Genomic DNA, 72,089 nt, shown 5'->3' with positions numbered 1-72,089 from the left:
TTCACTTGAAAGGAACACAATACAGGTTTTTTAAATTAATCAGAATTTTTTCCCAAATGCCCGTACATGGACTTAGGTCTAAGACTGGTCTTGGGACTGCCTCGTACTAATAGTTGAGGATGGCTTTATGAGATGCTTTGAGTGTAATCAGAAAGAAGTCCTCTCCAAAGGTAAGCACACAGGAAAAGGACTTGCAGGGGAAACTGTATTAACATTTCCTGTTGAAAATTAATTGGCTTTAAACTTACAAGTATTAGAGCATCTATGTGTGCCAGGCACCACTTTTTTAGATGCTGCAGATACAGTCAAACACAACACAGAGAAAGCTCTTGCTTCATGAGCTTGCTTTCTAGGTGTGGGGGCAGGGCAGTAGGTGTGAAGAGTGAGAAGAACAGAAAGTTATTGATAACATATCTTATAGTTTCAGAGCAAATATGTGCTCTAAAGAAAAGCAGATCAAAGTAATGAGAAAAAGCAATGGCAAGAGGTGGATGGGGCTGCTATTTAGATATGCAAGTCAGGAGAAAAGGCCTTTCTGAAGAGATGATTTTTCACAAAGCCTTTAAAGAAATGAGGATCTGGGAGAGAAGGGTCCCTGAGAGGGGGAAAAGTTAAGTATGAAGACCCAAAACAAGCCAGTGTGTGTGGAACACCAGAAGGTCTGAAGAAAGTAAGAAAGATCAAGAACGACTAGTGTTGTCATGGAAATTTGTTTTGGGTTTGATTCTAATTATGATGGGAAGCCTTATATGATTCTGAGCAGTGAAAGAAAGGGAATGGGTTAAACTAAGAGGATCATTCCAGTGGCGGTATGACTACAGCTATGAGTAGAAGCAGAAAGTCAGTTTGGCCAGCTACAGCGGTGGTCCAGTTGAGAGATGATGGTGTCTCAGACAGTTGTTGCAGAAATGGTGAAAAGTGGTTGCATTCAGCATAGATTCTGGAAGTATTTCTAGCACAACTTTCTAGTAGACCAGATCTGAGGCATTAGGGCAAAGAAGGAATCAAAGATTACTCTTGGTTCTTAGGCCTGAACCTATAACTTATGGCACTTCCATTAATTGGATGGGGAAAATTGAGAGAGGGGAAGTTCAGAAGAGGTCAAAAGGACAGAGTACTATTTTAGACATGCTAAGTTTAATGACTATTAAAAATTTAAAGATAGATATAGATGTCAAACTAAGGGAAAAATTTGAGTCTACAAATATAAATTGCAGTGTCATTGGTGTTTAATTGGCATTTAAAACCTAAGGATTAGTGAGACAACCCAATACAGAATACAGAGAAGAGAGGAGGTCTGAGGACTGGGGACTGCGTCCTGGGACTCTCTAATATTTAGAAGTCTGGGAAACAGGAAGATTGAGCAAGGAAACTGATAAAGAGTATCCAGGGAAGGAGAATTACCATCATAATTCTGGGTAACCCAGGAGCCAAGTGAAGAAAGTGCTCCCAGAATAATGGAGTAATTACTGATATAATGTCAACTGGAATTTAAGTAGAGAACTCAGAACTGACCAATGGATATTAATAGATAGGAGGTCTCTGGTAAGATTGCCAAGAACAGTTTCAGTGCAAGAGTGAAGAAGAAAGCCTGACTGAAATGAATTAAAGAGAGAATGGCAGATTAAGAAGTGATGATAGTGAGTACTGACGATTCTAGCAAGAAAGTGGAATTTTCTTAAGATGGGAGATATTTTAACATGTTTGTACACCGATATAAGTGATCTGGTAAAGAGGGAAATTTTTTTGTTGGGGAAAGTTATAACTTCAGAAGCAATGTCCTTCAGTAGATGAGAGAAGGTGGATCCAGTGTACCAGGTGGGGTGACAAGGATGGCAACAGTCAATCACTGCGGCAGGAAGAAGATAGCCTACAAGAGCAAAAATGTGGATGGGTTGGAAAATGAGGTGAGGAAATACATTGCAGCTCTCTGCCAATAGCTTTTATTTCTACAATTGAAATAAGATGCAAGATCATCATCTAAGAGTGAGAATGAGTCGGGGGTGTGGAACCTCAATAAGAGAGGATACGTATTGCTGTGGTAGTAACTGGCTAAGGAAGGATGAAAGCAAGAGCCTTGAAGAAGGATACTTACCCTTGGGTAGAGGGTAAGTCGTGAGAATATGTTGTCTATGTGAACATTATGTAATGTTATCAAAAATGGCAACATAATTAGTGGAAAAATAAAGAACATACACCAGGCACATAAATCATGAGTGATTTATGAATTGTGTCTGGGAGGGGAACAGTTAATTTAAACATGGTAGGATAGTAGCAGATGGTGTAGTCTAAAGCAGGTATGTCAGAGACCCTGTGTAAAATGTAGGTCAAGGTGAAGGTTTCAATAAAATAAAATGGCACATAGTATACACACATACACATAAACATGCAAGTGTGCTGAGAAAACATACAAGTATACAAACATACATATATACACAGCAAATGCACACACAGATCTCCAACCTTCCTACTATCAATATAAAAACAGGTTTAAGAGCTCTGCCTCCTCTGATAACCTTAAAAGTATTTAATTGTCAATAATCTGACCTCATATATACATGAAAAAGGTGAAGATATAATATAGAATAAAAATTTTCCTCATCCTTTTCTTGTTCACATATTTTTTACCTTTCCTCTTTTTCTCCTTGCCTTTCTTTTGATCATGTTTAAAATAAACAACACCCTACACATCCTCAATCCCTAAGAATTAGAAGACATTCTTAATTCTTAATTGAGTGGTGTTGCTTCTTCTCATTACAATTTCAAATGGGTGGGAAGTTTCAGAGCAGCAGGAGCAAGCTTGCTGCTAATCCCAACACCACCAGCCTGCTCTCAATCCATTGTCCCCTGTGCAGCGCAGGGGCTTGATCACAGGGCAGAACATACAGAAGCATGATGGTAGTCAACTGCAAGTCATGACTCATTTGTAGACTGAAATCTATTAAATGGGTCTTGACCAGCACTTTTTTAAAAAAATAGTTTAAAATTTACAATGGGAAATTATCAGAGTGCATTAAATATAGTCAAGGTAAAATCTGGGAGAAAACATTTATTGAAGATTATAAGTAAGTGGGTAAACATCATGTATAAATATTCATACTTAGACACACACACGTAATGACTTATAATGTAAAATATACTGTGGGTCACAGTCAGCAATGTTTAAAAGCAACTGCCCTAGGGAATCCTATCCACTCTGACAGCTACAGAATGCTAAATATTGTTTTAAGTGATAGCATTTTGTATTGTTGTTCAGTTGCAGTTGTCCGCATTTGCTCCCCTTTGATCTCCCCTGCCCCATCCAACCCCCAACTCCCAAAGATAATCCCTTCCCCATTGTCCTTGTGATGCTAAATTCCATTTATAAGGGATCCCAGAGACTGTGCCTCCCTATCCCTTTATCCCTGTCTTAGCCTGTATGTCTACCTGCCTACTGAATATCCCACTTACTCTTAAATTCAAGTTACTCAAAACAACTACCACCTTTACTTCAACCCAGAGCATCTCCCAGATTTGACTATGTCTCTAAAGTAACTCATTCATTCACTCAGACGCAAACCTTCAGAGTAAGCTCATCAGCTGTCAAAATGTTTGGATTCTCTTCAACTGCTCTTGTTCTACTTTGGTCTCTCCATCTAAATGCCACCACCCTAAATTTCCCCAGTACTGCTGCAATATTCTCATATCAGATGTCCTAAACTATGATTCCCTAGGTTGATGGTCCATATACCATTGCCAGTTAAATTATCTAAATCACAGTGTTGATGCCCCTGATCAAAAATATTCATTAGTTCCCCCAAATTTATCAAATAAAACCCAAACATGCCTCTGCAGGCTGTTGAATTGTTGGCACCTAGAGCTCAGAGACCTTCTCTTATATGTCCTAGGACCCCTCTTCTTCAACTAACAAGATGATTATATAGCAGGCAAACAGCACATTTTGAAGAATAAATAATAAATAAAAAACATTGTTGTTAAACCATCAGTATATAAAATGAAAATAAAAGTTCTCCTTATGAATTAATAATTATATTAATCAGAATTCCTTTATGTGATTCCACACCTCAAATTTTTAAGAAGACTAAAAAAACATAACATCAGCTGACATTATATTCAGAGTTACTTAAATAAGTATCACCCGGTCAATGCAACTTACATAGGAGTCTGGCATTAAAAATGAATGAGTGGATTTATTTGTATAAACAACTAAAATGACTTTTGGTTCATTACATTAGCACTATATAGGTTTTCATTAAATTATTTTATGTAAACCATGGTCAGTTCTAACAAACACTGCAAAATTGGGGTTTCTTTATATATGTAAGTAAGTTAGACTGCTTGAAACAGATGGCTCAAAACTTCCTTTTTATATTTCTCATACACGTGTCCAAACTATGAGGAAATGATTGACAGAATGGTCCCAAACTACTCCTACTTCCATAAAAAAAATCACTTATTAAAGAATAATGGGAAAATAATCTCAATGCACCAACTCTACATGAAAACTAAGCTGAAATCAGAACTGACAGCTCAGTCCTAAAATGCACATTCAATCTAATGGGAGAGAATGTCAGCAGAAAATAATTACCTATTACTCTCACCCTATTTTCAGTGAAATTAACATGAAAATGTTTCAAGTTGTTGTTGGAGAAAAAAATCAACACACAGGTTAATCTTATCTTTAATTATATAGAAGCAGTGCACACATTATTTGACATGCAAATTCAATTGTATATTGTTTAGTGTAGGAAAGTTTGGCCATCATAAAGAAAATATCTTTTTCCTTTAGAACAAATGTACCAGGTGCTAACAAATGCATCCCTATTTTTGGCTGTAATTTAATTCTACTAACAAAGAAATATGCAAGATAGAAACCTAGATACGAGAAAATTACACCTAAGTTTTGTTTAGTTTTAGTATTAACTGACTATACAGATACTTATGAATATTTATATAAAAATAATTCTAATTCTAAAAATATGTTATAATAGAGTGCTTAGTATTTACATAAGAGTTTACAGTTTATAAAGCATTTCAGATATTGCCACATTCCGTTTTATGAACTTGAAAAAGTTTTAGGGCCTATTACATTGATATGATGCATTATGATGTCATCAAAAATGATGTAAAAAATATTTATGGCATATTGAAAATTATGTCAACTAAATGGAGGTTTTAATATTTACTATAATAGAAATGACACTTTAGAGGGGCAGAGAACTCTCTAGTTTATTCTTTCTCACATTTCCCTGCTGTCTACTCTGACGTTCCTCCAAGAGTACGACTAACTCAGTAACATAAGACAGTTGTGAAAGGATTGCTGTTGCTATTGTTTCACAAATAACTCCCATAAAATAAGCTCTGTGCTCTCTCCCAAACCCCCAATTTAGTTAACTGTTCCGTAAGGAGACAACATGGTACAAGCATCGAATCTTCTGGCTGGAGCCATGCTGCCTGGGTTGAAATTTAGCTCTGCCACTTACTGTGTGTCTTTGGACAAATCACTTAACCTCCTCTATAGATGTATGATACCAGGATGGGAAGATTTCCTATCTCAAAGGACTGCTTTGAGGATTAAGTAAGATGATGCACATAGAACATCTAATGACTGGCAGCTAGTAAAGAGTCATTTGTGGTTATTTTTTCCTTCAAAGGACAATGCCAAATCCATGGGTGGCATCAACAGTCATGGATTATAAAGGAAGACAATGCTCTTGTGTTAAAGCTATAGAAACCTCCCCATGCCTTTCTTGTTCTAAGAGTGTTAGTTCTGTGCAGACAGTAGAGAATATATTAAAGTGTAATGAGTATTAAAGTTCATGAAGTCCTAGTGAAAGCTTTTCTCTTTCATAAGTAGAGCAAGGTTTCAACCAAATCATGGCCAGGCAAAGCCTGCCTCTCATGATAGGATGGATGTCACTTGTCCAGTACAATCTAAGATTCTGATGACCAGTCCCTATCTCCCTTTAAGTAGCCAAAGGATCTCAAAGAACCACAATGACTAGAAAGAGAGAGATGTCCCTGGTGGCTCTGCCCATGGAATGATGTCCTAACATACTGACGAGTAAAAAATTAGGTTGCCAAAAGTTATACAGTTTAACCTCATTTTGATCAAATATTAATAGCAATTTTGAGTGATTTATATAAAAGGTATTCTTTGAGTGGAGGAATAATTTTAGACTTACAGAAAAGTTGGAAAGATGGTAAGGAGAGCTTCCATGTACCTGTCACCCACTTCCCCTAAAATTAACCCCCTACATAAATATGGTACATAAAACTGAAGGATTGATATCGCTACCTTTTAATAATTCCAGTCTTTCTTTAGAGTTCACTAGGTTTGTCCAATGATGTTGTTTTTCTATTCTAGGATCCCGATTATATTCCAGGATCCCACTTTGCCTTTAGACATCATGCCTCTTTAGCTTCTCAGATCTATGACAGTTTCTTACTCTTTCTTTCTCTGTCATAGCCTTGACAGTTTTAAGAAGTACTGGCCAGGTATTTTGGAAACTGTGTCTCCATTTGGATTTTTCTGATGTTTTCTTGTTCATGTTTTGATTAATGTAATAGATTTTTAAGAATACTAGAGAGGTAAAGTGCCTTTCTGATTATATAAGAACAGGAGGTATGGAACCACAACATGGCTCATTACTGGTAATGTTAACCTTGACCACTTGGTTACAGTGGGGTCTTCCAGTTATCTCCACTGTCAAGTTACTATTGTTCTCTTTTTTTTATCAAAATCTAGAAGCAGGGATGCTGTTGTTATTGGTTTGCCACTGCTTCTAGGCTCCCTCACAAGACAGAGAGGAAAAAATATGAGTAACTTTTATATTCTTCTTTCTTCTTGTCCATACTTTCTAAATTTCCTTCTAATAATTTTTTTTTGTTTTCTATTGCCACTGTAACAAATTACTGCAAACTGAGTGCCTTGAAACAACAAAAATTTATTATCTTATATTTCTGTAGTCTACAAGTACAAAATGGGTCTCACTGGCTAAAAATCAAGATGTCAAGAGAGTGGGGATTCTGGAGGCTCAAGGGGAGTTGAGAGAATCTACTTCGTTGCCCTTTCCATCTCCTGGAAAATGCCCATGTTGCTTGGCTCACAGAGTCCTTCCTTCATCTGCAAACCCAGCCACAGTGGGTTGAGTTCCTCTCATGTCCTGTCACTTTGACTCTTGCAATTACATTAGGTACAGTCAAATAACCCAGGATACTCTATTTTAAGTTACTAGCAACCTTAATTCCCCTTTGCCATGCAAGGTAACACATGGCAAAGGGGACATGAACATCTCTGAGGGGTTGAGAGAGTCTTATTTTGCCTACTAAAAGTGTGAATTATTTTGTAACAAGAAAAAGATAGTAATGATAAACTAGTCATTCATAAAACTAATAATTTTTTTAAATCCAACTAATAATTTTGTTTTGCTTTGCAAATTAGGAAAAGTACTCTTTTCTCAAGAAAGTTTACTTCCATCTGATGAAGTGTTGTCACAATACATTGATTTAGTTAAAATGAGAAAATAGTACATAAAACCTACAACGTCTATCACATTGTAAGAAATATATAAATTCATAGTGACTATTATACAAATGGCATCCCTTATGTGGTGTCCTTATGCTTATATGACCTGCTCCAGAATCCATGGTATCCACAGGAGAATTAAGAGGACTGGTGCAAAATCATGGTTTTCATTAGCTGTTTTTCATACATTAACCTATTTAATGTTCTTACTAACTTGCTAGGTGATGATTAATATCCCACTTAATTGAAATGAGACTTCTAGTAATATTCCCAATGCCATATAGCTACTAAGTGTCAAAATTAGAATTAAAACTCAGTAGACCCAACACCCAAGTCTTTATTCTGCAGTGGCTCTCTCTACAGCCATCACCTAGATCCTTCAAAGACAAAAGAACTCAAACCCCAGGCCTCAGTAGATGCTGGAAGAAAATGTAAGTTCAGGAGATTCCCAGTCTTCCTGCTAAAGTTGGGGACACAGCACCTCTCTTTCCATATCACACCCTCTGCCATCACCACAGTCTCGACCTAATGGAAAATAAAGGCTAGATTTTTTTTCTATCAAACCAACAACGTAACTATTTTTAACACTGTCCCAGTGCCAAATGAAAGGATTAATAGAAACCAAAACTATAGGTGGTTGGTAAATAAGCCTTAAGGGAAATCCTGATAAACAACCATGAGGAGAAATGTTTACACTTTGTAGTTCAAATAAATACAAATTAAAGCAACATTTACAGAGCATTTTAGAATAAAAAATAATGTTGGGAAATAGATCTCAACATTTGGTATAATTCCTGTGGAGTTAGGATACTCATTTACTGCTGGTGGCAATGGAAATTGTTACAACATTCTGAAAATGCAATGGAAAATGGCAAGACCCATACAAATGTTCATTAATCTTTTGATCCAGACAATCAAGGAACGGAGAAAAATAAATTTTTTTCAACAGCATAAAACACCTACATGCATATAATATTTATTTTCAAAAACCTAGAAACACCCAAATGCAAAACAGTAGCAAAATGATTTAGTAAATTACAGTATATCAACTTGATGGAACACTGTGTAGTTATTAAAATGCTAAATATAAAGTAAATGTAAAAATGTAGAAAATGTTTATGGTTTGAGCAGGAGAAAAGAATAAAGGGGACTCTGTTCTATGATTGTAGCTGTAAAAGGATATATTTGTGTAAACAAATACCAAATTTTCTCATTCTAAAAGGCATATTTTTAGTATATCAACAGCTGTGAAATCAAGATGCATTTTACAATCAATACTGTCTTGTGTTTTAATTGGAAGTATTTTTTCTTTCTAAGTGGCACATGAAATAATGATACATCTTAGAATGAATGAAATATGGTACTATTAGAAACTATACAAATCTATGAACATTGAGGTACATAGGTTCTTTTGAATTGGTGTTTCAGGATACTTAGGGTATAATCCTAGCAGTGGAATCACTGGGTTAAAAAGCAGTTCCATTTTTAGTTTTTTGAGAAAATTCCAAACTGTTTTCCACAGTGGCTGCACAAGTCTGCATTCCCACTGACATTTTACCCTTTTCTCCACAACCTCAGCAGCTCTTGTAGAGAGGAGGGGGGAGGGGTAATGGTGGAAAGAAGGGGAAGAATCAAGTCCAGGGACATGTATAAAGGACCCATGGACAAGTACAACGGTGGAGGGGGGGGGATTGAATGTAGGATAGGGGAGATGATCAGGATAATTCAACATACAACATAATGAAGGTTGATCAATAATTAATAATGCATTCTTAATTAGTAACGAAGAATTTCTTGTGGGCTCATAAAAACATGCTATCATAAACTGTATGCTTTTCACCTCATATCCAAAGCCTGCATAAAGGAAATATCTATGGAGGACTTTTCAATAGTCTTTTTGTTCTTCCCAACATTTCAGTTTTTGCCCTCCATTCAAGCTAATCCCTCAGGAAAGCTGCCCCCTTGCTCTGACTTACTCTGGCTCTTGAGATGGGTCTTGGATAGAACTGTTGCTTCTGTCACTTACTGGGGAAGAATATTAAAGTCACACAGTTTCATGTGGTGTTGTAGGGAACATCATCCACTGCCCTCAAGGGGACACTCCACGTGAGCAATTTAGTTCAGTTTTGTTTTCCACTAAAATTTATATTATCTTTCTTAAACATTAAAACTAGGTCTCTAACTTTTCTCCTCAATTGCCAGTGGGAGCTCCAACAACTATGAAGATCCATATAGGGTGAACATTTGTAGTTTTTCTTTCATCTCCCATCCTGTCTTAACTTCCCTCTCACTTAAACTTATATTTATCCCACTCTTAACATTCTTCTTTCCTCTTTATACCTGTTTTTATATATGTGTTGGTCATAAGCAAATTGAAATGAGTTACAAAAACAAAAAAATAGATAAGTAAATTAAATTTAAAAAATAAGGATCCATTCCATATTACATATCATTTAGGCAGAGTGGATGTTTTTGAAGTATTGTAAGGACCTGTGCGCAAAGGCTATTTCACCATATATATTACCTGCCTATCAAGATAGCCCAGTCCTGATGCTGTGTAGTCTTCCTAGGCCACAATGAATCAGATCCTGAAAAGGAAATATTCCATGGAATATCCTTGATGTTGAAAATGTTGCCTGGAAAGAACATCTTTTTTATTCCAAGAAAATTGGCAGAATCCCATAATTTGAGAGCTCTTGGAGGTCGTTGACCTCTGGCTTCACCATGTCATTGAAGCAATCTCCACATATGGCAGCAAGAAAATAAGTATATTTGTGTACCTGTGCCTATACCAGGAAAGTTGCCATATAGAACATAGGTCCTTATTTATAAAGTTATTTGCTTAGCTTTTAGTTTGTTAATACAATTGAAAATTTGACAATTGAATTCAGGTCAGTTAAAAGCTAACTAGAGCTAACTTTTCTATATATTGTATACTCAGCCAACTAATAATTAAACATTAACCAAGCACCTACTATTTGTAAAGCACAATGCTAACTGCTGGAAGAGAGATAAATATAAGTCATAAATATAAGTCCAATGCTTGAGAAGCTTGCAACACAGTGAGGAACGCTAAATTAATACTCAGTGTCCATAAATATTTTGCAGATAACCCATTCTTCAAATGGTATGTAACAAGTACAGAATGAAGAAGGATTTTATGAAGGCCATGAATTTTAAGATAATCCTCATAATTTCTAGAGCATACTGGAAGGAAAAATGAATAAGAGAAGTAAAACAGGTAAGGGGAAAGATGAGAAAAAGGTGAGGAATAATCAGGAAAGATCCCAACACTAAGTCACTTGCACTGCCTCACTATACTTAAAAAGTCAATAAATGAATGAATAAAGCCCTTGACTTGGCAAGCTGTAGAATTGAGGGAATAACAGTAGGGAAAAACAGTTCGTTCTTAATTGAGTGGAAAGTGAGGTATCCTTAAACCTTTCCAAGAAAGGAAATGATGGCATCAGAGATTCCTTGAGAGGTTTAACCTGGACCCAAATGAGGGACAGGTTAGAGCTGGGAAGAAAGAGGTAATTGAAAAACAAGAAACTTACCCAGTTTTCTGTTTGTTTACCTGCTCCACAGTGAACAGCAAGAGTTAATTCTACACTGATTATGTACACTGCATATAGCATCACACACAGAATTACAACTAAAAACCCTTGGAATAATTTACTAATGAAACTTAGCTTTAATGATGTGCAACAATAGCAGATTTTTGAGATACAGAAATCTATGATTGCTTTATAATTTAACTCTCTCAATCATTTCAGTTTTTAAAAAATCAGAGTATTTCCAGCAGTGTTTTTGGACTTTTTTACTCTGGCAATCAACATGGCAAGGGGTATAGTTTTCTGAACTTTGTTGAATGGAAATGTTTACTTCCGCAAATCTTGCCTATACTTTCAAAATTATAAGTGTATTGGTTCCCCTCGAGCTCACTAAGTGCTTTTGCTCCACGGCCACTCATCTGAACAGGAGAAAAGCCTTCAACAAGGCAATTTCCATCACAATCAGAACCAATCTGAAATTCAGGCTTAGTGTAAAAAAATAATTTATTTCCTGTTTTCAACTCTCTTTTCCTAGACACCAAAAGAATAATTCTATTAAGAATGCCATTAGCTGTAATCATCATGCATATCCAATTCAGCAACTGTTTACTTAAAGCCTTCTTTGGCACATTGTTTTTTAAAAGTCTCACAGTTCCAAATCTGCAATATGTTTGCAAAGAGGTAATTTCTGAACTCTGTTACCCATTTATAGCTCCCTATTACATACCATTGCATGTTCTCATCCCAGGCTGTGCTGAAGCTAACCCTCCGAAACGCTTTTCAGCTCAGCCTAACCCTGTCACACTTGCAAAGTTTCTCTTCCACCAGGTAAGGAACAGGGATCTTCTTCGTTAATAATATTTTTGAGAACATTTTTTAAAATCTCAAAAGATAAAATAAATCATTTATTTCTGCTCCCTACACAAATCAATCATATATTGACAGTTTTTGTTTTCTTAAAGAAATAATATATTATAAATCAAGTTATAGTTCACTTAGTCTCCTACCCTCTGACCCAGTTTCCTCCCTCCTCAGAAGCAACCCCTACTAGCAATTTGCTGTTCAGCCTCCAATCCTTTGTGAGAGTTGAACATATATAAATGTATCCATCAATAATACACAGTTATTTTTATGCTGCTTTTCACATTTAAATAAATTACATAATAACATCATATTGTTTTACAATATTTCCACTTAATATGTTTTTGAGATCCATTCGTGTTTATGTAGACTGCTTCTGTTCATTCTTTTTTACTATTGGACCGTGTTCCATTGTATCAACAAACCCTATTATATTTATTCTATTAGGATATTTCATGATATTTTCTTCATTTAAGTTGCTTGAAATATTTTACTTTCACAAATAATGCTGAATGACAGCCAGCTTTGCGCAGCTGTGCTTGTGCAGTTAGAAGAGTTACCTCTTTGGAGTACAGATTTAGAAGTCAAATGTGTGTGCACTTTGAGTTTTTTTGGAATCTGACAAATTGCTCTACAAAATGGCTGTATCATTTCTACCCCCTTGGCTATTTCAGTCTTATTCATTTTTTGCTAATCTGATGGGTGAGAATTGTGACTAATTGTTGTTTCCATTTTCATCCTTGAGATTACCAGCAAAGAAGGCTAAGTTGAAATTCTCCCTTCTGTGACGTGCTGGGGAGCTGGCCCCTGCTACGCGGAGGTGGTGACAGCACTGTCAGCAGCCCTGTGCTGGCAGGAACTTGTGTTATGGTAGGGTTGCATCCCACCACCTATAAGGCTCAAAGAGGTGCCAGAGAAAGATCATCAGCCCCCCAAAAAGGCCATCACAACCTAGCAAGCCTCCCGGTGTTGTATATTAATGCAAAGCAAAAACTCCTTGCTTCTTATGTGAATGGTGAAGAGTTGGCTATGTATGACTAAGAATGTCTATCCAAAAGTCACTTAAAAAACAATGGGAATTTTCTGTTCGAAGCAGTAAGGCACCATCATACTCCCCTGAGGAGAAGTTCTGGAATAGGCTTGGTTTATAATTATGAGTCTTTTCATTGTCCTTTGAGCCCCTTTTACTTTCTCTTGTTTCCTACCCTCCTTAAAGCACCCTGAAACCTCCCTCCTCGGTGAAGCAATTCACGGTGAAGTAACAAAGCACAAACTGAAGTTCAGAGGAAAGTAAACTAACACGGTCATGCAACACCTTGGGCAAACTATTTTTGTGGTGAGTCTTGTCTTCCTTACAGGATGATAAAGTGATGCTAAAGGCCATGACCTAGGATTTGAAACCTCTCATGCTCTAGCTTTTCCTTTCTCACTCCCTAGCTAAGTTTAGGATTTGGTCCCATCTGACCTCTACTCTATCTGCTTCTCTTCTCTCTCTCTCTCTCTCTCTCTCTCTCTCTCTCTCTCACACACACACACACACACACACACATATGCATACACATGCACACACTACCGTTCTAGATATTGAGAGATGACCTGTTCCAAGTGGCTTGTTTCATTCCATCTGCATATCCCATAGAAGGAAGAGGACCCGCCGCAGGCAGCACAGCCAGAACTCCATCCATCTCAGCCAGTGCCTTTTTCTGCTTTTATAGCCAGGCTCCTCCTGTTCCTTTCTTGGTGTCAGTTTATCCACCTAATTTCTGATTTTCTTCTAACGGAAGCAGAGTGAACTAGAGAAAATCCCCAAGAACCCTTATCCCCCATCACCCACAGCAATGTGTGCTCCATCTGTCATTTATTCCACAAGGAACTAGGCTAGGGGGTTCCACTTGCTATTGGGCTTCCATATTCCTTTTAGCTGACAACCAAGCCATGCCCACACTTTCTACAGACAGTCTGTGTGGCAGTGCATAGAAGCTAGGGGGTGGGTAGTGTGACAGGCAGACTGACAACATGATCCCTGCCTCTCGGTGTTCCTGCTGTTGTATAATTCCTTCTCTCTTAATGTGGCCTGGATCTGTGACTTTATTTTAGCCAATAGAATATGATAGAGGTGATAGGGTGTCACCCCTGTGATTACATTAAGTTATATAAAACTCTATCTTGCTAGCCAACTTGCTCTAGGGTTTTGCCTTCCTTGCTGGCATTGAAGAAGCAAACTGCCATAAGTCACAAGAAAATGGATTCTGCCAACACCTGACTAAGCTTGGAAGCAGGGCTTGGCCAAGACAAGCCTCCTAACAAGAATGCAGTCTTGGCCAACACCTTGATTGAAGACTTCCAGAAGACCCAACCAGGCCATGTACCTAGAGAGAATCTGTGAGATAATAAATGCATGTCATTTAAGCTGCTGAGTGCATGGTTACTTGGTGTGCAGCACATAAAATGAATGTAGGCAGATGTACTTTCTATGTAGTATCTTAAACATCCAGTCAGTGGGGAAAACCACTTGGAACCCTATGCAGAGAAACAGAAGAGTCTACCCTGAATATATTCTTTCAGCACCAGTGACAACAGAGCACTGCGTGACCTCCCCTGTCCTCTGTGAGGAGGCCAGAACCCTGGACACCTGGGCCTGTAGCACATGAAACCAGGCTAGACAGGACAGGCAAGACCTCAGCGCCTTCCTGACATTCTCAGCATTTGAACTCCACAACAGAAATCTGGAGAAAGTCACAGTAGGATGTTTAAAGGGGCAAGGGACTAAAGCATGGTTCTACCCTTCAACCTAGAGAGACTCCAGCCTCTAGTCCCTGTCTACTCCTGACTCTGATACAAACCAATCAAGCTAAGCTACTACAGGTGAGTCCTTTAGTCCTTTCTGTAACTAGAATAGAGACAGAAGTTTTCATTATGGGCTACACAAGTCCTGGTTAATCAGGCCCCTGATCATCTTGTCTCATTTTTATACACTCCTGTCACACCTTCTTTTAGTGCTAGTACTCAGCTGGCGTCCTCTTGCCGGCGGCATTTGAACATGCTGGCCCCTAACATGCTATTTCCTCTGATTTTCACATAGTTAATTCTTTGTCAGTTCCCAGCTGAGGTGACAGTGCTCCAGAAAATCCTGTCCTTACCTCTGTAACTAGATAATGCCTGATGACAAGCCCCCAGGGTACAATAGCTCTCACTTATTCAATTCTTGTCACAGCCTAACTGTCCACTGGCTGATGTGATTGGTGTGATTATTTGCTTAATGTGATCATCTCCCACAAGTCTCTTTCTGAGCCACAAGGGCAGGAACCCAGACAAGCTTTGACTTCTCATTGACTTGTCATTAACTTGCCCAGTACTGAGCCTGAAGTTTGACACATAGTATGGGTTCAATAAACATGCACTCAGTAAAGACCTGAATAAAACATATTCATGTAAAATAATTGAGGAAAAGATGAACCCCAGACTGAGTGTCAGGAGATCTGGTTATAAGCCAGCCTTCCACTCAATGGCAGTTCAAATGTGGAGAGAGACATTCCTCAGTTTCCCCAGTATGTGTGAGTCTTTACTCTGACTCACTGGCAGTATCGTTGGAAGTATTAGTTTCCTATTACTAACATAGTCACCACTATTCTTTTCTTTGCTTTGCCTCTTTAAGGGATCTATGATAGGAAGACCTTTGAAATCCTGCACATTTCCTCAGAGCTCCACAAATTCTCAAGAAAAACTTCTCCAAAGGACTATAGGCTGCATATAAACCACAGAGTCCATTGGGGCCTAAAGTTAAAAGGTCATATTATGTACAATGGTCCTCATAGTCATCTGGGAACAATAACTAAAACATATAAATTACAAAATCGGGATGGCCGACTGCTGTATCCATGGAAACAGATGTTGGCTTGGCCAAAGTGCTCTACAATGATTATGATTAATCATCCTTGAAATCACTGTTATTTATTGGTGTATAACTGATGGAACCATGTTGGAAGGGCTATATTGTACAGTTTTACAAATTTCCAGTTGCTAGAGCTAGCCCCTGGCCATAAAATAGCAAAATGTTCTTCAAAAATATACTCATTAAATATCAGTCAAAGAGAAAAAGGGAAATATAAAAGCCATAGCTTGTAATAATAGTCAATAAAAACAGTATGCCAGCACAAGTCACTAATGTTCAAAATAAATTTTCTTCCCTGCTTCATATAAACCTCGTGCTAAAAAATACTTAAGGAAGTGGGGACCCTTCTTTGTGAGTTCTTTTAAAGCTTATTCACAACTCTGCTTTATCTGTGGTTAAGTCAGACCCATACCTCTGGGAAAAGGTTATGGCTTCATTTATTGTTGCCTCTTTCTTTAGCCAAACTTCCTGGTCACAGGTATTTTCCCATCTTTGTTATGAATATTCTGAAGCCAGATCCTTTTGTACCTCACCACTTAAGGGTGGTTTATTTTAATTTGACCATATGTATAGTGGAAGAATGTCCAGGTTTGGGAAGGGTCTTTCTTTGAACTTGTTTTGGGTGGAACTCAAGGACGTTTTATGTGACAAGGAGCATCTGGCTCTTTTAGGGTCAGTCACCTTGACTTCCACATCTCCCTAGGGCTCCCTAACCCTTGACCAATAAGCCCAGTGGGCACCTAACAAAGCAGGTACAACCTCACTTGCCTTCGCACATGCAGTGATGCATACCTGAGACAGAAGAATAGCAAGGCATATGCCAAAAGACCCAGAGGCCATTGTAAGCTTGTAAGCATTCCTAATGAATGCTTTCCCAGAACATATCCAATCCTCAAATATATACAGCATTGTTTTCAGAGACCACAGAGGGCTGCGAGATAGGGCCAAAGCCTCAGATGTTGTTGATAGAAGTCTTTCCTAAGCACATCCATAAAGCTGCCGCCACATCATTCTTGATCTAATGCCACAAATAAACAGCGATCTTTGGGCCCTGGGCTATGCTCTTTAAACAGCTCTGGGATTGTTCTGCACAATGCTCTGATTGTCTTTGGGGTTGGGCAGCTGGAGAGAGTTAGAGTGGGAGCTTGGAATTTGCTGTGGCAGCCATGCTAGAATATGGTCCAAGCACCAGGTGTATTAGCTACTGTTGACGTGCAGAGATGCCTTGGGATGTATGTACAGACACAATCACCACAAACCTCCTGTCTAACTATACTCAGAAGACCTAGAAAATAACCCAGAATTCTTTGTGCAGCTGGAAGGACAAGGCGTATATGATCGATTGGAAACTGATAAACAAATAAAGCAGAAGTGTCTTAAATGAATAAGCTTTGTAACTATTCCCCAGTAATTTTGACTTGAGATTCCTTATTCAATACATCATAAAAGGGCAAGCATGAAAATTACATGTTAAGTATTTAGATATATAGGCAAGCAGGGGGATGACCCAAGGAGGCATCTGGGACTTCTGTTATCTTCCAGAGAATTGAGGGTTACCTCCAACAATTATTTGATCCAACCCTCTGAACCATTCAGAGCTGAGAATTCTCATTCTTTGTTTTTAAACTGCCTCAGAAAGAAGGCTCTATGGTTTTATTTCAAAACGTATTCCAGAGGTTGGTTATAAAGTATAATTATGAAAAGTAACAATTTGATGTACCTTATCCCAGTGGCCCTCAACTGGGGATGATTTTGCAATCTGGAACAATTTTGGCCATGTCTGGAGATGTCTCCTATTGTCACAACGGGTGGGGAAGGCAGGTGTTACTAATGTCCAGTGAGTAGCAGTCAAGGATGTTGCTAAATATCCTACAATGCACAGGACAGCCAATCACAACAAAGAATTATCCTTGCTAAAATGTCAATAGTGCCAAGGTTGAAAATCCCTTATTTAGACAAGTAATCAGTATGACTAAGTTAGTCCTCTCTGAAATAGTTGAGCAAAGGAAAAAGAATGATTGGGCTAATCATGAAATGCATGTATGTGGACAATGGCTTGGTCCAAACCACTGCATTAATTTCATTGAAGAATAATATTAATAATTATTCAAGTAATATTAACAGACAATTTTAATTGCTTACCGTGCAGGCAGACTCTGCCTTCACAAGGGTTGCCATTTGAGAGGTGGGGGGTAACATATGTGCACAACACTAGATAGGTATTTTAGAGAAGGAAGCAATCCATTCTACTTGGCCATGGGGAAAATTTAATAAGGGGAGATGAATTTAAACTCTCAAGCTAACTATACTTTATTTTCTAATAATACAAATTGATCATACACTGGAACTCTTAATTTAAATAACACCAAGCATGCTTCTAAATACTTTGCATTCATTATTTCATCATATATTCCAAATAATCCTATTTAGTGGGAACGATTATTCTCTTCTCAGAGATGAGACAGAATTCGAGCGGGGACCTGTCTGGCTTCAGAATGAATGTATGTAACTGCTGTACCACACAGACTCCCTGGGAAAGAGGATGAGTGGTCTGGGCCAGAGGTATCATCTCCCAACCATTGATCCCCTCATCTTCATAGACAGGAGCTAATGATCTTAAGGTCCTTTTACCACCAGCATTCATTATTCTAACGCCAACAGGAAGACAATTATTTCACACAACAGTCATCTTGGAGTAGGCTCCACACCATGGAGGGAAACAGGTTTTTAAAATATTATAGAAATGATAACATTTAAACAGCAACCTGGGATATTAACTCTAAAAATAATTTTACCTTTATCTATATTCACCACATGTGGCCTCCCCAAGGTCAAATCAATTTTATCCTGATTGTATAAATATAGTTTAAACCTCATATCATTTCATTCATTCATTCACTCACTCATACATTAATTCAACAAATATGTACTGACTATCTACTGCGTTCTGAGCAATGGGCTGAATACTTCAAACACAGCAGTAATTGATTAGGCACAAAGTTCTCAACCTCATGGAACTAATCAATGAAAAAGGAGCCTTGAGATTTCAAGATTTCCAGGTAAATAGAGTAGGTATAATGCTTCTCATCTTTGAGTTATTGGAATTATTGCCATCATTATTCATCTGAATTTCCAATTTACAGTAATCTTACTATAAAATTTTTCCCATGTGTGTTTTTCAAATGGATGTAGTCATGACTCCCAGAAGGCATGAATAAAATTGAAAGAATGCCATCACCTAAGGTTTTCCTAACTATTTAAATAGCAAATTAAGATGTATTCAGCTAAATGATATTAATATGATTTTCTTAGCTCAATGTCCTTTATTCTCTTCAGAAAACTTTTAGGTTCCATTCCAATGTATCATAACTAAAATATTTTAATAAACTTATTCCTGAAAAAATATATCAGGCTGAGTGATTTTAAAAGCAATTTCAATTTTATATCATGCATCTTTTTCCATGTTGCATTTTAGATATCTCAGCTGAGTAGGTTTCTACATCACTTTATACATTAATAAGGAAGATTTTTATCAACTCCTTTGAAGAAACTATTCACTCTACCTTTATGTGTTTGTTGTGTTGCTCCCTGCATCTGGAAGCCCCTATTTTTTCTTCACAAACCAATCTGCAACCCTCCCTTTACAACCCTACTTGAGATTATTTCATTTATGTATATGTGCTTATTTTCATATTTTGCTCTTTTTCTGAAAAGATATGAAGCAGCCTCTTAACAAGACACATAGAAGTGACACAATAGCATCAGTTAAAAGTGAGGCAAGAGGAGAAAGTAAAACAAGAGTAGAGGCAAAGCAGAGTCATGAACGAGTCTCAAAGGCATAGCGTAATAACCCACACATGTGCAGTAGGTGAGTTGTAAACCTGGCTCTAAATTTTCTGGCAGTCAACATGAAAAGAAAAACCTTAGTTACACAATTCACAGCGTCCAGGAGATACTAACAATCTAAGTTTCCTGGGGAAGGCTAATTGTTCTTGGTACTCAGTCCAGACAGAAACTTTCCCTGGGATACTCACAAATAGATGATGTAATGAACAACCACCACCACTTCTTTACAGTTCATCTAACAAGATCCATGAGGCTACTCACTAAAATGACTCTTGATGTAGACCAGTGGTTTTCAACCGGTCTGCCATGGCAGACACCCTAGCGTACGCAAGAGGCAAACAGCTACACAGCAAGAATTTTTAAAACATGCAATACCTGACTATCTAGTCAGGGACATTGACCTCTTTTCCCTTAGATTGTCAAACAAAAAATGACAACAGCCAACACCACAATAGCCATCCAGCATAAATGAATCCTTTTTTGGTCAGATCAGCAAAAAATATAATGTGGGGTTTTTTGGTGTACTGCAGAATTTTAGTAATTAGTTTATGTGTGCCATGAGATGGAAAAAGGTTGAAAATTGCTGATGTAGACTAATATAGCACATGCAGAGACACAAGACAGAGGAAAGGTATTCTGGGGAGGGAAGAAAAGAAGACCGGCATAGCCAATGCATCAAAAACAGGGTTTCTGGCTCTGCTGATCAGCATTGACACAGGGATTTTATTTAGAGTATAAGGAGGTGAAGTAAATTAGCAATTCTCTCTAACTAGTGTTTCTCCTAGCTTCTGAGAACTATTGTGTGGTAACAGCAAATGCACTGACAGTGACTATGCTCTGCACTACTGAGTTCACCTTCCAGTGCCCAGGCCAAACCCAGAAGTGGGGCTGGGTTTCCCCTCCTTTTGGAGAAGCTGGGGACACCTCAAGTACATGTCCAATGGACAGCCAGGCCACCCTTCTACAAATGAACAAAGGGAGCACTGGCAAGAAAGGCCAGGGTTAATCTTAGAAAATTATTGTAAACCCACTGCAGAGCCAAGTGAACAGTTGAAGCCACATAGATCTACTCCATTAGTGCTAGCCCAAATATGTTACAGATCACCAGACATCCACCTCAAACAAAACAAAACACAAACATAACACTGAAAACATCTTTAAGTTTAAGCAGAATACCTTCTATTGTGTGTTTCAAGATAAACCATTGTGAAACGCATATTGAGGAAATAGCAATGAGTTGTATGAGATTGTTGAGTATTTATAAACCATCTAAGAGAGGAAAATATCTAGCAAACACAGTAATGTATTTGGGAAAAGAAAAAAATAAGAAAAGGCTAAAAGGTTTATCAGTAGCCTTTCTTTCAGACAATAATTGGCCAACAGGGTCAGGTGCTTGTTCAGGCCACTCCTTGTTTGAAATAAGGGAACCATAATATTCATGTAAGAAACAATGTGTGTGCTACTTATCTCTAGATAGCCAGGAGAGGCAGGGGTTGAAGTCAGCTTAACTAGATCATTAAAAGCCAAGTGTCAAAGAAGGGAAACCTAAACACAATCCTTTGTAACCCCACAAGTTATGGTCCTATTGGCTCTGATCCAAGCAGAACCATAACAGGGCCGATTTTGTGAAAGCATTTATCCTGGGGTTCTGTCTAGATTGAGCTCTGGCTCTTCAAGCAGCCAACTGTTGTATACAAAGGATAAAGGACCAAGGAACTGTCAATAAATGCAGCAGCAATTTGATATCTTCAATGTGTTTTGCTAGTAGAGAATGAAGGAAATAACAGTGGTCTGTAAAGCAATAACCTTTTCTTGATGTTTTCTGTCCTACATATAAGACATTGACCTGTGAAAATTAAACTTGTAATTTGACAATTAAATACCTAGCATATAGTTTAGAACTATTGTCCAATAAAAGAAGACCATAGTTTGAGATAGGAAGCATTGTTCCTTTAGGATATGAAATAAATTATACCATTCATCCAATCAAATGGGCCTGTACTTATAGTGTAAACAATGATGGGGAGGTTAGTGAGATGGGTCCTTGAATTGGGGGGTGGGAGAACATTCCTTAGAATATAACTGTACGGTCAGCACAAATAATGCCCCTTTTGTATTATAAAATCATTTATTACAAAATCATAAGCATGTAATCCTGTAACTTAACAATATCACACTCAAGAACACCATATGAAATTTTAGGTAAAATGTTCAAGTTAAAATTAGAAATTATTACACCCGTATTGCTACTCTACCAACCACATTCAAGCAGGAATTACTTCTGCTGGACTCTGTATATTGTCTAATAAATAGCATAACTCAGATTCTGACAAGAATTATGTTTTTAAGTACATTTTCTGAGGTAGTGGTCAATTTGAAATAAGTTTTTAATTATATGAGATTCTAAGTGGTCAAGTGAGATTTTTGTTTCAGGTAATACCTCACGAATCTCACTGTGGAGGTTATTAGTTGTCCCACTCTCTGATAGGTGGATATTAGATCCCCTTTTAAGCATTTAAATAGTCTTCAGCTAATGGGAGGCATCACATGCATCTGCAGACCACTTTTAACCTGTATTAGTTTCCAAAGGCTGCCATAGAAACTAACTTCATTACCTATTCATAAATAAGGTCATACTATGAGGTGCTGGGTTATGAGTTCAACATGTCTTTTGAAAGAGACATAACTAAATCCATAACACAACCCTAACTGAACGTATCCTGAAGAGTTAAGAGTAGCTCTCCAGAACTGGCTGCTTTACTAGCTGTAAGTGATCCTAAGACTAAAGAACAGTGATTTTGTTTCCCCACCCTGATAAAGGGACTGCCCTATCACTCCTTGAAGAGCCAAGACGTAGCCCATGGCACATGGCCCCCTGTTCTTCTGTTCTGCAGATGAGAGGCTGTCTGAGGCAGTGGTTGATGACACAGAACCAGGAGCCAGACTGCCTGGGTTCAAATTCTAGCAACACCACCTATTAGCTGTGGGAACTTAGACAAGTCTTTTACCTTCTCTTATCTGAAGTTGACTAGTCTGTAAAACAGAGATAATACTAGAACTTCCTCACAGGGGTGTTTTGAGATTTAAGAGCAGTATGTTAATGTTAGAAGAATGTTTTCAAAGTTAGATCATTTTATTATAGATATTAGCTTTAAATATGAGGAGTAAAATGCCCACCATGTCAACAGAAAACCAAGAAAGCTAGATTTTTCCGCAGGAACTCCCTTAAGGACCCTCATTTCATATCCCTCCTCCCTAGATGTGATTCCTTTTATTTTTTTAATACACTTCCTTTATTAATAATCATAACCAATAAGCCTCTCCGTCTTTTTCGACTCACTCTGATTATCACCTCATATTGTTCAATTTCACCAAAATAACATTAAAAGGGAATTGCTTCTTGGATTAGTGTCTTCACCCCTAAACAACTTACCTCATCCAGATTACTATATGCAAGTTCCTTAAAACATGAGCTATGTTTTCCATTTCTTCTACATCCTAGAAAACTTAGAACAACCTAATGCACATAAGTCAAGCAAGTGCTGGATAAATCTCAAGTTATTGGAAGGTAAATACAAAGTTAATCTAGGCACTAAGAAGGGGTACTGCAGACAAGTTTTCATGCGAGGATCATTTTTGTAAACCATTATTGTTCGCAAATGTTCAGAAAACTCCAGCAAGGGCATAGAATACAAAACCCAAGGAAAGATTGTGGCTGGGAAGACTTGGCTTCAGGCCTAACATTGCTTTATCATGGTTCTGGCAGGTAATCAATAGGAAACTCTGTTGCATAGACATAAATCATAATTGAGTTTTCATCAGTCCTGAGCCAAAACTGTTCTCGCACGAAACCTAGGTTCCCAGTGCCAAGGTGCCTTATCAGTCCATATGTAAATATTCCTTCTGATAAAATCAAAGAACAGCAGAATTCAGACAAGACTGAAGCCTGGTGCTGCCAAAACCAGGTAGCATTTAACTCTTTATGTTAAACAATGAATAAAGAAGTGCAAAAAGAGGCATTTCTCATGCCACACGTCTCCTTAGATGCTCAAGGAGATTCAGAAATATGGGGGAGGGGCAGCATCAGCTCACAAAGGGCATCTCCCTGAGAACCTGTTCAAAAGAATCTCTCCCCATAGTTCCTGAAAAATTTTGTCTGAAAAGTATTGAAAGACCATTAGCTAATACTGAATAGAAGCCTTATATACACAGTTTTTTCAAGACAGAGGAAATATGATATAAAATTATCTCCTCTGAATGTTTAAAAAGAGGACAACTTTTCCAAACTTTCAGATTTGTTCAAAGAGAGCACTTCTGAAACTGAAGATGGTTTTAACTGAATAAATTTAATTCTATGCTCCCTTATTTTGAAGACTGATAATCAGAATAAGATGTTTACAATCAAAAAGACAGATAATGGTAAGTGTTAACAAGGGCATCAGAAACTGGAACACTTATATGTGCCTGGTAAAATGTAGAATGGTGCAGCTGATTTGAAAAACAGTCTGGCAGTTTCTCAAGGAGTCGAACATGGAGTTACTGTATGACACAAACTTTCTTACCCTGTGTATTCACCCAAGAGAAATGAAAACACATATCCACCGAAAGCTCGTACACAAATTTTCATAACAACATTATTCATAATATCACAACATTGGAAACAGCCCAAATGTCCCCTAATTGATTAATAAAATGTGGTATATCTTTACAATGGAATATTAATCATTAAAAAGTAATTAAGTATTGATATATGCTACAACATGGATGAACGTTGGAAACTTTATACTAAATGAAAAAGAGCCAGTGAGAAAAGACCCCATATTGTATGATTTCATTTATATTAAATTTTCAGAATATGCATTCTTTATAGAAATATAGAAATAGAATAGATTAGTGGGTGGGATAGGGAAAATGAGAAGTGACTAGTAATAGGGATCTCCCTTAAGGATAATAAAAATGTTTTAAAATTGATTGTGGTGATATTCACACAACTGTGAATATACTAAAAATCATTAAACTCTCCATTTTGGTGAATTTTATGGTATATGAATTATATCACAATAAAGCTATTTTTAAAAAGTGATTCTAAAATAAGATTAAAATTTATTTAATTTTAATTCTCAATCACAGTTTACATTCAATATTAGTTTGTACTAGTTTCAGGTATACAGTGTAGTGGTTAGACAATCATGTACTTTCCAAAGTGTTCCCCCAATATTGCCAGTGCCCACCTAGCACCATACATAGCTACCACAATATTATGGACTATACTTCCTATGCTGTACTTTACATTCCCATGACTATTTTGTAATTACCAATCTGTATTTCTCAATCCCTTCACATTTTTCATCCAGTCCCCCTAATCCCCTCTACATCAGCCATTTATCTGTATCTATGAGTCTCTTTCTCTTTTGTTTGTTCATACTCTTCTTTAGATTCCACTTACAAGTGAAATCTAAGTTTCACTTTGCATAACATCTTCTAGATCCATCCATGCTGTCACAAATGTAAGATTGCATTCTTTTTTTATGGCCAAGTAATATTCCACTGTATATATGTACCACTACTTTTTTATCTACTTGTCTATGGATGGATACTTGGGTTGCCTCCATATCTTGACTATTGTAAATAATATTGCAATGAACATAGGAGTACATATATTCTTTCAAATTAGTATTTTGAGTTTCTTTGGATAAATACCCAGAAATGAAATTGCTGGGACATAAGGCGGTTTCATTTTTAATTTTTTGAGGAAACTCCATACTGTTTTCCACAGTGGCTGCACCAATCTTTATCCCCACCAATAGTGCATAAGTGTTCCCTTTCCTCCATATTCTCTCTAGCACTTGTTATTGGTGAATTTATTGATGATAGCCATTCTAAGGCATGAAGTGATGACTCATTATGGTTTTAATTTTCATTTCTTTGATGATTAATGATATTGAGCATCTTTATTACAAATTTTTTAAGAAGGACTTGGGGATGTAAATATTTTTTATACAACTTAAAAATACTTGCTCACATAAATTGATGAAAATTTGCAGTGATTTTGCAGAAGACCAGAGAAAAGAATATATGTTTAGCTAAATCTTCTGCAAACTGACTACAAATTTCATTTTTATTTCTTATATATTTAAACATATTTGATGCAGTGCATGAAAGAAGTTATGTGATTCAAAGAAAATTGATTCCACAATGCTTAAGAACAATACTTGTTTTATGTCTGTCTTCTTATAGCTTCCTTACATCTCCATCTTGAGAAATGAATCAGTTGGCACCAGGTAATACAATGAAAAGCAGGGCCTTTTAGAGTACAATATCAGAAACAACATTTGGCCCAGGATTAAATAACCTTAGAGAACCGCAAAATTAGAATTTTGATATTACTTACAAGTGAGTTGATCACAAAGTTGCAGAGGTTCATAAGTACTCTGTTAGGATTTCCCAATGTTCATTGTGTATCCTGTGATGGTTAACTTTATGTGCCAGCTTGACTGAGCCATTAGGTGCCCAGGAATTTGGTCAAACATTATTCTAAGTGTGACTGTAAATGTGTTTCTGAATGAGCTAAATGTTTGAGTGTGTAGATTGAATAAAGCAGACTACCCCTCTACCCCAGGTGAGGCTCATCTAATCAACTGAAGATCTGAAAAGAACAGAAAGGCTGAGTAAGAAGGAACTGCTCCTGCCTCACTGTTTATCCTGGACATTGGTCTCTTCCAGTCTTCAGTCTCAGGCTAAAGCATCAACTCTTCTTGAGACACAAACCTACTGGCTTTTGAACTAGGAGATATACCATCATCAGCTTTCCTGGTTCTAAGGCTTTGGACTCAGACTGGCTGTTGGCTTTCTTGAGTCTCCACCTTGCCAAAAGGAGGTTTTGGAACTTCTCAGCCTCCCTCATCATGTGAGCAATACCATATAATAAATCATAGATGATAGGCTAGATAGATAACAGATAGATATCCCTGACTATTAAATATCATTAATTTTGTGTTATTTTAGCAGACCACAATACCTACACTATGAATAAATATTGCTGTCAATACTTTATTATATTGCTAATGATATAATTATATCACATTACATGGTGTTTTGTGTGCATTAAAAATCACTTATTTTAAAATAACATTTATTATAATACTAAACATTTTGTAACCTTATTTTGGCTTTCCTAGAAGTTCTAATCTATAAGGGTCTTAAATAACAATGTTTGTCAATTTTTTCTCAAGCTATGAGAAACTCTGGTGAGAAAAACTGTATAGGACAGAACACTTATCTCCTGATTAACTTGTATGATTTTGGTTGAACCTTGTGCTTGTGCCACAGAGTCACCAAATGGGCAATGATGGTGATAATGCCTACCTTTCTTTATTAATGAATTTCCTATGAAGATCATAGGAGATAGGAGACATGATAAGTGCTTTCAAAGACAAAGCTGTATTCAGTAGTCATATAATTTTACTGTGTTTAAGTAGTTTAATGTCATTAATATTTTAGTATCAACTGAAATCTCTCTAATGCCAATAGAGAAAAAAATGGTCAGCCAAACTAGAATAAAATCAATGTTATAATTAAATCTGAGCATGTTAAAATTTATAATGCACAAAGATCACTAGATCATTTTATGCTTCTTTTTTAATTTACAGTGTAACGTAGAATAAGGAGTGTACTTGTTATAGTCATGGAGCAGATGAGCTATTAAGTTAATTTCATGTAAACAAACCAGCTAAGAGGCAGCATGTTTATTGACATGGAAAGCCACTCTGCTGCTACATAAATAACTACCATATAGATGCTTATAAAGGGAATGTTTTTTATGTAATGCCACCAAAGAAAGCTTGCCTGCCTCACAAAGAAGGGTCACATCATTTAAAACTGCCAAAAACTTTGAAGCCAGTGCCAGGTGTAGCATAAGTACCCAGTTAATATTTGTAGACTGATTAGAGAAAAAAGCATTTACGTGTAAATAAGAATATTAAATATAGAAACCTGCAGATAATTCTTTCACTCGGTATTTCAATACCATGTCCAGTTTGGTGCCTGAAACATAAGTGAATGGAGAAATTGGAGTGGTTCCAGAGAAAAGCAATGAAAATGATTAAAGAGTTGGAAATGGGGTCTATAAATCATGACTACAGGAATTGGGGCTTATTTAACCTGAAAGAAAAAGCTACATGACTGCACCAGATTCTTATATGTGAAACCGAGAGTTTCATGGTGAGAGCTGCCATGACCCATCCATACGGCTGTGTGAGCAGAACGAAATCCAGAAGCAACAAAGATATTTTCAAAGAAACCTGTACATATCTAACTCTCTGTCTTCTTTTGATTTTCAAAACAACCAGCAGCAACCCTGGAGCAAGCTGGCTGTACACCAATTCAACCCACAAACATTTACAAGTGCCACTGGGGGCCAGGCACCTTGCTGGGCGTTGAGGAGAGAACGGAGTAGGGTAAGGCAGGATCCCAAACCTCCAGCCGTCTCAAGGAGACGAATGTGTAAAGACAGTCGCAGGATGTCGGGAAATCTCCTATATCAAAGAATATGCCAAGTCCCTTAATGTCTCTAAGGGAGACAGAATCACATTCACTTGAGAAGCTGGGGTGAAGAAGGAGCGGCTTCTCCAAGGTCTTAATGCTGCAAACGAGTTTGCTGTGCAGAAGACAGCAGGAGAGCAGTAAGGCCATTCTACATGAATGCAAGAGCAAGCGCAGGAAATCCAGGCGAGCCCCACGGAGAGCCTGAGCCCATTAGGCAGGCAGGCGCAGACAGGACAAAGGTTATCACATCCATTTTACAGATGAAGAAACTAAGGCTCAAAGGTCTCAGTGACTCGTGCAAGGTTAGCTGTCATTAATGTCAGAGCTGGGACTTACACCCACCATTCCTGTTTTCCAGTCTGTTAGGGCACTCTGCAAATCGTTGTTATTCATTTAGCAAACCCTAACATGCTGTGGTTTGCCTGATAAATACATCTTTCCATTAAAGCTGAAGCTGTTAGCAATAGAAAATCCATCTTGTGGAGTAATTTGGTCGGGGGAGGAGAGATGACGTCAACACGGTCACATGGCGCCAAGACACTGAATTCTGTATGCACACAACACACACAGTTACTTATCAATAAATATAAAGAGTTTAATTTAGTCAGTCATTTCATAAAGAATAAAGAACCTCATTTTTATTTGTTCTGTTACACTCCACATAGTAAACACAAGACATATAAATGGGAATTAAATCATTTTAAATTTGTTATTTTAAATTGAAACAAAATGTACTATTGTACTCGAGCTGTTAGTAAGAGTTCTTTCTGGTATCACTCCTGCTGGTCTCACATCTTTGTTCTCTAATGTTTTAAACAGTAATGTTTCACATGCCTTCAGTCAATCTAACAATAATCAAAAAAATTATTCTGGGTCGACATACACAAAATTTGGAGAGAGAAGCAGCTTATTGGATTCCAGGCATATCTCAAGATAAAAGAAAAATCAGTGTGCTGGGTAGTCAGTCATTTAATTTATTTTATTATATTATTTGGTTTTTCTATAATCCAAGGTTAGCAAAATTATTTGTGAGTTTCTGGATTTTTAAGAATCTAAAGATTTCTTGAATCTGAATTTTTCTGCAACACTAAATGACTGAAAAAAAAAAAACAATGTCTTTCCCATTTTTTTATTTTTGTTTTGAAGGTTCAGTGGCATGAATTCCACAGAAAACAAATACTAGGGAACATAAAACAGTTCTTCGAGTCATCCGATATTTCTCAGAAGTTTCTCAGACAATTTCTTAATAAGCTGCCCTAGAAAACCTCACACTAATATTACTGCCTGACCACATTTTCAAAATAATCTCCTTGTATCCTGCTGCATAACCGAAAATCACCTTAAAGTTCAGTATCGGAGGATGAACTTTCCTGGTTTAATTTCCCCAGTGTCCTAATCGTAGTTATATTGTGGCCCAAGGACACCAATGCTGCCCTTTTTATCCTGCTTGTCCCTCTCTCCTTGCATGGAGGCCCTCTAATAACAGAGGAAAGCATAATTGTGCTGTGCTCACATCTGCTTGGGATCACGTCTATGCACCTGCCTGGCAGGGAGACACTGGAAAGTCACCAGAAAAACAGGGCAGTCTCTTAGCCACTTGTTTATAAGAATCCCAGCTGCCAGCTACGAATTAAAACATGAACGTCATGACCTAGGTGTTCTCAGAAGCTATTAGTCTCCCACTCCCCTTCCAGGGAACTCCTGAGCGATTTCCTTAGAATGAGTGGAAGCATCTAAAAGCTAATCATTTCAAGTATAAGCTTTGGAATATGTCTGAACTCTTGATTTCATGTCAAGCTAACTTTAAAAATTGAAAATTCACTCTCACCCCATCAGTGAGCACTGATCTGGTTTGACACCAATGAGGTGAGTGTTTGGGTTGAGAGACCCACAGGCAGTGCTGGGTCTCCCAGGGGGAGGGGTAGAGGCAGAAGCCCCTCTTGCCTAAGGCGGTAGGTGCCTGAGCCAGAGATGCAGTATAAGCTCCTATGCTACAGAAATGGCTCATTTAAAGCTGGAGAGATGTGTCTGAACAAGTTGTTACGAAAAAAGAGGTGCTGCCTGTGGGAAACAGGACCTGGAGAAAAAAGGAATCAAGGCAAGCAGGAGGGTAGTTAGAAAAATGGCATGGACAATTTGTATACATTCTCAGGCATGTATTGTGGGAACGTGCTGGATTTATTCAAAAGGCCATGGATGGAGCTTAACTTGTCCCATGAGAATATCTCCATTAGCAGGGCTGGCTCTGAGTTTGCCCAGGCTGGTGCACCCCTAAGTCACAAGAGCATTCTCACGACTATTCTTCAGGCTCTTCTCTTTCCTGCTGATGGATGAACGGGGCTGAGGAGCTCTTTCAAGTATACTCAGGCTTTCTGGGGGAAATTGGCACCAATTATTGGCCTCTCATGTAGTTGTTGGGATTTCAGCAGAGGGCAGGTGAAAGACAGTGCAGAGGCACGTGAGAAAGACTGATGGAGTCAGCTGCCATAGGGACATCTTGCCTGTTCTCAGACAGGCAGGTGGTGTCCATGAGAAAAGGCCCACAGAGGTCTTCAGGGTAATCAGAAATTCTACTAACTGCCAGAGTAATGGTGCTACTAGGAGGGGCAGAGAGAAGTGGAAGGGCTATCCCAGGTAGAGGATAACAGGGAAGTTTGATACAAGAAATCCCCGTGGGGATGCTGAGTGGATCAGGCATGCTGCCTTTAAAAGATACAATTATCCCTGTATTTCTCTCCACCCAGGCTGATACGCTTGCTCTAGCTATGTCTATAAATTTTGGAAAGCTGAATGGAGCCATAGATGAACAACATCCTCCAAACTGGGATTTAAGTGGCCGGGCTGTCTTGAGATTAAGCAAGTAAACAGGGAGGTCATCAGGAATGATGCCCGGATGAGAAGAATCAGCATAGGGAGTAAGTCCTGATTTGTTAAGAATGATTCCTGTATTAATTAGAGCAGGCTAGGTTATGCTACAATAAAAATTTCCCCCAAATCTTAATAACTTAAAAGAACAAAGGCTCATCTCTCACTTGGGCTGTTTGTTCATTAGCGGTTGGTTGGGAGGCTCTACTCTATTTATTCTCAATCAGGAACCCAGACCAAGGCAGATTTGTATCTGTGTGCTGCCATGTTCACTCTGGCAGAGAAAGGTGAACATGGCAAATCATCCACCGGCCCTTGAAATTCACCCCACAAGTGACATTTGCACTTCTGTTCTCATTTCCTTGGTGACAGCAGGTCACGTGGCCATATCTAAGCCTAAGGGGCAGGGAAGTGCAATTCTTCCATATGCCCAAAAGGAGGGTTAAAAACTATTTCATGAGTAGCACTAATGATTGCAAAAATGCTCAATTTACTAGGACGGTATCATGGCCACGGTGGGTGGCGAGGCAGTCCGAAATGATGGTGTATCTCAACAGTTCACGGTGAAGTGGACATGCAGCAGTACCTCAGCATTGCTGCCACCACCCCAACCTCTGTCTTATTCTTGACCTGGCTGTAAATTTTAAGTGTCAGTCTCTGTGGTAGGCAGATTAGCAGTTTTCCAAAGATGTCCATGTGCTAATCCCTAGAATCTATGAGCTTGTTTACCTTATGTGGCCAAAGGAACTTTGCAGAGGTGATTAAGGTGAGGATCTTGGGATGAGAAATCTATCATGGACTATTCAGGTGGGCCCAATGTAATCATGAGGGCCCTTGTAAGATGGAGACAGTGTGAGTCAGAGAAAAAGAGAGCTTTGAAGATGCTACACTGCTGGCTTTGAAGATGGAGGAAGGGGCCACAAGCCAAGGAATGCAGGCAGTTTCAAGGAGCTGAAAAGGGAAGGATATAGACTATTAGAGGCTCCAGAAAGAATGCAGCCCTGTCTACACCTTGATTTTACTACAATTAGAGCATTCCAGGCTTCTGAACTCCAGAATGGTAAAGGAATAAATTGTGTTGTTTTAAACCATTAAATTTGCAGTAATTTGTTCTAGGAGCAGTAGCAAATTCATACAGTGTCCCAGAATATGTAATGTAAGATGAAAGTCCTCAGCAGACAGTCAGAGTTTGGAGTGGGCAGGGCCCGATGGTGAGAAACATTGTTGCAAGGCTATGTTGGTGCAGGTTGAGTGTCAATTCCGTTGCCAACACTCAACATCATTGACCCAGGAGGGCAGGTGGTCCCAACTCAAAAGGTACCCCTCATGAAAGAACTTAGCCTTGTTACTTAATTATGTTTGAAATGAGTAAAATGCAACTCCACATATGCAATAAAACATGCATTCCTTCTTGCTGTATCTCCTCCTGACTTTCCTCTCTCTATATTCTCTTCTTTCTCTCAGCCTCAACTCCAGAAGCAGAAGCCAAAGCTGAGCAAGGTACTGCCATGATTTTAAACACCTTCATCTGCAGAGTATTGCATAGTTTCAGCATTGGAAAGCATCTTAAAAAGGTAACAGGGTCAATGGCACAGCTTGAACTTAAGTCTGCTCTACAATTTCCCTTCAAGATTAATGATCAAACACCTCTGGAGAGATGGCTCTTGCTGCCTCTCCAGAGAGCCCTTTCCACCTTTGTGCAACCGGAAGGCTTCACATCAGTATAAGCAAAAATTATTTCATTCTCTTTATTGTTTCAGCTCATTGGTTCTTTTCCATCCCTGGAGTAGGCTAAGAATGTTGAAGATCTCTAATCTTATTTTTATTTTTTTGTTATTGTTGTTCAATTTCAGTTGTCCCCATTCCCCCCCCCTTACTCTCCTCTGCCCTACCCACCCCCACCTTAATGTTCATAGCAGCATTATTTACAACAGCCAAGGGCTGGACACAGCCTCAGTGCCTATCAGTAAATGAGTGGATAAAAAAATCTGTGGTACATTTACACAGTGGAATACTATACAGCAGAAAGAAACAAGAAACTCCTACCCTTCACAACAGTATAGATGAAACTGGAGAGCATTATGCTAAGTGAAGAAATCCCGCTTTTAAATGACAAGCCTTGAAATACTTAAAGATGTTTGTGAGGTTTAAGAGAAAAGAATTTGTAATGGCTAAAGCATGCAAGTGGCTTGGGAGGAATTTCTTCTTCAGATTAATCCATTTGCATGTTAGAATAACACAATGTTTCAATGAAATGGATGGAAGAAGGTTAAGACTGGGACAGATCCTTGATATTAATAGTCCCAATTAAAATTAGCATGATGCAAATTTCTGAGTAATGTGGGGACAGAAAGACAGCACAGACCCTAAGAGCCAGGAAATGTGGGGCAGCCTAGGAAAGTAGCAAGAAGAGTCTCTCTTGACCTGTTAACCTTGTATTCTCTTTATGACTGGGTAGGATCAGATACTCTCTTTCAAAAATGTCTTCTAGAATAAATCAACTTCCTTCTTAGATTATCTCATAAGCAATAATAAATCAGTCAAAGGACTTTGATGTAATTGCCATTCTTTTACAGTTAATTGACCCAAGTTGATATTCTGCATTTGTTTCACATGCAGATCCATTCTAGGCATTTCTGTGCCTAGTCTGTGACTCCTATAGTCAGCATGACCCAGATTCACTAGTCTACTTGTTCTTAATCAGGTTAGTCAATGAGAAGGTGAGAGGAGAAGAAATGAGGTTATTTACTCTCCCTTCTTGGGCAAATTGATTCTGGCAGAGGTTATAATTGATCCTATAAGCCAGTTCCTTCTCCATGGATGGCTTCAGCTAGCTCTTGGATCCAATAATAAAAACCTTTCCTCTTCTCCTTTAGATCCTAGGATGGTGACAATTTCTTACTGCCATTCTTTCCTGAGTGATTCATCCTTTATTAGTTCCCTAAGCACTGTCCCTATCCCTGTTGAATTTTGCTTTCTGTTTCCTGTTGGGAGCCTGGCTAATAGGCTGGTCTCCCTCCAGCACCTCTGGCCTCCCATGGAGATCTTTTTCAAACATGAGTCACATTATGTCTTTCCTCTGCTCAAAACTCTCCAGTGATTTCCTGTCTCACCAAGACTGCTTACAGTGACATATAAGACCCCTTCCCAACCCTATCCAATCAACCGCAGCTCCTACATAACAACAGTTTTTAATTGTTATGAAGTGAAAGTACATATAATGCAGCCTACCTAGATATATAATTTGAAAAATATGAATATAATGACCTAACTGATAATTAAAAGGGAAATATTAACAATAAAATAATGTAAATTTCAAGATCAAAATATTCAGACATGGCCACATTGGAAAACATATTGAATGGTCAGAGGATTGTATCTATCTGTAAAATCACCAAAAACAAATACAAATACATTAAAGTTCCTATTCAAATAGCACAAATGGATTGCTACCAGTGACATGATTTTCCCTAATGGTTGTTCCTGTCCACACAGTTTCTTGTCCCTCAGCCTCAAATATACCCTTCATTGCCTGCTCTGCAATAATGGAGCTGTGTCCTTGAATTTTTTTTTTTTTTTTTGAAAGATATTAACCGTTGTGAGTAGAGGGTGCAGGAGGAAGGGAGCTTTCTTCCTGAGTCCAGTGTGCCATGCTCAGCAGGCTCCTGTATTGTGTTTGACTTTTATAGCACACAGTTCTTGCCACATGGATGGCTTCTTCAGAGACAGATTCCTGCACCATGACGGCATCTCTAATGTCCAGCTCCCGCAGTGGGTGCAGCTTTTTCAATACCCAACTCTTACTGTGCCTGCAACTCTCCCAGCATCGGGTTTCCAGTGGTCACCTCCTGCAATGAACAGTGGTCCACAGCACCTAGAGGCCCGTGGCTCCTCCAGAACGCCTCTTAATCAGTGTCATAGCAGAATGACTCTGAGAGACACTCCAAGGGATGGTTTACCCCCGACCCTGACCTTCTGGCAAGTTCCAAAAGGGTGGTTTCCAGCAAGTTCTTCTAGTGCAAAACCACAGCAAGGTCTTTATCATCCAGTGAGCTATGGCTGTGTCTTCACAACTAGTACTGTTTCTCAGGACCCTCCTCCACTTCACGGTGGGTGGTTCTCCCTTGTATGTCCTCTCTCAGCCCTAGGAATGGTGCTGATCCTTAAAACTAGAATTTCTGTATTCCTTAGAATTCTCTTCTTACTAACCAGTTCCTCATTATTCTAATTCCATGTTACAGGAAATAATGTTTAATATTAAACTTTTTGTTTCATTTACCATGTGATAGCTCTCTGCTGATTGGACTCTGACTGATACAATGAACACATCTTGGTAAAGCGCTTGAGAAAATGAAACAGGTTTCTTCTAGCTACATAGTGTAATAGTTGCATTCTTAAGAAATGCAGTAATTATAAAATGTTGCAAAATAAAACCTTTTGTTTATATGGAAAATGGAGTTAGGTTATAGACTCAGAAAACTAGAAACAGGTTTTTTTTGGTTTTGGTTTTGTTTTGTTTTGTTTTATTATGTGCAGGGATTCCAGTTACAGCTGTACAACACGATCCTATGGGGATATCACATTCGGCAGGTCCCTGTCAACAGTGCTTGACTCTGCAAAAACTCTGCAGTCCACAGTTCTCACACCTGTATGTGGCAGTCCTGCCTTCTCTACACAAATACCCATTTGGATATTTGGGAAGTGGGCAAGATGTAGGGCAATTCCTCACTGCGTAGAACTATCCCACCTTATTGCAGTACTTCTAGTATCTCTGGCTTCCACCCTTTCTATCACAGTAGCATACCTTAATCCTTGTAAAACCAAAAACACCACACAGATTTACAAATTGCTCCCATGGGAACAACAACCCACTCATGCTTCATTCATCTGATCTCATCACTCATCCTTGCTCCACTCATATCAATCTTCTTAATATTCTTAAAACAGTCCACATTTCTTCCTTCCTTCCTTAAGAGCCTTTGGAACTTATTAGTTCTCCGCATGAAAGACTCTTCAGCTTAATACCTGCAAACTCTCACTCCCTTCAGACCCCTGAACAAATGTCACCTTAAAGTGTCTCTCTCTGGCTGCCTCATAAAAGATAGAAACATGTCGCCAACCCCAACACTTCTTGTCCCTCTTATTTTGCTTTAATCTTCTTAACAAAGTGATCACTGTTTATAGCACTATATATTTTACTAAGTTATTTATTTTATGTATCTATCACTTAAGTTCCATGAGACCAGGGCCTTGACCTATTTTGTTCACCATTGTATTTCCAGCACCGAGAATAGTGTCTCACTTGCACTAGACACCCAAAAATTATTGGTGCAATGAATAGTACAAGGAGATAACTTTATTCAGAATAACACATGTACAGTAACACTCCTTTTCCCATTTATCCAAGTCAATGAATTCAGTCATTTCACTTCCCTTACCCTCCATCTATCCAAAACTTGAGTTGCACTGCCCAAAAAAGAAAACACTCAGAGTCGGCAAGTCCTATCTTAGAATATTAGATCACATTGATGTCCTTTGAATGAGGGATGAATGCAGAGCAGCTTTCAGATGAGAAGTTGTATGTTTTCACTAAGTTCATTTAATACACATGGGCCCTTCATACAGTTTTGGAAAGCAGAGATAAGGACAGGAATTGGGCATGGCATGACACAAGGCACTTGATAACTGTTGTCATATTTGATGTGTACAGCAACCTTGAAAAAACAAAGAAAATCAAAGCTATTTCCCCTAAGAGAAAACTAAGCCTCAGTGACAATATGTAATATCAAAGTAGAACTCAAAACCATGCCTGACTCTAAAGTCTATGATCACTTCACCTCAACACTGGAATGAGACAGTGAAATATGCTGAACCAAGGGCAATTTTCTCAGAAATTTTAAGGGTCGCAGTTTCTAGAGAAATATCCTGGTTTCATTCCTAAGAATATTTATTCCATGCTCATTAATGGTTAATATTGAGAAACACTTAACAAATAAAGCTAATTTTCCCTCATCTTCAGATGAATTATGCAAGATTTTGGCTTACCCATGGCAAACTTTTGTTTAAAGTCACTTTATTAACCAATAGCACCTACCCTCCTTAATGAATTGCTTTGTTGATATTATTGGCAGTTTCTAGTCTGCCTAGTTAATTACTGTGTTCTAAAATAATCAATCTCTTTTGTCTTGCCAGTGCCAAGGCCAAGGAAAATTATGAGACAGATAGACTTGTGTGCTACTCCCATCTCTTCCTTGTTAGCATCTGTCTATATAGGAGCAGAGAAACAAAAAGAAGATGGACTGCAAGGAATATTGCTTATTCAACAGTAGGTATGACCTTTAAATGTCAATAACCAGAATCCAAAGGAGACCAATATCCATCCCAACAGCCAGTGTTCAACTGGCTTTGGAGCAGTGTTTCTAACCTTAGAAGTCAAAGAGGCATTAATCGCTTCTATGTGCACCCTATCAAGTGCTGTTGAATGCTCTCTACATTATTATTTAATTCTTATAGTATAAAGATTTACTCTTTGTTGCAACTTACAAATGAGATGAGAATCTTCACTAAGCTTAGATATAAAGGAGCTAGGATACAACCCTAGTCCATCTGACTCCAGCACCTGTGTCCTTGGACACTGAACTATGTATAGTTCAGGACAGGAACATCCCATGTCAGAGAGGGCAGGAGCATCACAGTTCCACTGCCAGTCTGTGGAAGGAAGACTTCTAGTTAATGACAAGATAGACTGGTGAGAATGTGGAGAAAAGGTAATCTTCATTCATTGTTTAAAAATAAAAAAAGAAAGAAAAAGGCCAGGAGCTATACCTCTGCTCATGAGCAAGATGCTGCAAAGTTGGCCTGCACTTCAGCTAAGCATACCAGCGCTCAGGGTGGGTTCCAAATTCCAGCCAAAAGCTCGAATGCTAAAGCAAGAGATGGAGACTTTGGGCAAAGACCCATGAGCAAATGAGCAAAACAGGAGTAAAAAATGTAAGTCAGGTATGTGAGTACTTAGTCTCATGAGTCATCTGGTAACATATATAATCTGTGATTCCACGGGTCAATGAATCTTGTAAGGCATTGATCACAGCATCTCAGAAGCTTCTGGATGGAGCCATATACAAGGATCTAACTGCAGATAAAAGGTTATGGAGGAAGATAATCATATACAAGATCTACTTAATTCATTCATATTATTTCTTAATTAATATTTCTTGATATCTACTGGTACATACTATGCACCAGTTTTTCAAGTTTAGACTTTTAAGATCCTATCCAAATTTGAATAGTCTACATATGTAAATTTGTTCATCTGCCCAGATATGCTATTATTCCTGAGCTGCAGTTTTCCAGGTAGAAAAGGGAATTCTAGACAAGGAAATAAACGGCATGAACAAATGGCCTGAAATGTGAAAGAGCTCCCTCTGCTTGGGAAAAGGTGAGAGGTAGGTAGAACAGAAAACAGAAGACCTGGTGAGTGAGGATGACAGTCTCCATCTTTATTTTATTCTGTGTAGCAAGTTCTAGGTCAGAGAGGAAGATGATGCAGAAATAACTAGAGGCAGTTAAGACTTTGTTTTATAACACATAGAACACTTCTTCTCCTCAATGGCTTTTGTCCATCAAATTCTCAGGAAAAAATGTGTGTTGAAATCCAATTATTTCCATGTAGGATCTGATCCAAAGAAGATTTGATTTCTGGGAGAACAGCCTGGATGGGTTCCCAGCCTCTCCTCAGTAAGGCCTACATTCACAGCATGAGTTCCTTTCTCTTTGATGTGAATTTTAAGAACATAATTCAGTATAACCTATATTTAAATACAAATTCAATAATCTCATCCAAAACCAAATTCAAATCTTTTCACAATATTCCTCATTTAAGATTGGCCATGTCTTGATCCGAGCCCCTCCCCAGACTTGAGTATCCTCTCTTTCTGGCCATCAGAGCTGCCACAGTCAAGTGTATGGGTAGGCTTTAAACAAGAGCGCCCGACTAAAGGGGTAAGTAGGGGCTGAAATCGAGCACCAGCTATGCTCTTGAGGTTGGGGAGCCTGACAGGAGGTGACATCCACCCCAAAATAAGGCCTTTGTCCCAAAAGAATAATGACAAAAAAAGAGTATTCTGTGTGAAGGAAAATGAGTTGAACTTTAGAACAATAAGAAAATGTGATTATATGTAAAATAATACAAAACATGCAAGTAAGTGCCTGTCCTATAGTAAGCAGAACTATGATGGCTACTTGTTATTGTTATTGGTAACAATATTTTTATTATTAATATTATTTTTGAGGTATTGAGAGTATTTATGTAATTAATTTCAACAGTTATAAGTGAATTCATGGCTAATATGCTATCATTTCAGTGTAAATTGAGTGTAATGATTTTAACCTATAAAAGAAATTAAACTCTATCATGATCTTTGTTAACTCTGATGCAAATATGGCAATATTTTAAGTTTTGACAGAACTGGATGTGAAGGTACTACAGAGTTACATTATCCTTGTCTATTTTCAAGATGCTTAAAATATTTTATAATTTATATAATATATAAATATTCCAATCTTTCCAAATAGAAAAGACAGCTTTGATATGGGGAGTAGGGCAAGGGTCTCTGGCACTAAGTCAAGTGGCTGAGATCTGGGCCCACTTACTTCCAATGTGATCTTGAACTGGTCAATTTACTGCCTCTCTGACCAAGCATTTTCACACCTATAAAATACAAGAATTTAACTAGATGATCTTGCAGATTCCTAACATTCAAATTGTATAATCAAGTCTACTTTTGGCAGCTATAAAAGACAGGGCTCATTTTAATGCATATTGTCTGTCCTCATATCTTGCATATAACTGATTGCAAATGCCTAGAAGCTAAAATGAAGGGTCAAAGAAATGCCATCTGCTTCTATTATCAATTACATTGTGATGCTGCCTTAAGTTTTTTCCTAAACATTCAGTGAATAACAGTGGTTGGCAGGAAATATGTTGTAAACAATATTGCCTCCCCACACACATTTATTGAATAATTCATAACCAGTGTGTGGTAGAAACATAATTTTTAAACTACCTTTTCTCAAAATACTTGGGTATTACATCAGTAACAAATGATTTAGTTGTCATTATGTTGAAAATTAGTGTTTAAAGATTAATGACTTAGATGTAAAATTATTTTATTCTTATCAGTTTTTCTTTAAATCAATTTTTCTGTATTATAATTGGAATGAAATGGTTACCATAGTTGACTATCATCCTTATTACTTTTCACTTATCCTTTTTATACATTCTTTATCCAATGTTTTTCCATTTAAACATTTTACTTTTCCTCATCAATGAGACTCTTCACACTTATTCAAACTGCACAAAATAAAATCATCTTGCAATTTGATGAATTAATATAAGAATATTTTAATTATAGGAGAAATTTGTTTAGAAATTTTTCAATCTGAAACAATGGAAAGTATATTTGTTCTATTTTATTTCACTCACCATTATCTTTTATTCTTTCTACCATTTTATGCTGGCCTCCTTAGATCACAGTTTGTTTCAATTTTTAACAAAACTGTGTTGTCCAAAATTATGTCTTAAGCAGAATGAGATATATTTATGTCTCTTACTGCCTACTAACAAATTTCATCATAAAATATTAATATAAAAATAAATTATATGTGAAATTTTGTATAGCAGTACTCCTATATCAGTTATAACTTAAAAGGAGCATTAGTAGCAGCTGTCTCAGAACTTTGATCCAACATCATCTGAGTCTTCAAATTAGCTAATCATTGCCCTTCCTTTTCTCTAACTGTAACATCAGAACTGCCCCCCCTTGAGAATCCAGGGTGTTTTCTTGACAGTTCTCCAAAATGCCAGCACAGCCTCCAACCCACTGAGGTCACATACACTTTTTAGAAGAATGCAATGGTATCACCAAATTTTCTACATAGGAAGGGCCCCTGGGCAGCTCTCTATTCTGGACTTAAACTAGTTGGACTTGAGGTTATTATAAATAGAAGTTTGCCACTTTCCTTAGATTGTATGAACTTTCAGATTGTGTGGGGGTGCCCCTCCTCATAAGCCATCCCTTTGTTCCTCAGCTGTACCAGTGACATGACCTTTCACCTGACAGGGAAGCTCTGTTATAGTGCAAGTCCCACAGGGTGAGAATCAAGTCCATGACTTTATGTGGGCTTTCAGGTGTTAGCTGTGCTTGGGGATACCATCCAGCTAGCATAAACCAATGGCTTTGTGTACAAAATGAATGTTTCCTGTTACTTAGTCTGAAACATTCCTATCTGTTAATAACTGTCACAATTAGCCATCCTGGAAAACTCTTTTTACTGGTCCAAAAGTACATGTTGAGTTTTTTTAAACTTTTATTCATTCTTTCATTCATTCAACAAGTAACTGTTGAGAGCACACTACTGTGTGTCAGGTACTCATTAAGAACTTGAAAATTGACTATATACATGGTAATAAAATTAAAAATAGTATTTTTTTTTGTTTTCCTTATTTAATGCTATTAGTTACAATGCTCTTCAAGGTTACAGCTGAAAAGTAAGTTTTTTTAAGGTTAAATGACAGACTTATGGACAAATAGAATAGATATCTGCCTAAAAGGTTTCAGTTGAGCCCACATCTTACCCCCATATCCCCCATGTGTTTATTGTTTATTCTCTCTCTCTCTCTCTCTCTCTCTCTCTCTCCCCCTCTCTCCCCACTATTCCTAAGGTTTCCACTGATGTGCCTCATTTTATGATCAAAAGCCTCCTGGCAATGACTAATGTGTTACCAGAGATGGGTACCACACCAGCCCCCCTTAAATTCATTATCCACCTTGGATACATTACTCACTTAGTTATTGTGCCACTTGGGTCCTCTGGGAGATGGGCACTGAGATGTAGTTAGAAATGCAAGAGGTTTATTGAGCTGTGTGAATAGGGGTGGGGGTGAATAATGCCTATGAAAGATTTAAAAGGGAAAGGAAGCAAAATGGGACAGGAAGACGGACAGACCACCACACAGATCTGACAACGTCACTGCCAACCCGGTGAGGAGCTATGGAACAATGCTTTATTGGGCAGAAATGGCCAGGTCCTAGTGTCTCGGTACTCAGTCACTAGCTAGTCGTTGCCCAGGAATGACATAGTTTCAGCTGGAAAACTGCTATGAATCCTGAAGGCATTAGCATCTGGAGGTTGTCAGTTAACTACTCTCTTCCTTCCAGAAGGGAAACCCAAGGCAACTATAGTTGTGCTCTCAAGAATAAAGCCCTAAGGGAATGGAATAAGACTCCTAAATATCAGTATATGAATGGTGTCAGAGAAAAGAGCTGCCTAAAACAGATATAGGAGAACTGAGAAGGGTAACCAAAGGAGAGACCCATGGCATCTCTTTAGTATCTAAGTCACAGAGAACCCCCAAATACCGAGGAGGACTGCCAGGGGTGAAGACAGAGGTGAGGATGTGAATCTAGTTTAAATGATCTGATCCCAGACCAGGAATCACTCCTAATTCCAACACGTTCGAGCCTGGTGGTGTTGCTCATTACCCAATCTCTCCTTTGCAGCCTCCTTGTTTGTACAATGAATTAACATGACAAGAATTTTGAAAATTAGAGATAAAAATAATATCCCTTCAATACAATAAGTTTTCCATTTTTATTAGACATAATCATTGTCATTAGTGTTGTTGCTATTTGTTTTACTGAAGACCTATTAACATACATTAGATTTACCTCAGGCCCTAGGGCAGGCCTGCTGCAAGGAAACAGTCCAGCTAAGTGGATAAGGCAGGCTCTGGACTTGAACAGCCTGACTTCAGATCTCAACTCTGCTCCTCATGAGTTGTAATATCTTGAGTCAATTATTGACATTCTTGGTGCCTAAGTTTTCTAATCTGCAAAAGAAAGATAACAACAGTGACTACTTTACTGGGTTTGGTACAGGAATTATATTAGTACCATGCCAGTCTCTTAGTAAGTGCTCAATAAATGGTAGCTATAAGCTCTTAATTTTTTTCCTTATTATAGAAGTAATGAAGTTTATTTTTAAACTTTTCAAAATTAGGGCTTTCTTAACTAAAATAATATAAAAATAAATTTGTTTTACATGGAAAGACTAAATGCTTCTCACTTAATCCCACATATCCCAAATAAGTAGTCTATACTGCAGAGCCAGCCAAAATTCTCTGGAGCTTCCTGCTAGCACCTAGTATGTTCCCAACATACAGGGTAGGCCAAGGTATATTTATAGTTGTTAACATGGACATCAATATGATAATTAATAAATTATAATACAAGAATAAACTCTGTTTCATATACTCATAGCTATAAACTTACTTTTGCCTACACTTGTACTATTTAAATATTCCTTAATGATTATTTAGAGATTATCTTGCAAGTTATTGTAAGGAGACATCCTCTATCATCTCCACAAATTCTGAAGTTACTTTCTGTTTGTTCCAACTCACAAAGCAAAAATGCATGTGATAAACTCAAAGGCAAAACTGTCAATGTACTTTATTCCTTAATGTGTGTTTGTAGTTTTGATTCTAGATACATTCACAGACTGTATAACATCTGGTTAAAAACATTTGCGGTGATCTAGGTCTTTGGCAACATGTTGACAACACTGGATGATTGATTGTTCCCGACATTTTTTTTTAATACAAATGTTTGGATTTCCTGGAAGCCTGGCCCAAGCGTTGGTTTGTTCCTGGAAAGCTATTACAGTGCGAGCATCTTGACATATAGAACTTTGTTTGATAGAACTACTCAGCAAAGTGTCCTATACACTTAAGCTCATGAATGCTACTTGATTTGTTATTCAACCGAAATGTTCATTAAAAGGGCTTGAATGGATTCTAGAGATGCTATACTCAGGAAACGTATTAGCAACAAGATACAAAAATCAAAAAAAAAAAAAAAAAAAAACAGTTCCTAATAGCACTTATACATTTTAGGTACAGATTCCAGACACTCATAGACTTATCTCAAGTCCTGAAAAAGACATGGTTAAGTGATCCTTTTATGGGTGAACTGTGTTCTGAATGCCCAGCTGCTATTTAGAATGAATTCGTGTGTATGTGTATATGTGTGTTACATGCTGTTGAGTTGGCCCTGACTCTTGGTGACCCTGTGAAAGAGTGATATGTCCTGTTCTTAAAAGTCCTGTTCAGCTCCTGTAGACTCATGCCTAAGGCTTCTTTTATGGAGTCAATTCATCTCACATTTAGTTTTCCTCTATTTCTGCTGCCTTCTATTTTTTCCCAGCATTATTGTCTTTTCCATTAAACTCTGTCCTCTCACGATGTGCCCAAAATAGAACAGCTTTAGTTGTCCATTTTGTCTCCAGCAATGTTTCAGGCTTCATTTGCCTGAACAAATGATATGCTTGCTCATCTTTCTGGCAATCCAGGGTATCTGTAGAGCTCTCCTCCAGAACCATATTTCAAACAAATTAATCCTTTTCCTATCTCCTTTTTTTCACTGTCCAACTTTCCCATGCATACATAGTAATTGGGAACACAAGAGTGTGGATGATTTTAGTTTGGTCTCTAATAATACATCTTTGCTCTTGGTGGTCTTTCCTAATTCTTTCATTATTCTCCTTCTGAATCTCAGCCTTCTCTTCATATTTTTGGCTGCAGTCTCCATTTGAATTTATTACTGAACCAAGGTAAACAAAATCTTTAACAATGTTATATCTTCATTGTCTATGTTAAAGTTGTGTATTTCCTCTGTAGTCATGATTTTTGTCTTCATGATGTTCAAATGCGGTCCTGCTTTGGCACTTTCTTCTATTACTTTAGTTAGTTGTTTCAAATTATTGCTGCTTTCTGCCAGTAAGGTGGTGTCAGCTGTGTATCCTAAGTTGTTGATTGATATTTCTTCCACCAGTTTTCACTCCTCCTTCCTCTGAGTCAAAGCTCAGTTTTTTGTATGACATGTTCTTCATACAGATTAAGCAAATAGGGAGACAGTGTGCACGCTTGTCTAACACCTTTGCCTTTAGGAAATCATTTTAAAACTTTTATGGAACATCTTTCCATATTCCATCCTGACAGTGGCTTCCTGTCCACAATGCAAGTTATGCATCAGGACAATCAACAGCTGAGGCACACCAATTTCCTTCAGAGCAACTCCTAGTTTTTCATGATCCATGCAGTCAAAGGCTTTACTGTAGTCTATAAAACATAAACCAACCTTCTTCTGATTGCTTTGGAGCACTCCCATATCCAGTGAATGCTCACAATCAGACCTCATGTGCCTCTTGCATTCCTGAATCCAGCCTGACCATCCAGCATTTCTTGTCCCATTTAAGGTATAATGTTGCATCACCTTGAGCATCACTTTGCTTGCGTGGAAAATTAGAGCAATGGTCCTAGAGTGACAGCACTCCTGGGCATCCTCTTTCTTTCTTTTTTTTAAAGATGTATTTATTTATTTATTTATTCTTAGAAGGAGGAAGAAAAAGAGGGAAACATCGATGTGAGAGAGAGAAAATGATTGGATGCCTTTCACATGCCCTGACCAGGGATTGAACCTGCAATCGAGGCATGTGCCTTGACTGGAAATTCAAACGGCACCTTTCACTTTCTGGGATGACACCCAACCAACCAAGCCACACCAGTCAGGGCTAACATCCTCCTTCTTGATGACTGGAATGTATTGAACACTTCTAGTCTGTAGGCCATTGTTTCATTTTCCATATTTGTTGACATATTCTTGTTAGGATTTTGACAGATTCAGTCTCTGTGGCTTGAAACAATTTATAGCATCCCATCTACCCCTGGTGATCATTTCTTTCCAATACTTCCAGGGCAGCTTTCACTTTGCCTCCTAGAATTGCAGGTTCTTCCTCAGAGGAATCTTCCCCAATGGCCTCTGTCATCCTTTTGTCTCTTCTGCATAGATTTTCAACATACCGCTTCCCCTTCTCCTTTATTTTCTCCTGGTCTGACATGTGCTTCTTTCTTGGCTGTTCAACATTCCTAATCTAGGTTTGAATTTCCCTTCTACTTCTGGACTCTTCTGGTAGAGGTGTCTTGCTTTTCCTTCTTTATTGTTCTCTTTTATCTGCGTACATTGATTATTATAATACTCCCCTGATAGTCCTTGAAAAACCACATTCAGGATTCTGCCTCTGCTTTTCTTACCTTAGCGTCTGCCTCTTGCCTGTCTCTAACAATTTCTAGTGTTTTCTTCTGTCATCCATCTTGATTTTTCTTTCCCTTTTACCACTGGCATTGTTTTTTCCCATTATTCCCTAATAATATTTCTAGTTTCTGGCCATGGTTCTCTGTTCTTGGTCAACTAAGTTTATCAGTGCAAATATGTTTTTATGTGGACTTTAAATCCATCAGGAATGTTCTTTATGTTGTATTTTGGTACTTTGATTCCTTTAGTGCTCTTCTTCAGCTTCTCTCTATTATTTGATATTAAGAGTTCGTGGTCAGTACCACAATCTGCGCCTGCTCTTGTCCTGGCTAAGAGAATACATCTTCTCCATCTCCTACTTTCAATTAAATAGTCCACTTGATTTCTATACTGGCTATCTGGTGATGTCAATGTATACAGTTGTCTGTTGGTTGTTTAAAGCAGGTGTTTGCAATGGGCAAGTTGTTGGCTTCTCATAAATTCATGAGCTGATCTCCTTCGTGTCTGACCCCTAGCCCAAATTTTTCAATGACATTTGATTCAGCTTTATTTCCTACTTTTGCATTCCAATCACCTATAATTATCCACATGTCTTTTTTGGTATGTGATCAATTTCTTCTTGGATACTTGTGTAAAAGCTTTCAATTTCAACTTCTTCAGCCTCTGTAGTTAGAACATAAACTTAAATGATGGTTATGTTAACAGGTTCAGAGTGTGCAACATCTTGCTTCAGTATTAAAGCCACTCTGTTCTTCTGAGTTTCTCATTTCCAGAATAGAACACATTGTAGTTGCCCAACTGGGAAAGTCTTATTTCAGTCTATTTTAATTTGCTAACACCAAGCACTGCAATAGTTAGCTGTTCTATTTCTTGCTTTATAATTTCCAGTTTACCTTTGTTCATTCTTCTTATGTTCCATGTTCAGATTGTATGTGTGGTGTAACATCGTCTTTTCCTTTTGCCGTTGCACACATCAGCCACTAGACGTCCTTTCAGCTTTGGTCTAGTTGTGTCATTAGCAACCGTGTTATTTGTACTTGTTCTCTGCTTTCCCCCAGTAACTGTTTAAATGCTTTTTGATCTGGGAATCTCATATTTCAGCACCATCTCATATTTCTTTTTGGACGATCTCATCAGGGTTTTTAAGGTAAAATGAAAAAAAAATAAGAAAAGAAAATGCAGCCATGGTTTACCATTCACTGCCTTCTGCCATGCAGTGTGTGGGTCCAAACCACATGTACTAGTGTCGGTGGTATCCCAATCACCAAACACCTATGAAACTTAAGTGCCCCTGAAGGATGAATACATTTACTCATTAGCAAAAGTTATAAAGGAGGATAAAGTTCCAAGGTCTGTCTACAAAAGTCTATTTAACTGTCAACTAAGCTGCATGTCATTAACCAACTCCCAAACCTCTGTTTTGAGTCTTCTGGGTCCTGTGTGTCCCAGGACTATCAGAGATTTAGTATCCTGATGCCTAAGCTGCGCTAAGCCAGGGCCTTCCTAGGCTGAAATCCCTGATCTCAGCAACTCCAGGCCATGAAGGGCTGAGCAGCTGTGGAGATTGGGTCCTAGAGGAGGCTTTGTTGCTAGGCAGCTTCCACCTCCGGAAAGCAAGACTTCGAACATGTGGACACACCAGTAATATTTACTGCCTTAATTTTCCCTCCGGTTTATACTTCTCAGAGTCTATTTTATAACACCTGATATTTCCCACTTTTAATGTTTTCACAGTCTTGTTTTTTTCTTCTTCATCTTTTAGTGGCCAGTCTTTTAGAAACAAATCTGAGCAATTTTAATATGCAAGTACAAACCCACAATGGTCCATATGTTTGGTTTCTCCTTCCCTACCACCTACACATTGAGTCATGGAACTACCATAATTGACGAAAATGTGAAAGATGTTGGTGATTCAATGTGAACAAAAGAAAATAAAAGAAAACTCCCATATGATGATATTATCTTGAAAATGTATGCATGGTATGTCATTTTATTATTCTTTGACTCACTCTAAGCTCAGACAACTATCTCCAGAACATTCCCTGATCTCACCTCTATCTCTGGCCTTGTTATGTGTCTCTCCTCTGTTCTCCCATACTTCCAATGCCTCTTCTGTAATTGCCCTTGCCACATTGCATTAAAATTATCTATTTATATAACTGTCTCTTTGATGAGACTGTAATCTTCTTGAAAGCAAGAACTTTGACTTATCAGTCCTCTCTTACCCAGCACTTAGCATAAAACCTGTATATAATGGGTACTCAAGCAGTTTTTATAAATAATTTAGCCTCTAAACATTATGGTAGATGTTTTATAAATGTTTGGATTTATAGTGTCATATTATAAATATAAATATTTTTATGTTATTTGGTATTATCATATTTAATTTCCTCCAAAACCTCATGAGTTAAGTATGACTTTTGCCAGTTCAGAGGGGTTAAGTCATGTAACAGAAAGAGTCAGGACTCAACATGAAGTCTAGGTGAAAGGATCTCCAAAGTCTGGTGTCTACCACCATTTCTCATTGTGTGAGGTGTCAGCAAAACAAGATGATGCATTATTCACTTTTTTCCAAAAAAAAAAAAAAAGCCATCTACTTCTTTTCTTTCATTAACAGTTAATTAAGAAACAGTAAGATTTACTTGCAATTATCTTGTCTTAGACACTATATTTAAGAGACTAGTCAAGTACATATTTTTCTGTTGATGTCCAAGTGACAGCTTTAATCACGTAGCTTCAATAAAATAACTGAGAGGTCACCCCATCAGAAATCTCACATCCCTTTGGAATGAACGGCATGGGTTGTATGGAAAGCCTGATCTCTCTTGTTACTTATAAAATCTGGTTCTTTTCAGCTACTAAAAGTGCCTAGAGATGATTTGAAGATCCCTCTGGCCCTGGTGGGCACCATCATCAGGAGTTAATAGATGAAACACAGTCTGCACACACCCTTGGAAGACACCACCAGCTTGTATCCTCTGTAGTCTTACATTTTCCACTCACAGGCTCCAGGATCAGAGAGGAAGTCTGGAATCATTAAAAAATGACAGCTGAAAAAGGCAGAAAAGCAAAGCTCAGTCATTTCCAAATGGCAACAAAATGATCAGGAGAATAAGTTTCAGGGCCTGTGCCCTATTGCCAAGAGTGACAAGATTAAAAAGGATAAGACGCTGCTGCCAAAGAGAGAAGCCCCTTTCAGAGAACTTGGAAGGTGACTCCAAGACATATGGTCAGAGCATAGACTTCCAGTCAATCGCCTGGTCCACATGCAAGATGAGGCCTGCCCTTGGGATCGACACGAAGGCTCCAGGTTGGCATAGGACTGTGAAACACCTGGAAAAAGTAAGGCAAAAATCAAAGCACATCTCTTAGCAAGGAGGAAATCCAGCATGATTTGGCTAGGGAAGGAGGGATGTTCTGGATTGCTGCCTAGGACAGAAGTTGCTCCCATGGTGTCCACGGTCAAACTAAGCACTTTTATCCACAAAGGCCCAAGTTACCATAGTATGTTTGGGCCATTAGATCATTGTTAGAAGGGCCTCATCCATATCTACCAGTTTAATCCTTATGAATTTTTGCCCCAATAGTTTCTATGGAATATTATGGCCCATTGAGGACAACAGGAAGGAATACATGTTCCCAGGTGATCTAGGGGCCTTAATAAAAGGTCTCCACCTTCTTTTTCAGGTAATTCAACCGCCAGTGACAATTTCTCTGCTGGTTTGTGTCCAGACTAAGAGGTCAGACAAGGAAGTGGTTTTTTGTTGAAGTCTGCCAAAATGTAGACTTAAAACCTTATTCCACCAAAGAGTAACTTGTACTTGGGCTCTTCAGATAAATAAAAACCTTTTATCTACAATCTGATTCTTTGGTTAAAGAGGAAAAATCTTCATTTAGTCCAATAGAAATATCTCTCTTCTTGTTATTATTTTCTCTAAGTAATATTTTATAAATAAAAATATAACAAAATACAGACTTTACTGAAATTTTCTGAATGCTTACTATGTTATGCAAAGTGCTTATATACTGTGAGAATGAAATTTTTCTGAGTTGCAAATCATGGCAACTCAATTTACACTGATATATGTAGAGTCAAGGGGACTCATTATAAGACTTCTACAAGATTGCATCAAACCCACAGTGAAGACTTAGCTTAGACTCAGGAATGGAGCTGGGACTAGGGTATCCACCTGACTCAAACTGGACTAAATAGTCCATTGGACCTTTCATGGGAAACCAGGATAGGCTCTGTCATCTCAGTCTGTTTTTCTCTATTTGATTGATTCTTTCTTCCAACTGCAGACTTTCTTTGGTTCATAAGTTTATAGCACAGACCATGGCCATTAATAGTCACTCAGTTTTATATTCTACTGTGTCAGTACTAAGAAGGGGACATCTTCCTGTCTGTCTGTTTATCTGACTGTCTCTATCGCTAGGCCTTAAATGAATGACTCACAAAATTAAGTAGCCCCAAATTAAGTTTAAGGAGAGTGAACATCCCATAATATAATTTAACTGGTGTCAAAAAAATACGCAACAAAATCTCCATGATGTCATTAAGGATGGGATGGTAGAAAAGAAAATGAATGATATTATTATATTAAAACTGCAAGGTTTGCATTATTGAAAAGTACAGTGATTTGCAAATCCATGACTGGAATAACAAAGATCAATGAAAAATAAGAACAACAAGAAAACAAAGAAAAATACTATTAAATAGATGTAGGGTGTGTGTGTGAGAGAGAAAGAGAGAGTTGGGAACTGTGATTGAGACAGAGAGTGCAAAAAAGCTTTTGGAGAGAAAATACCTGTAAAAGATAAAGGAGGAGGAAGCAGGACAGACAAGGAGAAGCTCAGATCATAATGGAGATTTCACCTAATCTCAGACAAATGGAAAGGCAGCTCCAAGGCAAAGATAGGCTAATAAAGAAGGCCAGAGTGGGACAGAATTGGCCAGGCCCCCGTCCCCATGCCATGCTTAGTTATTGGCTGAGGGTTGCATAGCCATGACTTGAAAGCTGAAGTGAATCCTGAAGGCAATTAACAGCAGGAAATAACCTGCTAACTGTACTCCTTGCAGCCGAAGAGCAAATTCTTGCTTGAACTGAGATTTAAGTGGCCCAACTCCACATCATCCTGGTGAAGGTAGAATGATAGGAAAGTGGATAAAAGCCCACATTCTGACCAGCAGAGAGACCATTTTCATTTTCTGGCAGCTTTACCAATATTGAATATTAGGACACATGGTCAGTTTTTAGATTTTCAAGTTTTCTCTACAGAGCATTTTCTTATAATTAAAAATTTTTTAACTTCCATATCTATGGTTACCAAAAAAAAAAAAAAAAAGGTAGAAGGACACTTATAATTTTTTAGCTACTTAGAATCCACTCTTCCCTATTAGAGCTCCTTGGATTTTATTCTAGGAGAATCCTCTCTCTTAAACATCATACGTGTAAATGGAAAAGAGATACCCGTGTTACAGGGTGAATTGTGTCCCCTTAAAAATTTCATATGTTAAAGTACTAATCCTTAGTGCTGCATGATGTCAACATATTTGAAGATAGAGTCCTTAAAGATGTAATTAAATTAAAATGAGGTCATTATGGTGAGCCCAAATCCAATATGGTTGGTGTCTTTGTAAGAAAGGAAATTTGGACACACACAAGCACAGAGAGAAGATGATGAGATGAAGACACAGGGAGAAGACAGCCATCTACAAGCCAAAGGGTCAGTCCTGGGACACATCTTTCCCTCCCAGTCCTCAGAAGGAACCCACCCTGTTGATGTCAGACTTCCTGCCTCTAGAAATGTAAAAAAAATTCTGTTGTTCAAGTTTTTGGTGCTTTGTTAATGCAGATGTAGAAAATTAACACAGCCAAGTTTTACCTCCCACTATGAAAGAAGAGAGGAACACATCCTTCCTTCAGTCATAGCCAGTTGAAATTTTATGGCATGAGCTCAGTCAATCAGAAGCCAACTCTCAAGACACTGAGTCCTGAGGAAGGTCACAGTTAAGGTCATCCATGACCGCTGGAGTGGCCATAGAAGCAGCGCATTCTGTGCAGGTCATTCTAGCCATGGACAGCTTGCTAGGACCTCTGATTCTTCAGACAGCGCCCCTACCTACGACCTGCTCCCCTTCTCATGAGGACTCTCCTTCTCACCAGTATCTTTCCCTGGTCAGGGTCTGATTCGGTCGCTTTCAAACACGAATCTCAACTGATACTAAAAGTTTATTCATTAATAAATAAATCAGTTTGGCAGCAAAACTTAGGGTCCAAAGCTATTTATTTGGTGGGTAACAAATATATAAAAATATCATTTACCTCCCTTCAAAAAAAAAATTCCAGAAAAATAGGTATAAAATTGCCTTCTTCAGCAGTTCAAGAAACAAATTCTGGGACATTGCTAGTAAGAGAGATTCTCCCATGAATATTATGTGATAGAGAACACAACTGTTTTTCAAATTTTTAACCATTCCTTATAAACAAGAAGTTTAATACATTGGCTTTTGCCTTCTCCATAATTTGCCACTGGCAAGTCACAGGGAAAGATTTGTGAAACCGATTAGATTTTTTGCAATTAGTTGTAATACTTAAGTGATAGACAGGTTTTTGGTATAGGTCTTCTAGCCCTATTTAGAGAAGAAAGAGCACAAACAGACCTCTTCCGGCTCTACCACACAACCCAAACAGCAGACACATAAAATCACATTATCCCAAAAACCTCAAGTGATGCAACTAATTGCATGGTACCTGCATTAACTACTCTTAAATACTTATATATTAATAATGTTGATTAATGTTTCAGTGCTACCCAAAGTAAATTTCTAATAGGGTAACTTACACTGGTCTACTTTGGTCAATATATCTTTCAGTGGCCTACACAAGGATGTAAGAAGAATGCTTTCTAAATTTAACAGGCACAAAACTGAAAAAGGTAACCAATATGTTAGACATCCATGTTAAAATTTAAAATGGTATTGATTAACACAAGGTAAAAACACAAAGAGATGACATTTTAAAATTTCTTGAATTTGGTATCAAAATCTTGAATTTAGTACCAAACTCCAATGGCAGTACATGATTTAACATGCTTGGGGCAAACCATCTAACTGAGCAAAGTATAAGGGAACTAAATGAAATGTGGAAAACCCATAAAGCAATACCCTATTTTTAATAAGACTGAGTGTGTATGTCTGTATGTGTGTGTGTGTGTATATAAAATATGTATTTAAACACATAAAACAAGGACCAGAAAGACTAATACTCAGAGATTGAATGCTTATCTCTAGGGATGGCTGTTTAAGAGGGGGGTAAGAAAAAAGGATCTGACTTATTTTATTCTATTTATGTTTCTGTGGTGGGAAACTTTTACAGAAATAATTTATTCATGTATTAATTGTATGGTAAAAGATTAACCAAGTGAGCATATAAGATGCAGGGTAAAATCTTTGAATTTTACCTTAGGCTTTAAGATTAAAAAATTGTACACAAATTACAGGAAGAATTAGTCCCATGCTTCACTGCCTAGTCAAACTTCAGCAGGAAAAATATGTTTGACATTCAGAAGAATGCTTTGGTATAAGGTATACACAGGGGAGCAAATGCACAATGGTTAAGAGTTTAGAATCCATTTCATATGTTGGAAAAGACTGAACTGATTAACAGAGAGCACAAATGAAGGGGTGACTGAACGCTGCAGCTATTCCAAATGACAAAAAAGAATCAGGCCAAAAAATTTAACCAAAGGACAGAACTAAAATCAGTGGAAGTTTAGGGAGTCAGACTTTGGGTGACAAATAGAAATTCTAAGAATTGGGGCTTCCCCAAAATGCAGTGCCCTTCATTATGAGGGCGGGGCTAGGTGACCATTTGACAAACATACTGTGAAAAGAGTGCTTGCTTGTACCTTGGCATAGTGCTAACTGTGTGATGTCTAGGCTCATCACTAAAAAATTTTATCTGGAGTATGCTTTCTTCACAGATTCAAATTATCACACTCATGTTCTGATTTGTTTTCTAGGTCTCCCATAAGAAATGACCCATACTGAGTGACTTGATACAGAAACTTATCGCCTTAGAGTTCTAGAGGCCAGAAGGCTGAAATCAAGGCATCCTCAGGGCCATGCTCCCTCCAAAGTACCTACAGAAGCATGTTTTTCTGAGTCTTCTAACTTTTGGTTGCTGTCAATCCTTAGTATGTGTTGGCTAATAGATGTGTCATGCCAATATCTGCCTCTGTCTTCACATGGCTTTCTCTCCTGTGTGTCTATTTACTCTTCTTATAAAGACCCCAGGGATTAGATTTAAATTCACCCTAATCCAGTATGACTGCACCTTAATTTAACTAATGACATCTGCAAAGACTTTATTTCCAAAATAGGTTATAATCTGAGGTTCCATTTGGATGTGCTTTGAGGAGGAGGGAACATTATTTAATCAAGTACATGCTCAAATTATCATGAAGTCTGAAACACTGTGAACTGAATGAGTTTGTTTTGCTCCTGAAGCCCAAGCTTATGCCCATTATTCTGAGGATAAACAGAAGAACCATATAGATTGGAAATGAAAGGGGAAGTAGAAACACTGTATATAGGCAATGCAGAAGAGCTTATGGGCTGGAGAAGGAATAAATTCAAAAAGAGGTAGATTTTTCTGAAGCAAAGGACAAGACAAGGAAGGGACTTTCTATAAAATGAGTATGATTTTCTTTACCATTTGTAATTTTTATGTCCTTAAGGGTCCTAGTACCATGTACATGGTAGGTGTGTGATCTATCTCTGCAACTATATATATTAACATTAGTTCACTTTATTTGTAATCAAAGATAATGCTACCAAAAAAACAACATTTGTGTCTATAGATGTGGACTTTTGGCCATCTCTCTATGAATAGCCACTTCCTGGCTTCCCACTGTAGCAAATTATTGAGAGCTGGAATGGTTCCCAGGAAAGTATATTGGAATTTACTTTATTTTCTCATTAAAGTCAGGCAATTGCAGTATATAGAATAAATTATGCCTCCACTTAAATTACATGTTCTCCTTTACCCAAGGAAGAATTCTTCTCTATTGTTATCTTTATAATTCTGTCTATAAATCCATAAATGAAGAAGAAAGCTTTTTTTTAATTCCCAAATATCAGCATAGGATTTTACAATATGCTAACATCACATTTAATGTTGCCACATTGAGAAATAACTATTCTATGTAAGCGATTTTTCTAGCTAATTGTCAGCAACTCCTGATAGAGTTCTTTTCTCTGAAACTTTAACTATATTCATGAGACTACCTATTAAATGTATTATACTTGCCTGCATTGGTGAATAGAGCATAGTAGATTATATTTAATTTTTTTTTCATTATTTCAGTTAGAAGTTATATATTTGTATTGGGCTAAATGGTGGCCCCTAAAAAGAAATATTCATTTCTGGTGTGAATTGTGTCCTCACAAAATTCAAACATGGAAGCCCTAACTCTCAGTACATCAGATGGTCATTGTATGTAAATGGAGATTAGCACTTTGAGGAGGAAATTATGTTAAAATGAGGTCTTTAGGGTAGACCAATCTGACTAGTGTCCTAACAAAAAGAGAAAATTTTGACACACGAAGAGACACCAAGGGTGAATGTGTAGAGAGGAATGAACACGTGAAGACACAGCAAGAAGGTGGCCATTTGCAAGCCAAAGAGCGAGGCCTGGGGAGAAATCAAATCTCCTGACACCTTAACTTTGGGCATTCAGCCTCCAGGACTGTGAGACAATAAATTTCTGTTGTTTATGCTACCCGGTCTGTGGTATTTTGTCATGACAGCCCTAGAAGATTAATACAATGCCCTAACCCTTGCAATCTGTGAATACTACCTTACATGGCAAGACATTAAATATTATTTTCAATGGCCAAAGTTGTGTGTAAGGATCTTGAAAAAAGGAGTTTGTCATGGATTATCTAGTAAGCACCAAATACCATCACATGTCTCCTTATAAGAGAGAGGCAGCTGAGTTTACAGACAGACACACAGAGAAGATGATGTGAAAAGATGCAGCCACAAGCCAAGGAACACTGACCGCCACAGGAAGCTAAAAGAAGAGGCAAAGAACAGAATCTCTCCTAGAGGTGCTGGAGGGCCTAAGGCCTTGCCAATTCCTGGCCTCCAGCACTGTGAGAGAATACATTTCTGTTCTTTTAAGGCATCAAGTTTGTGTTTATTTATTACATCAGTCCCAAAGTACTAATACTCGATTTTAATACAGTCACATCCCTATAGCTCTTGGTATATAGAATTTCTAATTGACTCCAGATTGCTCTGTGTGTGTGATTGTACTGGAAGTACATGCTCTTTTTCTGATAGTATCACTGACAAACATGTTATTTTCATTGATTCGTTCATTTAACATAAATTCACACAAATCTCAAAAAGATTACTTTTGAGAGTTAAAGTTTATTATGAGCTTCCCTATCACCCACCATCTTCCTTTTCTCAATTATTCTAATCTATTTTTTCTGAAATATATTAAATAACTTTATTTATACTTTAAGTGAAATAACTTTATACTTAAGTAAAAGTTATTATGCTTTAGTAAAATAACTTATACTTTAAATATATACTTATCATAAAAAATCAAATTTGCTTTAAATCAATATTAGGCCATTAAGGACAAGTCCATCTCCAAAGGTCATGGGTTCAAAGTATCTCTTTTTTTCTGATATCATCTCTTTTAATTTTGAGATAAGTTTTAAGTTTTTTACCATATTTTTTCAATTTCTAAAAGTCTGATCAACAGATATGAACACATTTGTATGAATGTATCGAAATAACTCCTAAAAAAATTATTTTGTTTTCCCTAAAAAGAAATTTATCCTGTAAGTCTGCTATATAGTATCTTTGTTGATTCTGTTAGATACTGTTTAAAGTCTTTATTTTTATTCATTTGAAATCAAAGAATGGTGTTTGGATTTCCAACAGGAAAATAAATTTATTTTCATAAAACTAAATTTGCTTTAGTATAATTTTAGTTAAGCCCAAAATTACAGTGTCTAACAAATAAAAACCTCATTTGGAAAACCTTTATAATATCTTAAAATTTTTACTATAATAAATTAGTAACCAAGGTCATAAATAGTCAGTGAACCACAATTTTATCAATAGTTAATATGTGGCTTCTAAATGACATGTACTCTGCTAAGAGCTAAGTGCTAAAGATTCATATATACATTTTTTTCATATACTATACTGATGTATCATTTTATATCATAACTTTGTTTTTAAATATAGAATTTTTCTAGGAATAAAGAATTTTTCCATGTGTCTTTTTACCTTTCTAAGTTTAAAAAATGAAAATACAATATTATATTTTAAAAGCATTTCATATCATCATAACCTTCTAGGAATACAGATATTTACTTATATTTTAGCACATATAAAATAGCTTAAAAAAATAACAATTCAAATATGCCTTTCCTGATCTTTATTCTGTTCCTAAATATTATCCATATGTTGATATTTTACTAATTAAAGTGGAACCTGGATTTTTTTTAAAGCATACTGCCAAGTCTGGTATCAGTTCCATTAGACCAATCATTTTCTAATGTTTTGAAATTTTTTTTCAATTTTATGTCATAAAAAGAGGTCATTATCCAAATTCTAGATGGCAGCTGGGGACAGAATCATTGGCCAAAAAGAAATGAGCCCACTACAAAAAGTCCTTTTGCTCCCTTGCGAAAAGTTAGAGTTTATATAACACTGCTTGAAAAGCACAAATGAAAGGGTAAAATTGAACTAAGAGGGTTCCATCACAGAAATTTTAATTTTTCCTTAGTTGTGCTATTTTGACTTCTGCCCTCTCATTAGTAAGCTGTATTACTTAAAAGTTCATTATAAAAGATTTCCATCCCAATTTTTCTGATTTTAACATGCCCCGGAAGTGTAAAGTTCTTTATTTTTTATTGCTACTGTGGCAGTATAACAGTTACATTATTCCTAGTGAGTTTTCGCAATATTAGCATTCAATCTGAGTCAATTTAGATAACAAACCTTTGTACTACATCTGCACTCAAACTAGACACTTAATTTTCAGGATACCATATTTTAATCAGTCATCAGGGGACTCTTATCTGTCTCTAGTCTGGCTGTTTCAGAGGTAATTGGCATTAACAGAGCATTGAGGTTATTCCTGCTCTAATCTTAATGTTAGCAAATTAGTGTATCTGAAATTACAGATATAAAATGGCCCTGAGTGTCTAACTTGAGCAGTGGTGGGGCTAAGACTCAGCTTGCACACACTTGTGAAGGGAACCCTTTCTAAGGATAGAAGGAAACACAACGCTTCTACCTTTCATAGGAAAAATAACAAGAACCAACCATATCCTCTAGATAATCACTGATCCCAAAATTCTACCCTGAACCATTGTCAGAATAACCAATAAAGGAATAGTACCAGGCTGGTATTTCTCAGCTTTTTAAAGGTAAATATACCCTATCAGGAGCTAAATCTCTAGTAGAAAGTAGGAAAAGGGTCTTCCTTGCACTTTCATAGGACATCTTGCCAACACTCCAGGCCACATCCAGGGAGAAAACTCACAAACTTGAGTTGGCTTTGCATGCCATAGGAAAGTGGAGGCAAACCTCACACTAAAGTATGGTACTGGTATGCTAAGTGAAACAAGCCAGGTGGTGCAAGACAAATACCATATGATCTCACCTACAAGTGGAACCTAACGAACAAAATAAACAAATGAGTGAAATAGAACCAGAGGCAGGGAAACAAGGAACAGACTGACAGGGACCAGAGGGGAGGGGGAAGCGGGATTAGGGGGAAAAGATAGTGATGGGTCTACTCAAGGAACAGGTATTAATGACCCAAGGACATGGACAGCAGGGTGGGAATTGACTGTGGGGGCGGGGGAGGGTGAGGAAGGGGAGAGCACTGGGGGCAAATTGGGACAACTGTAATATGACAACAATTTTTTAAAGAAAGTATGGTACTAGTTAAATAAGGAAAGCTTCAAGCCACCTAATTAATCAAGTTATTAGGGAAATGGAAAATATCTTTTGAAACAGGATGACAAGTACCCAGCACAGAAGTTTATATTAAGTTCTCAGTTAATATTTGTTGAATTAAATTGATAAATTAAATTCACCCAGTACCAGTGTGCTGATAAAAGTTTAACAACTGGGTCCGGGAGAGGGGGAGCAGAAAGTTTGTAGAATTTGCCAATTTCTGTGATGACAATACTTCCACCATGGTCAATTTCATGCTTCCAACATGATGTCACTAAACATGGAGTTGGGAAGCGATGCTAACATCTTGTAGCCCACATAAGCTGGTTCTAGCACACTACTGTGTCCAAGACACAAAAGAAGGCAATCAAAAAATATGTGAGTGCCTGTTAGGTGACAGGCTGTACCATGACCATACCAAGTAATATAGGGGTAAGAGGCATGTTTTATTTACTTTTATATTTCCCCAGAATATCAACCGCAGTGTGGATAACATAGTAGCTGCTTAGAACATATCTGTGGACAGAACTCGTAAACTCACTCTTCACTCACAGTGTCCATGTTTGGTGTCTATTCTGTATGGTTCCTTCAAGGTCATCCCAGGTTCACCCAAACCTCAGTCTCCATTTCTGAAACCCTTTAACTACTATCATGAATGTCCAATGAACATTTGTATCTTCTCCTGGTCCTGTCATCTTGTTACCCAACCAAATTCCTCTCAGCTTTCGATCTGGATGTACCTCCTGGCTACATTTTCTTCTCTCCCCTAGTTTCCTGGACTTCTGTGCCTTTTAGATCCTTCTCTCCCACATGTTACTCTAGGTAGTTCCCACCCATTATCACAATGAGTAGGACTCAGATCCTTAGAACACTCTTAATATCGCTTTTATCATTTTTATTATAGTTGATATAAATACTATATTAATTTCAAGTGTACAAAACAGTGATTCAAAATTTTTATACCTTACACTGTGCTCGCTGCTGTGAGTTTAATAACCATCTGTCACCATATAAAGTTATTATGATATTATGAACTATATTCAAGCCACCTAATTAATCAAGTTGTACATTATATCCCATGACTTTTATTTACATTATAAATGGAAGTTTATACTTCTTATTTACCTTTTTCACCTATTTTCCCACGCTGACCCCTCTGCCAACCATCGATTTGTTGATTCTTCTTAATTTTTGATCTTGTCTTTCTTTAGTGTTGTAAATTTACTAATCCTAAAGGATTACTAATCCAACTTTTCCTGGTTCTCGTCTCTGACTTTGAGTCCCCCTGCTACCTGAAAAACTGCAAAGCTTCCCTTATTGCATCTAGCTCTTCAGATGCATTTGCTCCTTAATTTGGCATTATGCTGAATTACTCATGGTAATTCCTTTTAATTAGACATATTTGAATTTTATTTTATGTGAATATTCCATGAGGTGAGATACTGATACACTCTCTTTTTCATGAGCCAAACTAAAAACATGCCCACTGATTTGATTTCTCTCTAGTACTTAGTGAGTCATCCTCTTTCAAACTAGGCTCCAGTCAGTCACGAAGCTTCACAGCACTGGCTTACATTACAATGATTCTTCTTCTTTTCCTGATTTCAATTCTATTCTATTCCTTCCCCAAAATGTGAAGAGCAAAAATTTCATTCCATTCTGCAAATTAAAGCCTAGAAGAAAATTAGGAAAGAAGCTGACATTCATTTTAAGTAAACCCAGTAGGTAATATTTAAACTAAAGACCAAGGAAGCATGTAGATATTATCAATTATGCTGAAGGATTCCTTGAGAACCTCCCTGCTCTGTTTTCCATAGCTTGTTTTGGAAAGTGCTAGACTGCTCTTGTAAAGGCGTCAGGCCCTGCTCTCAGGGGCACATGACTACAGCCAAGTGCCAAGCTCAATCAAGCCAAGCAGCAGCAACAACAAAAAAAATTCAGGTCCGGTCACCTACTGACTCAGGAAACCTGGCCCTCAGTGTCTGCGGGGTATCTGATGCTGCAGCTCAAAGGCCCATGCAGAAACCCTAAAAGTCTGAATGAGGTGACCACGCCCAAATCAGAAGAGCATGAATGAAGTCAAGGAGCCACGGGAAAGCATGGGTTCAGCCTCGGAAAGTGGAAGGGAAAATTAAGAGAATCAAACCAACCACAGAGGGGCCTGCCAGAGGGTCTCAAAGACCGTCTGCTCCAGCCTGCAGTCGGGGCCTTTTCAGCTGCAGGCTTGTTACTGGGCTAACACCCATGACCAATAGAGTCCGTGCAGAAACACGAATTTTGAGAGGCCAAATGCATGTATATTGGTCAACTTTAGAAAGATGGGTTCGTTTTTACATTTTTCAGTGTGAATTTACTGCTTAGCATTTATGAATCGATGAGTTCATTGTTTCTGTGTGGCAGGGGCTTACATGAATCGGTGAAGATCTGATGGAATGTGGCACTCAAAATAAATGGCATAAACAAGAATAAGTAGAAAATAATCTCAGTAAAATAAATAATATAAGAGCTCTGGGGTCCTCTAAACAGGGTGTTTAGGTAGGCTTTTTTGTTAAATAGTTTAATTTTGAGAAAAATACATAGAGTGTGAGGAAGATGTTTTAAATGGAATAATATTTAAATGATAATTTTTTTAAAACATTCACTTTTTTAGTGAATGGCAGTTTTTTCAATGTACCTTGAGATGATATTCAAGCCAATGAGCCAAGCTTTGCCAAATACCTGCTATGTACCACAGAGATGTACCTGCAAACTGAAGGGAACCAACAAAAAGGTCTGACTTAATAAGGTTCCTAAATTGCCATTTATGAAATCACAAAGTTCTTGGTGACCTCAGTACATTGTTTCTCCCTAAGCCTGATGTAAATAGAGGGCTTTTTTTTTTAAGATTCTAATTAGAAAATTATGAATTCTGGTTGTTAGCTGTCTGTAGGCATCAAAGAATGTTTCTCAGAGGGTCAACATTTTACAAGCAGGTGTAAAACACCAATAAATTAAAAGTAAAAACTACTGAGTCTTTTGAGTTATGGAAGTTACAAAATAAAACTTTCCCACCCCGGGGATGGCATTGGCAGCATGTATTTTTAGCCATAAACATGTCACAGTTCAGCTTTTCACACAAATCTCTGTAACCACCCTCTTTTTTCCTACAAGGACAGAGTTTTTCTGCCTTGCCTTTCATGGGAATGTCCTGTGAGGTCTACTGCAATTAGATGGCGGTAAACCCTATCGGGAAAACAAGCAGCCCCAAGCCCCAGACGTGAACAAAGCAGCAGGAGAGGTGGAACCGAGGATCCCATGTCAGTGATAATGCCATCTTTCACCAAACCCACTGGAGCGGGCAGCAAATCAGCATGTCCTTTGTTAACACCATTACTCAGACAGCCAATGCTTCAAGCAAATCCTCCCAAGTGATCAGGCGTATATGCCAGACCACCCCAGAGACACCGAAGAAGCACAAAATCAATAAATCGCCTGGACAAGAGAAATTACAATTTCCATGACCACCCCTGGTTCAAAGCAGGGAGACTCTGGCACAGTAAGTTAGGGACATAATATATTTAGCAATGGGAAATTGTGTTCGTTTTTAAATACTTAGTCTTCCTCTTTTCCCACAGTCCCTTACTTATCAGTTCCCTTTAGCCGTAAGTGATCACATAAACAGTGGTAGGGCTGCCGCAAATAGTGTCAAATCTCAGCATCAAAGTATGTTTTCTGGGAAGATCCATGGGTGGCTGCCTCTTCTACTTATCTCTGACCCTGGTTCTGGTTAGGAAGGCTTCCCTCCTCAAAACAGCCCCCAGCTGGCCCCATGCTACCCTGCAGCAAGCGTCAGCTCTGTCTCAGGAATTTTTCTTGTTTTCAGTGTAGCTTCTATGAGACATTCTTTTTAAGCAATTCACATATTTTGGAGCAGATTTCACATTATCACTTTGTGAAAAAGTTAATGGGCTTCTATTGCTAAAAGTGACTTGGAGTCATTAGGTATCAGAAAAGGACATGGTCCATTTATTCCAACCTGAATCTGTTTGTATCTCATTGACCCCTCCTCCTGTAAGAATTTGCCTTACTATCCATGGAGCAGATATAATGAACCAGTCTCTATGAGCCAACTCCATGCAGCCTGATGTTAGGCAGGCAGTGAGAAGCAGAAAGCTTCTCAGTGCCATTCAGCAAGAATCCACTGAGTACTTACAATTTCCCTACACTATGCTAAGCATTTGGAGGCAAATAAATTTTTTAAAAGATTCTTTGGCTTCAGGTTGATTATAATCCCGTTGCAGTAATCCATACATCAGTTGACAAACAACAAAGGAGGCAGAATATGACTGATATAACCAAGAAATCCCCGTACACATGCACATGCTCCAGCTTCTGGAATGTGAAAGAATGCCAAGACTGTGAATTCCATCTGCTGTCTCTTCTTCCAAAAATGGCCCTCTGCTTTCACAGTATACTGATCCTTCAAACTCTTAAGGAAAAATGCTTAACATTCCAAAGAATTATTCCCACTTTTCCCTCACATCTCTGTAGTTGGCATTTTTCTTCATATATGGAGGCAAGGAGGTGGAAACTAGAAATGAGGTCAGTATCATGAGTTCAAGTAAGAGGACGTTGAGAAGTACAAATTGTTCTTCAATTTAATTACAATAGATGATCCTAGTATACCTGAACAAATCATCAACTTAAGTCATTACATACGTGGGGAACCAAAGGACATGATATTTAAAGGTGTGATATTTGTTAATAGAAAAAGGTACCCATATGGAACCCTCTCGAGCTACGTAAATGTAATAACTGCAACTTGTTCACCCTAGTCAAGGAGAATCAGTCAAAAACCAGTATCTTATAAATCACCCAGAAGCAGAATTTGGTTAATTAATATATGTGTGTATGCATCTATCCAGATAACTTCATATTTATGTGGTTAGGTTAATAAGCATTCCATCTTAGCCCCGTAACCTGACTCGATGGCAGAAGGGATACAGATAAGGGAGGCAGTGGAGGAGAGGTCTGCTAATGTGAAGTCATTGGTTTCCAAAACTTAACTCATTTGTACTTACCCCAGACCCTGAATCCATCCAAACACATCGCAAAAACTGTGACATACATGCACATATCATTAGAGTCACTCTCCAAATGTTAACAGCTACCAGGAACTGAACATTCACTGTAGGCAGCTTTGTTCCTAAACACTGAGTCTAATCTTGCAACAATCCTATAGCATGGGCTTCATGATGAGGAAGTTGATACTCAGAAGAGTTAAATTGGTTGCCCAAGGGAGCTAATTAGTTAAATTAGCTCCTTCCCCATCCACCCTTAGCCCCAACACAAGCTCCTTAGTATTGACAGTGCCAGATGCAACCAAGGAAGTTTTGGGAGGTAGATCTGAGTATTATGTCTGTGTATCCCATTCACTATAACAAGCTTTATGTCAAGTAACAGAGAGAGAGAAAGGTGCAGAAACAGTGTTTGTTTCTATCTAAGCGTTTGTCTTGGATTACAAGCTCCTGGAGAGCAGAACAGTGTCTGTTCCTACCTGGTTCTCCTTATACAACTGAGCTGTGGAAGCAGGTAATATGGATGTCAATTTGGTAATGAGAAAAATGAAAAATGAAGAAACATGAATGCAGATCATAGTAGGAGCCTAACTTCCTGTTTTGCCCTTGAATTTATAAAAAGTCTTATGAATGATATGCAGGAAATAGAAATATATATAGTCTCTGAATCTTGGTGACAACATACAACTCCCAGTGCGTACTGTCAACACTGCTATGTTAATGTAGACAGACATCCAAACAAAGGAGGCATTAAACCACCACCAGAGAACACTCAGCCCAAATTTCATCATCCTGTAGGAGGAGAAAGGGCAGATTTCTGAGCCCCTCAAACCCAAGGAATGCCCCTTTAGCTCTCCCCTGCTGCTCAGACCTCATCAGTTCTGGAATTTTCTGTACAGAAAAACAAAAGGTAAAATAAATGCCAAACAGCTATTGTTGCCATTGCCTTCTCCACAGCCACCTCTCTATTAGCTGTTGGGGTAGGAGGGGCACTTAGGTGAGTATCTGAGGAAGGATGAGGGATGAGATGTCAAGTCAGGGAATGCGGCTGCCTGTGCCAGGCAGCTTCGACAGAGGCTGCAGACAGAGCTCTTCAGCTCGCTGGGGCCGACACAAGCAAACCTAACTGCAGTCGCTGAGACCGGGAGGCGAAAGAGGAGCGCGAGCAAAGATCAGCATATGCAGCCTGCCAATGAGCTCCCTCCCCGCCCACCCGCAGCCGCAATACAAGCTCCTGAGTATTGACAGTGCGGGAAACTGCAGCAGTGAGCGTGTTGAGGGTGTTGTCAGGTCTAAGAGAAGTCTCCAAGTGTGAGCCCAGGTGTGAAAGCAGACCCCCAGGCACCCCCCTCCCTGTCTCCCAGGCCAGGGTATTCTCTGAGGCCAGCAGTCTGGCAGCAGTACCTTATCATTAAGAAATGGGATTGGCATTTCTGATTTCCCAGTAAGGCAACAGCGCATCCTGGGACTTTTCAAAGTATGACTACACACACACACACACACACACACACACACACACACTCAAAAGAGATAACCAGGCCTGGCCTGTGGTTTGACTGGCATTCCTATTCCTCTTAAATTCCTGTGACTATTACCTAAGCCTCACTCACCATGCTCCTCTAGGCAAACACACTTAATCTCACTATCACATCCTTGACATTGTTAAGGGATTACATCACAGTTAAATTTTTGTACCAGGGAAATATGTGTCCAGGATCAGCGCAGCGTGTGCTGAAAGAGTTTGAGCTCTCAGCCTAGTTTTAAGACTTTTTGGAGAGGGTGGGGCTGCATAATGAGAACTCCATTAGCCTATCCTTGTGGCACCCTCTCCCCACCATTCCATTCCCCGGTTAGAGCTGAAACATCTCCTCAATTGCTCTGTAGGCAGTAGAGACTAAGAATCCTTTCTAAAGATTGATGCATCTTAACCTCCATGTGGAGAGAAATAAATATGTTGTTAAAAGCTGAACCCCAGTCACTGTCTATTAAATTCTTCCTGATGAGCCTTCCAAGGCTACAATGGGCAAAAGAATATTTTCAAGTTGGTGGGTAAGCATAGAGAGTAATGGAAGATAATAAATGAAGAATACTTGCTTAGACTCTAAGATCTTTACTGTCACTGAAACATGATCAGAAAGGTTCTTAAGGACCCCAGATGTTTATAGATCCAAGGTCAGGGGTACCAGTGGCAGGACAAGAGGACAGAGAGGACTACTATAAGGGACACTTCACAATTGGCCAGGGACAATCAGGATCTGGTTAGCCATTCAGGGTTGTAAGTCCTACTGTGAGTGGACACTTGGCACGTCAGTACCCAGAGCCATGGTGGGACTGGAACTGCTCTCTCTGACTGCAGATTAGAACAGGCAGTGGAGGCATAGAAGGAGAGCTGGAAAGTATCCATAACAATGTACCACATGGGAAGAAAGGATTTTGCTGGGGTGTTCTAGAGGAAGCTTCCTGAAAAATCAAGGCACCCAATGCAAATTGAAACATCCTGCATGGATGAGCACAGAGTGGAGGCTGAGTCCCAAGAGACAGGATCTCATGGCAATCATGATTTTGCCCCAGAAGGGGTAGACTTGAACATATACTTTTCTATTTCCTCTGCCAAAAATAAGGAGAGAATCATGCTTCCTCAGCAGTGGGCTTTGTTAACATGAAAAAAGAAAAATATATATATTTCTCAGATATTTTTGATGGGAGTGGCCATACCTATGTTCTATCCCAGGGCCTGTCAGCTTTAACCTGCATTGGAATCACCAAGAGAGCTTATTAAAACACAGACTGCTGGACCCTTCTGTAGGTCTGGAATGGGACTCAGGCCTAATTGTATTTCTAGTAAGTTTCCAAGTGACGCTGAATATGCTAATGTAAGGATCACATTATATACAGTGGTTAGAACTACTGATCTAATTCACCTAAATTCTTAAAAGGAGACAATCAACTATAACAAATATTTATTAATTAGGTAATAAATTACCTCTCGGTAACATTTTGGGCCAAATATTAAAGAAAAGAAAGAATTTTGTACTAAATTAAATTCCTGATTGATTTCTTTAAATGTTATGAGACTACTAGAATATAATTCCAGAGAGTTTTCAAAAATGACACAAAATTAGAAACAATAAATGAGAACCATAAAAGAAAACCATAAAGGAATTTTTTATATAAAATTATTAAATTTCTAAGCAGCAAAAAATAAGAAGTATGACAAAGTAAAAAAAATGAGAAAAAAAGTATTGGCAATCTGTATGACAGATAAAATATTATGTCCTTAAATGCAAAGAATCCATATGGAAAACCCCTTCAGAGAAGCATTAACAATGAAATAATCAGGCAATTTCCAAAAAAAAAAAAAAAAGCAAATTAATATATAAAATATTTACTTATAGTAATAGAGTAAGGAAAATTAAATAAACATTGTTTTTCAATAATGAATTTGGCAAATAAAAATACTGAAAGGTGGCACAGCTGACTTTCACATGCTGATGGAGCATTCGTAATTGCTATAGCCATTATGTTAGTTTAGGTAACATTAGCTTCTATTACAACAAACCTGAAAGAGAACAATGGTTTAAACATAAATGCATGCATTGCTTGCCCACATCAAGTCCAAGGAAGTGCTCCTGAGTGGCAGTAGGCTCCTCTCCAAGCAGTGATTCCCAGACTACTTCCTTTTTTAATTCCATCCAGTGCCTCCACCACCCTCAACATGGTGGCTTATAGTTCCACTATCAAACCAAAAATGGACATAGCATAGAAAGTAGCACTGCAAGTGCCTACAGAGGAGTCTTGGAATGGCATGCATACCTTTCATTCACATTCTGTTAGCTAAAAGTCATTCATATGGTATGTGAATTATATCTCAATAAAGCTGTTATTTTAAAAAATGTAGCAAGGGAATTCAGAGAATGTGTTGTTATGAAAGCAAAGAGACCTACCCAAGAAGAGAGAAGAGACTAATTGTGCCATGTAATGCAAAGAGGTTGGAGAAGATGGAGCCCAGGAAAAACACGTAGGGCTTATTAAGAGATTTTTTTTTTAATTCTTAAGTTAAAACTGTTTGAGTAGGTTGATACCCATCCAAGGCTGATGGAATTCATTAAGGAAGGGATAGGTTAAAGTTGTGCTCAAAAACTATTCTACTGAGTTTTACAATGAGAGGGAAGAGATACAAGACTACAGTATTCAGTGATAAAGGGAGAGAATGAAGGGTTATTTTTATAGGAGACCTAAAGATATCTGCATTGTTACAGCACCTAACTCTGTAACAGTGTCTTATTGGAAGCTGGGGGGTGAAATTCTGTGCAAAAGAAGAGGATTAGTCTTGCCAAGAAGAGATAGTTCTTCTTCCATAAGGTTAAGGGAATAAAAACATTTGGTAAAAATGTGAAGAAATATTGAATAGAGGTAGTTTATCAGATGGTTGTAATCACTTCAGTAATATAACATTTATTGGTATCTGTTAAGGAAAAGGTAAGTAAAGTGTGTTTGAGATAGTGAGGGAAATGGGGCAAGTTTCAGATTAACTATCACTGAAAACACAATAAAAAGAATAAATTGTTTTGATGGGGGTTTTGGGGGGTAGGGTAGCCACCAAATCTCTGAGATGAGTATCACATTGATGAATAGACAAGGATAGAGAATTCGCATGGAATAAATGTTAATTTTATCAAAACTCTATTGCCTTTTTACCATTAGAAAGCTTAAATTATTGAGAGATGACCAGAAAATCCTCAATATGATTTCCCTCATATGTGGAATCTAATGAACAAACTGAACTAACAAGCAAAACAGAGACAAACTCTAGATAGAGAGCAGGCTGGCAGCTCTGGGCGGGTGGCAGGGTGGTTAGTGGGTGGAGAGATCAAGCAAAAAGAAAAAAAGACTCATCGACATGGACAACAGAGGGGTAATTGCAAGGGGAGGGGGCTATTAGGGACATAAATGGTAATAGAAAAATTACAATTAAAAAAAGAAAGAAAGAAAATGATAAATACATCTTTTTTAAAGTTACCCAAATCCCTCAAATATTACCCTTTCCTTTTCAAATAAAAAGGTTGTTTTCATTCTTTGAAATATTTTCCACAATAGGTGTTTGTGTTTCATCACAAGTCATCAACCATGTTACTCAGATGAGTCAATAGATTTAACAGGTTGTTTTTGTTTTTTTTTTCATTTGCTCTTGTTGTATGTACCGAATCTCACACAGTTCAATAATTTTGGGCGATGCATTTATAGATTCTAGTGTTGTTTCAATACAGTACATGAGACCTACAAAATTTGCAGTTTGTGTTAAACAATTATTATCCAATTTCTCTGATCAATCCAGGGAACAGAGACCATGGTTCTGAGGGGATGAAATAGAGGCAGGTGGCTGGTCCAAGGGAAAACCCTGGCCAGTAGGGCACTAACATTGGTGTACGTTGGAAGCCTCTCAGCCTCCTGAGGGCAGAGGGTGTGGCAAGCTCTTGCTGGACAAAAGTGGTGGCTGGAAGGTGAACAGAGCAGTACAAGAGGCTATCCTATCCCAGCGTGACTTTAGCTCGGAGACTTTTGAACATTATCTCACCTGCCTATCGGCCTGTGGGCCAAGGAAAGGAAGAGAGGCAAATTATTCTGGAGCCACAGGACTAAATCAAATTGAGAACTAGCTTCCTATGAGCTAAAATTGATCCCCACAGTAAAAATTCCAGTATCTAAAAGCAACAGGAAAGTTAAAACTCATCTTTGAGTGACAGCAATATTCAAAGATTCTGAGCCAATTAAGACTCCAGTCACAAGCATGGAAGCAGGAGCCTCCCTCGGACAATAGGTATGGTCACACAGAAGGTTGTGCAATGGCTCTCAGGAGGTGTGCGCAGTTTGATATGGGTCTGCCATTGAGGGTTAATGGTAGGGGTCCAGGCTGGCTAGGGAGCTGGCAAATCCTGGGAAGTTAGGGCCTCGGCAGGCATTTCTGGAGAAAACCCTAATCTCTATTATGACTCATCGATCAATCAGAAACTGGATAATATCACCAGGGGCAGGAAGAAACCTCAAATTTAAGAGCATTTGTGTAGCTGGGATCTTCCTCCAGGTAAATGAAATACCAGGGTTAGATTGTCAGACTGGTATGCAGGCTGCTAATGATTATTCTCTTATATATTAAGCCATTATTGTGCACCTACTGTGTTCTAGGCTGTGACAGTTGCTGGTGATGCAAAGATAAACATAGTGTAATCTTTAAATAGCTTACCATGTCTAGCCGGGGACAGAGTGAAGAACCAATGCACCACAATTTCAGTAATGAATGCTTCTGAAATGGAGTGAGGGTCTTCCTGAATTTTGGAGGACCTGGTATCTACAAAAGGCAGAAACTGGTAACTCCTTCTTTGCAAATTTTCCTAAAATCTACTCTACTCCAAATATAATTCCCTACTTGAAAAAAAAAAAAGAGAAAAATTTAAAGGAAATGTAAACTAGTTAATTACACAAAGTTAATCCCACAGAGAGTCTATTAAATATCAAAAATTCCATAAATACCCAAACCCATCTGTATATTTAATTAGTCTCATTCAATAGCATATCACACCTCTTTTTCCATGATTCCAAAACAGCAAGTCAATTTGGTCAATTCAGTCAAATAGAAGTCAAGTAATTTTTTTTAAAACACACATGCCAAAATAGTTGATATCTTCATCTTGTATAGGCACAGCCTAAAATTCAATATTTATTTTTATTCACTGGTTATTTGGTGTAATACTGATTCCCAAATCCCTTTTCTCTACTATTTTATAAGATGCATGACTTTGCCCAAGTTAAATTACATACAATATTTTGATGCATCATCTTTCAATCATTAATTTTCATCAGAGAACGTCAGCAGGGGATTGTGTCAGATTACTTGGACCAGATTCCTTCCCATAAATCCATTCTAACCTCTATATAGCCATTCATTCTATCAGACATTTTCCATTTTTCTTAGAAACTTCTTAAATTTTTTCTTAAAAAGGAACTTATCCAAACTCTTCCTGTCTTTATTTATAACAAATGTTTAGTAAGTTCCAATTATTGAAAAGCAATGAATAAAACATTGAGGTTTGGGGACCAATATAGTCTCTGGTGTATAGGTAAATAGGGATTTTCTGTGTTGTTCTGGACAAAAGGCAAAAGTTATCCCCCAACGACAGGGAGCTGTCCTCAGACAGAGCTGGAGCCAGCATCTCCCTGCAGAGCTTGTTGAAAGGCTTGGTGCAGAATCTCCACTGACTGCGCAATTCCCCCACCGACCCCCACATCCTAAAATCAGCAGGGAGTCGGATAAGATGAGCATTACGGTGTCTGTGAAGATAACTGAATCAGGGGTGTTTCCCCTCCAAAAAACCAAAGTAATAATTTATGGAGAATGGAGGCTCCGGAAAGACGGAGTTAACGACGTCTAGCTCTCTGGCTGGAGGCCAGACTGAGCTGCGGGACCCCCAGGCCCTTGCTGATGGTGCCCCGGAGAGGGGCGTGCCGGGGCTCCGAAGCTATATTGTGTCATCATTTTTGGGTCCGTTTCCCCCATTGTGGAGAGGAGGAAGTGGGTGCTTCGGTTTCCCTTAGTGTTCAGAGGTCATCTTTGAACGTAAAGAATGATGTCTCTTCCTGGATTAGAGATTTCTGAAAGATGCGGAGCCCCAGAGCCACTTACACCAAGGGAGCTTAAAGGGTCTGGTGTTCCTGAGCACCTTGCCCTGGGCCTCCACAGCACTCAACACGAATGAAACCACCCAAGCTCCACAAAAAAAGAATACAAAAGTAG

The sequence above is a fragment of the Pteronotus mesoamericanus genome, unplaced genomic scaffold (genome assembly GCF_021234165.1).
Source record: "Pteronotus mesoamericanus isolate MK-2021 breed Mesoamerican mustached bat unplaced genomic scaffold, CSHL_Meso_final contig_101, whole genome shotgun sequence".
Lineage (NCBI taxonomy): Eukaryota > Metazoa > Chordata > Mammalia > Chiroptera > Mormoopidae > Pteronotus > Pteronotus mesoamericanus.
The sequence above is the reverse complement of the archived record's forward strand: the minus strand, read 5'-3'. Positions refer to the sequence as shown.